The 72089-nt window shown below is 43.4% G+C and overlaps 4 protein-coding genes across 4 annotated transcripts in view; all 4 read left to right on the top strand.

Annotated features, from left to right (window-relative positions):
• Positions 1-24809: 24809 nt before the first annotated feature.
• Positions 24810-26547, top strand: LOC306756771 (red-sensitive opsin; the record flags this gene model as incomplete). Its single annotated transcript, XM_079241627.1, has 6 exons — positions 24810-24912; positions 25212-25508; positions 25617-25785; positions 25865-26030; positions 26115-26354; positions 26449-26547. 6 exons carry the CDS (start codon positions 24810-24812, stop codon positions 26545-26547), a joined length of 1074 nt encoding a protein of 357 aa, XP_079097753.1.
• Positions 26548-30227: 3680 nt separating this feature from the next.
• On the top strand, positions 30228-49228 carry gnl3l (G protein nucleolar 3 like). Its single transcript, XM_079242296.1, has 15 exons — positions 30228-30298; positions 30384-30427; positions 35732-35842; positions 36286-36402; positions 36489-36572; positions 42598-42733; positions 42807-42910; positions 43060-43204; positions 43678-43765; positions 47344-47521; positions 47607-47749; positions 47831-47967; positions 48347-48513; positions 48592-48763; positions 48890-49228. Exons 1-15 carry the CDS (start codon positions 30286-30288, stop codon positions 48940-48942), a joined length of 1692 nt encoding a protein of 563 aa, XP_079098422.1. The 5' UTR covers positions 30228-30285; the 3' UTR covers positions 48943-49228.
• Positions 49229-53925: 4697 nt separating this feature from the next.
• On the top strand, positions 53926-64654 carry tfe3b (transcription factor binding to IGHM enhancer 3b). The gene is made up of 9 exons (XM_079242297.1): positions 53926-54061; positions 58878-59100; positions 59916-60140; positions 60465-60560; positions 61115-61226; positions 61318-61374; positions 61523-61598; positions 61732-61897; positions 62946-64654. Exons 2-9 carry the CDS (start codon positions 58909-58911, stop codon positions 63396-63398), a joined length of 1377 nt encoding a protein of 458 aa, XP_079098423.1. The 5' UTR covers positions 53926-54061; positions 58878-58908; the 3' UTR covers positions 63399-64654.
• A 6965-nt stretch (positions 64655-71619) lies between these two features.
• The window catches only part of cxxc1b (CXXC finger protein 1b), a 43556-nt gene continuing 43086 nt past the window's right edge, over positions 71620-72089 (top strand). The window contains exon 1 of the mRNA XM_079241604.1: positions 71620-71759. Coding sequence (XP_079097730.1) covers positions 71757-71759 — 3 coding nt within the window. The 5' untranslated portion in view covers positions 71620-71756. The remainder of the gene's footprint in view (positions 71760-72089) is intronic.

Raw genomic sequence — 72089 nt, 5'->3', positions numbered from 1 at the left:
AACAGTTGAAAACAATCCTAATCTTTCCATTCTGGCTTACTATGTGATAAGGAATGAACCAGGATTCACCTGCTTTTCTCACATCCTCCTCTGGCACCTTTGTTGCATAACCAGCTCTTTCCAGCTTTCCAATCTCTTCACAATAGGCTAATGTTCTCTGTGGGTCCCTCAGCAGGTCCCTTTCTGTGGAGTGGAGAAAAACAGCCTCTTTAGGTGCGTTGAGTTGTGGCATGGCTTTTACTCTGAGGAGGGGAGTGGCATAACGTTGTATCCCATCAACGTCTACTCTTGTTGTCTATTGCATCAAACAGCTGAATTGCTTCCTGATCTTGTCTGGAACGGGTGACATCCTTCTCATTTCTGTAAGGAAGGACATCTAACTTCTCTACATTCTGCATAAGCTCAGTTGTGGCTGAACTGATGGAGATGTGCAGGCATTGTGGTGCTGTTGGTTGCTGATTTGTGGTCTTTATGGGCCCCTGCAGAGTCCAGCCCAACCTTGTTTTCACTGCAGCTGGTCCCCCAGGAGGTCCCAAATGCACAGGTTCCACAGGAGTGATGAGGTGGGGGTAATCTGATCCAATCAACAGCAAGGGCTGCACCCTGTTAAGTGCCTAAAGAGGGAGGCCCTTTAAGTGCTTAAGCTTCTTATGTAACACTTTAACTGGACATGTGTGTTCAGCCATACCCAACTGCTCAGCAGTGAATGCCCTGTGTATCTTGAAGGACGTCTGTGGTTGATGGGCTGGAGAAATGGTAAAAGAAACAGTACTACCATGTAGAACTCTGATGTCCTGTAGTACTGTTCTGAGAACTAGATCTTCTGGCTCACCAGTGAGTCCCAGTTTCTTTGCTGCGGCAGGGAGAAGAATAGTCCTCTCAGAACCATCATCCAGGATGGCGCATGTCTCCAAGGTCTGTTGTCCATTACGTAATAGCACTTTACTCACTTTGAGCAGGACCTGGCTGCATCCAGACCTCCTGTCAAGGTATAGGACTTCGTTGGTGCTAACAAGACAGGATGTATCCTCAGCTACAGGTTTTATGTTTACATCATGCAAGGCTTCCAGATGTTTACCTTTACATTTTGGACACACAGTCTTCAAACGACACTGTGCAGCCTGGTGCGAACGACCACATCTCCAGCACCTTCTGTTATTCTTGATCCACATCTTTCTCTGTTCCCCAGTCAACATTGCAAAGTTTGAACACTGATTGAGGAAGTGCTGGTTGTTCATGCAGTACAGGCAGTAAACTGTCTTTTCTGATTTCTGAGGAGTTGCAGGAGAGTTGCTTTTTGCTGTGTTTTCAGGTTGGTCTACAGTCTGCAGAATGCTGGTACCTCTGTTGTGTTTATTATTACAATGGCACTCTACCTTGCGTCCTGTCCTCACAATACAGGCACTCATACACTTTCTCCTGAATTCTCAGCTCATAATTGAGCCAATCAGAAAGGTACAATAAGGTAGCAATGGTGATACGCATGGGGTACAAGAATCATTTTAAACTCTGCTCGCATATCCTGAGGCAGTTTAGACAGCAGCCGAGTCACATGTGACCCTTAGTGAAGCTCTGTCTGTCCACTATTACCAAGTTGGTCTAACATCCCCACTAGTGCTCTTACTCTCAGTGCAAACCGCTTGAATCCACCTGTATCACCGTATGCAATGTTCAGGGCCTCCATCAGGTCAGCAACTGCTTTAAAAAAAAACTGATGAGGCTGGCCATAGTGTTCAATAAGGCTAGCCATTGTGTCGGTGTATGGCTGCGGTGAGTTGGTGTAAGAATCAGCTATAAGCAGAGCTTCCTCATATTTAAGGTGGTCAACCAAAATTTGGTATTTGAAGCACTCTGTAGCATCATCAAGCAGCAGATTCTCCAAGGCCACCTTCAGTCGTGTAAATTCTCTTGGATCTCCCTTTGTGAAGACAGGAATAGTGGGTTTTGGACCACGGTACACATTCTCCTGCTGCTGAAGGAAAGGCTGTTTATTCAGCTGTAACTCACTCCTTGGTGGAATATAAGGTGTACTATACACTGGTGTCTGAACTTGGGACATTGGGTGATTCACCCTTGGATGAATAAATGGCTGTTCCTGATCTGTTATGCTCATATTTCCAAGGACATTAGTGAGATTTCTGACTGGCTCTGGTACTGGTGGAGGTAACTGGTGGTCCATATCATCTGCTACAGGGGGTGGTGGCAGAGGCCAGTCCTCAGTGTCATCACCTGAAGCCTGGGGGTGGTCACTATAATGCACAGGTAAGGGGGATGACAGGGTGTAAGGAGTGTCACCATATTGCTCCATGCGGTGCTGCTGGGTTGTCTCTGACATCCGGGGGCTATACACTGCTGCTTGTGAAAGCAGTGACTTTGTGACTGGAGGAGCTTGAGCATCAAGCCTCCTATGCATGTCTCTCATCTGTCCTCCATCAGCTGATGCAGGGCCTCAAGAACACCAGGTGTATTCTCTGGTGCAGTTCTATGCACACGGTGATAGGGCTCTTCTTCTAAATCCTGATGGGAGAACAGAGCTCCTGCTCCTTCAGAGGTTCTCCATCCCTCATCTAGTAGTGAATCCATGAGAGGTGTCATCCTGACAGGTCTCTCCAAATGTCTTCCTACACTGTAATCAGGCTGCAGTGGCTGGGGTGAGAAGTTTACAAGATGAGTCGAGCGAGATGATTGTTGTGCAGCAGGTAATGAAATGGCATAATCTTGCATCCAAGCTGGTGGGTGACTCTGTCGGCGGGGTCGGACATCTGCCTGGTGTTTGGTGTTATGCTGATCTGAAGACATCTATGAATTATCCCACAGTGACCACAAATATCCGCCTCGAAGGACCAAATGTTTTGTTGGCTGGTTGGGATGTTGCACTTTACTAATTTAACTGTGGCCACCAGGGGGTATCTGTCAGAATGCACAAGGATGACAAGTTCCTTCTTGGTCTGGGTTGTTCATTACTTTAAACATTGAAGTAACTGTTTGGGTTGACTTGCACATGTATGTTTGTGTTTGGTTTTTTTTTGTTTTCTGAACGCACACAAACTTGACACAGAAGAAAATTAACTCAAAAACAGGGACAGTCATTTGCTATCTTTTACTAACAGTGCTTCAACTAATGCACTCGTGAATCAGCTGCATTCTTCTGCCACGAAAGAGTGCTGATTCTGCACCCGCTTGTTAACGAGTGTCAATTAACCCGCCAATAACGGGCACTCTTTGTTACACCCAGAGTTTCTACAAGATCACCACTATTAAACATACTGTCAATCAAGTAGCACTGGTCTTGAGTCCAATATTCACCAGCCGTTACAGTATAATCTGGTCACAAAGATGGACTCAACCAGTGTTTCTGATTGGAAGGCTCAGGTGGAGAGATCTTTTGCAGTTTATGACAGAACATTAAAGGACATGTCTAACGCCTTACAGGAACTCACAAAGCAACTTGCGGACCTGAGATCAGCAGTCACTTCACTAAAGGTTCCTCAAGCCACCCCTTCTACAGTGCACGTTGTTTCTGAACCCCAGATAAGCCCACCTGAACATTATACGGGTGATCCTGCTGGTTGTAGATGTTTTTTAGTCCAGTGTGAACTGCATTTCAATCTGCGTCCTTCTTCTTTCGCCACAGAAGAGTCCAAGGTGGCTTTTGTCATCTCGCTCCTGTCTGGTTCAGCTCGACTGTGGGGCACTTCGGAGTGGTCACACCATTCCCCAGTTTGTGCTACCCTTAAGTGTTTCTCTGAGGAATTCTGTCGTACTTTTGATCCAGCCAAACCTGAACGAGAAGCTGCTATGCTTCTTGCAAGCGTCTCTCAGGGATCCAGGTCAGTAGCAGAATATACGCTATTGCTTTTCGCACACTCGCTGCTGATTGTGATCGGAATGAATCTGCCCTGCATACCGTTTACCTGAAGGGACTGTCTGAAAGGATTAAAGATGAGTTGGTTGCTCGGGATTTCCCTGCAGATTTAAATGGTTTGATCGACTTAAGCATACGGATTGACAGACGCATGATTGAACCAAGCGGCAACCTCCGGTGGTTCAAAGTGAAGCCTATGCAAAAGTGCATAAAACTGCAGTTCCTCCTTCATCCGCTAGGGGCTCCAATACAGAGCAAATCCCCTTAGACTTCCATGTTAAAAAGGCCAACTTCACGGCAGAACATGTTTACAGCCTGGTTCAAAAATCGATTTTCGGTTTATAGGTCAGGTTTACCTTCATGACAACTGTGGGGGTAGTGAATTTTTTTCTAACTCGCCGGTTTTAAAGTAATTTAATCTCGAAGTTTGACAAATTTAGGGGCGTGTCCTTTTGATTGACAGGTACAAATCTCTGGCTTCAAGTAAGAAGAACGTAGAACACGGTTTTTAGCCGGTTACCAATGTGACTTAGCTTTAGCCCGCTTACCTCTGTTAGCTGGGTAGCTCCCGTTATCTCGGGGTTAGCTCGGTTAGCATTTAGCTACAGAAAGCTCAGAGTTCGCTCGATGTCAATCATCCGCCATGACGCTCACAGCTGCCCTCTCAGCTCCACCTCTTTGCCCATATTTGTATTTTCCAGGCGAGACAATGCGCATGACGCTGCCAACATGGCAACGGTAGGAACCGCCCACCGACCTTCAATTCAGCTCTTCAGAAACCTACGGGTGACGTCACGGAGGCTAAGTTATGTGGCTACTTACTCACAGTATTCATACCCCAGCAAACTGTACAGCAGATGGCAGGTTCAAGATATTTGCGTGTTGAGGGACCTTCCCTTATTCCAGTCAACGGACTGAACACAGTAGGTTACGTTCCCTACACACAGACCAGTTGCATCACGCCATGAAGCTCCACCTTTTCCCAAATCCACTCAGGAGATCATACGCACTCCTGGCTCTCTGGGGAATAATCAAGCTGAACCGATGTTAATTGGTCATACGTGCTTGAGCCAAGAAGAACGGGATTGCAGATTTAAAAACCATCTTTGTCTGTATTGTGGTGAGGCTGGTCAGAGTTTTTTCCTGTCCAGCAAAAGAAAGGGCTCAGCAGCCAAGAGGGGAGTGCTGTTGAGCTGATCTATGTCCCACGACAACCCCCGTCCATAACCACCGTTCAGCTTCATTTGCCAAATCAGGTCTTGCCAGTTTTGGCTTTCATCGATTCTGGCTCTGACACAGAATTCATGGATGAAGAATTTGCTAGTTCTTTGAACATTCCTTTTCAACTCCTATTTTAACCTGTGCAGGTGAAGGCACTTGATGATCATGTTGTTCATTCATGCTCTGCTCTGACTAACCCTGTTCATGTTTCCATTGACAATCTTCATGAGGAAATAAAATTTCATATCATCAGATCCAAACAATTGCCTGTTTTTGGGGCTCAATGGTTAAAGAAACACAACCCCCCATATTGGTTGGTCTTCAGGGAGGATCATTGGATGCGGCAACCAATGTCTTAATACTTGTCTGCATGCTGCCTCTACTGTTTCTGGTCAGTTTGTCACTAAGGAGGAGGATTCCTTTGATCTTTCTGGTGTTCCTGATGTTTACCTTGATCTGAAAGAAGTGTTCAGTAAAGCCAAAGCTATCTTACTACCACCTCACAGACCATATGACTGTCCTATCAATCTGCTCCCTGGAACAACTCCTCAAGGACGTTTGCATTCACTATCGGCTCCAGAGCATGAAGCCATGCAGAAATACTTAGATGAAGCTCAGGCTGCAGGACTCTAGGTGCTAGATTCTTTTTTGTCTGCAAGAAGGATGGAGGTTGTATAGATTTTTGTGGTCTTAACCAAATCACTATTAAGAATCGTTACCCACTTCCACTTCCGCATTTGAACTCCAAGGGGCAACTATTTTCACCAAGCTTGATCTACGTAATGCTGATCATCTGATCTGTATCAGAGAATGGGATGAGTGGAAGACGGCATTCAACACACCTGTGGGACACTTCCAAGTTATCTGGTCATGTCATTCGGTCTTACCAACGTTCCTGCCGTTTTTTAGAACTTGATCAATGACATACTTGGGGACATGTTGAATAAATTTATTTTTGTCTACCTGGATGATATTTTGGTTTTTTCCAAGTCTGAGGCCGAACATGTAGAACACGTTTGGAAGGTACTTCAATGCTTGCTCCAGAACTTCCTTTTTGGGTCTCAGCTAATCTGCTGGTCAACTCAAAATGGATTCCTCCAAAGTGGATGTAGTCAGGAACTCGCCTGTCCCAGAGAATCGCAAAGCTCTACAACGCTTCCTTGGGTTCGCTAATTTTTAGACGTTTAATTCGGAACTACAACACTATTGCCAGTCCCTTACAATACCTCACTTCCAGTAAGGGTAAGTTCACCTGGACAACCGAAGCTGAAGTAGCTTTTTAACAACTTAAAGACAAATTCTCATCTGCTCCCATCCTTGCCCTGCCTGATCCCAACCATCAGTTTATCCTGGAGGTTGATGCCTCTGACCAGGGTGTCGGGGCTGTACTCTTTCAATGGGCCAGAGAAGATAACAAGCTTCATCCCTGTGCCTTCTTTTCTCGCCACTTTTCCCCCGCTGAACATAACTACAGCATAGGGGATAGAGAACTATTAGCTGTAAAACAGGCACTAGAAGAGTGGCGTCATTGGCTGGAGTATACTGTACAACCATTTCTAGTACTGACTGATCATAAGAACCTGGAGTATCTCAAAACCGCTAAACACCTTAATTCCAGACAGGCACGATGGGCATTTTTTGACAGTTTTAGTTTCCACCTTTCTTATATTCCTGGGTCTAAAAATCTTAAAGCAGATGCTCTATCCAGACAGTTTGAACCCCCTGACTCTGACACTCCTGATTACATTCTGCCACACTCCGTACGACTCTGTGTAACACGCATGGATATTCAGAGGTTCTGCAATCACATGCTCTAGCTCCTTCTTCCTGTCCTCCTGAGAAGCTGTATGTGCCAGACCATTTACTGTCCACTCATTAACTGGTCACCCAGGTGTTAGTCGAACTAGTTTTGTTGTTAAGGAACAATTCTGGTGGCCCACTCTGATGTTTGACATCAAGAAGTTTGTAAGTGCCTGTCCTGTGTTCTCAATCCATTCTCAATCCAATGGTCAGTCTGAGAGGATTAACCAAGAATTGGAGGTGGGTCTCCGGCTTCTCTGTTCCCGCGATCCGACGTCCTGGTCTCGGAATATAGTCTGGGTGGAGTATGCTCACAATTCCCTGCCGACCTCAGCTACTGGTCTGACCCCCTTCCACGTGGTTTATGGTTATCAACCTCCATTTTTTGGTGCCCCAATAGGGGATACGTCTGTTGATCCCAAAGCGTTTATGCAGCTCATGGGTTTCACAGTCAACTGCCACCACCACAAAGGATATTTCCTTCTTCATATGCAATACAACCTTCAACCTTAAGTCATCCACCTTCATCCAATATGGTACCATGGGTTTCAAGCATGCAACCTAATGCATGTCCTCTAAGTTATGTGGCTACTTACTCACAGTATTCATACCCCAGCAAACTGTACAGCAGATGGCAGATTCAAGATATTTGCGTGTTGAGGGACCTTCCCTTATTCCAGTCATGATGACCCTTATGAATTTGTTTTATTGAAGATGGCCCTTTCAAATCTTCTGCCAGCAGAAGAGTGAAATGTATAAATATAATATTCTGTTGGATCATTTACGTCTTCCCTCTGCACGACACATTGCGCTATTCTAAGTTCATAATACACAACCTTTTACTACAGCTTTAGCCACTTTTGAAAGACAGTTTGGTCAACCACATCAGTTAACTCTAAAAGAGATACAAACTATCCTAAATCACCCCAAAGTTGTCGGTGGAAATGCTGAAGGTTTTCAGAACTTTGCTTTGAGAGTGAGATTAGTTTGTATGTTGCAGTCTCTTGGACCAGGAGAGGGTGCCACAGAGTTGACTTGTGCTTCACATGTTCATTGATGGTTAAGTAAACTTCCTACAGAGTTAGTCTTGAACTTTGTCAGATATGTCTATTCAGCCACTTCTGCTGTTCGCTATAATTTAATTTATTTTGGTGCGTGACTTGAAGGAGAAGCAGAATGTAAAGCTGTTGTAGCACAAACAAGCAATCTACAGGCTAGTACTGCAGTGCAGAGAAAAGAATTTGGTCAAAGATTCAAGCAGCCATCTGCAACCATTCTCCATGGATCTGATGAAAAGGTTTCAGTATGACATCCCATTCCTGGTAAGGAATCACAACTGCAAGTAAGGTTTCCATGTGCATACTGTCAAGCTACAACACATTATTTGACAAACTGAGAAAGCTTGAAATGTTTAAGCATAGATAATGTGACAAAATGCTTAAAGGAGCAAAACAGATGTTGTAAATGCAGTAGAACCCACAAAGCTGTAGTGTACCTTGAAAAAGCCTCGTCTTAAATATAATGGTCAACATCTGGGAATACTGCATGATGTAAACAGAACAGGAGCATCTAGACCAGGGGTCAGCAACCCAAAATGTTGAAAGAGCCATATTGGACCAAAAAAATAAAAAACAAATATGTCTGGAGCTGCAAAAAATGAAAAGCCTAATATAAGCCTTATCATGAAGGCAACACATGCTTTATGTATCTATATTAGTCATTTTGATTGTCGGCTAATATAGCTAAGTTGGCTACAAATACATAATGAGCCTTAATAATAAAATGTTTATTTTTCCTGCAGCGCATCCTGTAGAGAATGACGCACCACGTGACTACTCTGTTGTACGATGCCGCCTCATGTTTAACTTCATTACTATATTCATGGATTATGTTTTGTTACTTTGATGAAATTAAAGAAATGCAATAAAGAAATACGATTTTTGATGTCATTTTTATTTTGATGATTTGAAAACAACAACAGAATGGAATGTGCATAACGCGCCCCTTATCTGGGCAACAAACAGAGTGCAATAAAACGCTGCCTGCATTTATAAAAAATAAACCAATAAATCAAATGAATACAGTTTGATTTCTGTCAAGCAAGTCAGTGCAAGGGTAAAACGCAGCAGCATCCTCTTCTCTTTAGACACGCAACCAACGCAGCTATCCTCTGACCTGAGCACCATTACCAAGTGTCATTCCAGATATATACTGACAAAAATCAGAAATCATTTTATAAAAACATCCACTTTGTTACTCAGTCTGTGTCTATGAAGGATGATGTTCTTACCCGTTTAATGTGACTTCTGTTGTCGGACATCACTGGTCAGCTTCTCAACATGTAAGATGTAACTTGTGATGAATTAATGTCCTTGATTTGCTGATCGGTGATGTTGCCACCATTTTAATGGTCCTTTCCTTCACTGCCTTAGCGGAGAAGGGCATGTCTTTGATTTTCTGTATGATCTCAGTTTTGTTTTTGAAGTTAGCAAATACGTGTCCTGATATGCTGATGACTGACTCCTTCATGTAGTCACCATCTGTGAACGGTTTTCTACGCTTTATCATCTCCCGGGTTGCAACTAAACTTGCAGCAGTAGTGGAGTTTGGAGATGCAATCCACTTCTTAAATCTATCTTTTCGCTCCTCTAATTTCTCAAGAAGTGATGCAAATGCACTTTTTCCTCTCACTCCCAACTGGCAAATGTAGCATGCTTTCCCTGGAAATGTCTTTCCACATGACTCTTTTTGTTATTTGACAACTTCTCGCTACAGAGCAAACATTCAGGCAATCCTTCCGCATTGGCAATGAATACAAATCATTCGGTCCAAGAAATGTTGAATCCTCGTTATTTTATAAAAGAGAAAAACGTTTTTTTCTCTTTTTCCCTTTGGGATCCATGTCCCATCACACAGCCGCCGGTTTTGTTTACAACGCCACCTGCCTGGCATCCCACCCCGCTGATAGATAGGCTACGAGTGTCGCAGGCTATGACGCAAATCTTCCTTGACAGAAATGTTGAAATCCATCCATCCATTTTCTAAACCGCTTAATCCAATTCAGGGTCGCGGGGAAGCTGGAGCCTATCCCAGCTGGCTTTGGGCGACAGGCAGGGTACACCCTGGACAGCTCGCCAGTCCATCGCAGGGCAGAAATGTTGAAATTTAATATTTATTCTACACATTTTTACAGCATTGGAAAACCTTAAGAATGTTTGTGTCACGTTTGTCCTCCTACAGAACTATATCAAAACAAAAATATATCCTTCACCCATCTATTTCCATTTTTTTAAAAAACATTTTTCAAAAAGCTCCAGGGAGCCACTAGGGCGACGCTAAAGAGCTGCATGCGGCTCCAGAGCCGTGGGTTGCTGACCCCTGTACTAGACCATTTAAGGTGGAGGTTGACGCAAGTTGACTGAGCTGATCATCCCATATGGTATTTTTCCCGTAAGTTTGCCCGACACCTCCACCATTGAAAAGGAGGCTCTGGCTCTGCTCTTGGCACTGCAGCACTATGATGTGTATTTTGGATCTAGCCCTGCACCTGTTGTTGTGTTTACGGATCATACCCCCTTGTATTCCTAGCTCAAATGTACAACCATAATCAACGGCTTATGCACTGGGATTTGATTGTACAGGAGTACAATATTGACATTAAACACAAAAGGGGTGCAGCCAACTTCTTTGCTGATGCCTTGGCAGGCTGTAGATGATGTACTGTGAGTACTTATGTCTGTTTAACTGTGGTTTGCGCTGTCATAAACATTTTACTTTATGTCTTAAAGGAGGGAGGTGTTACGGCCCCAGGCCTCTGCTCTCCACTTTTGTTATTTAAAGAATCCAGGACAGACTCCACCAGACTTCTACAAACTGTGCCATCACTCACCTGTGATTGGTCCAATCGACTGGCCAGCTGGAGCTTCACTACTTACACAAGCTCCTAAGAACATTCAGAGCAGCTGTGGTGATGTAAACCAGGTTGCCCTTCAGGATTCTTATGACTGGTTAGAGTCTTGTTGCAGCCTTAATTAGTCCTTGTGTTTGGCCTTTGTTGTTGTTTTTTTTCTTATTGTAAGGTTTTGTGGTGTGAACCACCTGGGGTTGGTCTTGTTATTGTGTTGGGTGACCAATAAATCTTTTTTTTTATATACCAATTTCTTTTATGTCTTTAATGTTGCTGACCCTTTTGTCATAGCAGAGTTGAGGTTTAACAGTGTGTCTGTAGCTGTGAGGGTGTGCATTCAGTAAGTGAGTCTGAATTTTCTCCCAGTTCATATCCAGTCTCTGCCAGTGTAGATTGAAAAGGTGCTGCCTCAGAAGAGCTGAGTCAAGAAGATCCCCAGTCTTGAGATTAGAGGGCGGGACTGAGTGTCAGACAGCTTAAGATTCCAGGAGACTTGATAACTCGCCTGCAAGGCCAGTCAAGGGAACCAGATTCAGATAGCAGTTTTCTTATGGGTCAGACTGAGCTTCATTTGACTCAGTGTTAAGTCCTTAGTGGTCTCTAATTGGACTCCAACTGGGGGTCAGTTTCCATCAACTGAGCTGCAGCTTCTCCATGTTTTCCATTCTGTGGATGAGTTCTAAAACCGCAACCAGCCTGCCAGTTTGGGCAAAACTGGCATCCAGTTTACGGTTCAGCTCAATCAATGCTTGCATCAGAGTGCTAATTGTGCAGCATAGTCCATCACAGTTCTTCCAAAATTTGCGACACACTAGGAAACCGCACACACCAAACTGCAGAAACCCAGCTATCATGAATCCAATTAATAAGATATCTTCCACATCCTCCACAGGAAGAAGCAATAGACACATGACCTAGACACATGATGAAATTATCACATATCCAGCGGCATGTGTCCCGCCAGGATATGTGGGCTCCCCTTAGCCTGTTCACTGGGTTGAAAAGATTTTATCAATTGCATTGAGAATCCAGCTGACCAGATCCATGGTGTTAAATTTGAAAGGAAATGGAGAAAGAGACTCAGATAGATGAGTATGAAAGGGAGGGAAATTAAAAGCTTCTGCCTTCTTTGAGAGCAAGAAGAGAAAGACAATTCTCAGCATTTCCACTGCCCCCTGCATTTGGGTCCACATTTCTACAAACCATGACACACATCCCACTGCCATGTGAGGCCTTGGCCACACCTAGTCAGGTTTTTGTAAAACCAAATATCTTCTCCCGTCCGACCAGTAAAATAAAATTAGTTGACACAACCTTGTTTTTTCAAAAACAAATCCATCCACACATATCCGCATAACCACGTTAACACATTTATAGGCATATCAAACTTTTAGCCAGCAGTAGTGCCACTAATCCTATCCAATCAGAATAACCTTCCATCTCACAACGTCACTTCCACAAAACAGGAAACATGCCTCCAATGTGATCTGGTTAGGGGGTGGGAAATAACTGTCCTTAATGTCGTCCTTTGCCTTTGGTAGTTTATGTGGAGCAGAATCTGGGCTTATAAAACCAAACAAACAGAAGTGCCTGGACAACAGATAATGCCATCACAGTTTCGAGGACATCCATGCTGTTGTAAATGTAAAAGATTTAATGCGTTCAGTAAGCAGTGTGCCTACAGTTTTATTTTGAAAAGGCCAGACTGGAAGTCTGCACTGTGTTGTATTGAACCAAAGAGTTACAGATCCCGTACAAGATAAGTCCTCTGAGGTCATTCCAATTCTTCATAGGATGAGTCTCCAGAGAAGTGTTGAGGCTTGCAGGTGAGCTCCAAAAGCCGTCTTTTCATTCTTTGTCTAATCTTATTATACTGTACTGATTATAATATGATTATGCATAAAATCCATAAAGCTCCACCTTCATAGTGAAAACATTTCCCAAAGGGGAGGGATGCCGGAATACACATTAATCCACTAAAACTTCCCCTTCTGGGAGAATACATTTCCAGAATAAGAGGGGTACTGTTATTTATTTTAATAGGATTATACACAGAAACACTAGACCCCACCTCAAGGAAGTGTACATTTCCCAGAGGATGGGGGAAAGTTAGACAAGGAGAACTCAGTTTTAACCAGGTAAGAAGCATTTGGACCGAGTGGTACAGACTTGCACAGAAACGTGTTCCGGAGAAAAAATAAGGAATCTTCCACAAGAATTACAGCATACAGAAAGTCTTTGTAAATCTTTGTTTTCTTCAAGCCAAAGCTGAGAAGCCAGAAGAGAAGAACCTGCCAGGTGTCTGACATTATGAAACACATAGAGTCCTTGAGAATAATGAAGCTTATTGTTTCCAGACTGGGAGGTTGGCGGGAAAGTCTCTGTTATGGTTTTAAACATTAAAAACATCACGTGGATAAATTATTCATCAATGGACAGTTGTACCGTGACCCAAACATCACTCTGTGGCTCTACTGACTTGTTGGTATGTTCCTTAATAATCTTAAATCTTAAATAAGTTATGCCATATTTGTAATACTGTGGTTTCAAAATAATTATCAGTATTTTCTCCACCCGTCTCTGCTACACCGTTCTCGTCACGGATGTTTCTTTTACATTATTTTCTTCCTTTGGCACGGTCACTTTTTTCTCTTTTCACTTTTCTTTGTTTGAACCCTTTCACTTTTATCAGTAATGTCACCTACTTCTATATTGATATGTTTTATGGCGCACGCACAAGATTAAACATCGGACACAACGTTATGCATGATTCACACATACACTCAGTTCAGTATGAGGAAAGCACACATAGAGACACTTAACGCGCAGATCCAGGTACCGCACACAGCTGACAGGCGCACAAGCAGCGGGTTACACACAGACACACTCTGTAGTAATATGCACACAACCTCCATCTCTGCTGGTTTATGGATACACTGAGGTTTGTAATATGCAGATAGTCTTCGTTTTTGTTGGTTTATGGATACACTGAGGTTTGTCTCTTGGAATGTGCGTGGAGATGGTACAAGAGAAAAGAGGTTAAAAATTCTTAATCGGATGCGTGAAATGAAGGCAGACATCGTTCTCCTGCAGGAGACTCATTTATCTAATTCAACAATAAATCTTTCAACGGACCAGTTTCCACATGTTTACTCAGCTTGCTATAATTCCAGACAAAGAGGAGTAGCCACTCTTATTAATAAAAGGTTAAAATTTGACATTGATCAAACAATCACAGATCCAGAAGGCAGATTTTTAATAGTTACATTATCTATTCAAAATGTTAAGTTAACTATTGCAAATGTTTATGGCCCAAATGTTGATGACTTCTCCTTTTTTCACTCCCTCTTTACTTCGCTCTATGATCACTTAGATAACACAATCATTGTAGCAGGGGACTTAAATGTTATTCTAGACAAATAAAGTTCATCAGGAAAGTATCGAGGTTGGAAATCAGCTGAAACGGTTAAACAGTACATGAAGGATTTTGGTCTTTGCGATGCATGGCGTTCTCATCACCCAACACTGAGAGAATACACTTTCTTCTCTTCAGTTCACCATACCTATTCTAGACTAGACTACTTCCTAATCAGCAGTTCACTCATGAGTGACATATCAGAGATAAAGATCCATCCCATAATCATCAGTGATCATGCACCTGTATCATTAACCCTTAGAAGTAAAAACTGTAAGCCAGCCACTAGAAACTGGAGATTTAATACATCATTACTTACAGATTCTGAGTTTATCAGTTACTTTAAAAGAGAATGGTCCTCATATCTAGAAAACAATAACAGACCAGAAACTTCAGCGTGTGTTCTGTGGGAAGCAGGAAAAGCAGTAATGAGAGGGAAAATAATATCCTTCTCTTCCCATAAGAAAAAGAAGGAAACTTTGAGAACATCAGAATTAGAACTCAGAATTAAATCACTAGAGGAAGCTTACCATGTCTCCCCAGAAGAACACACACTGAATGATATTAGAAAAGCCAAATTAGAACTTAATGAAATAATAGATAAAAGAACACAATTCATGGTGCAAAGACTTCGATTGGACAATTTTGAACATGGTAACAAATCTGGAAAGTTCCTGGCTAACCAACTAAAGGCAAATAAGGAGAAAACAACAATTTCCTCTATAAAAGATTCAGAAGGAAATATCAGCCATGATCCTGACATGATGAACAATACTTTCAAAGAATTTTACAAAGCATTATATTCATCACAAATAAATCCAACAGAATATTAACCAATTTCTTAGCAGCATCAATCTTCCTAAAATAAATCAGGAAAATAAAATGGCTCTAGATTCACCTATTTCAGTTCATGAGCTCCATGAAGCTCTCCACCGTATGCCAAATAATAAAGCACCAGGTCCAGATGGTTATCCAGCTGAATTCTACAAAGAATTCTGGACAACACTGGCTCCAACCTTTTACTGCATGGTATTAGAAATAAAGGAAAAGCAAAAAATACCCTCCAATATGAACTTGGCGAATATTTCAGTCCTATTAAAACCAGGAAAGGACCCTACACTCCCATCCAGTTATCGTCCAATTTCATTAATAAACGTAGATCTCAAAATAATCAGCAAAGCTCTAACCAGAAGGATAGAAAAAATAACCCCTTCCATTATTCACGCTGATCAAACAGGCTTTATAAAAGGTAGACATTCCTACACTAACATGCGCAGATTAATTAACATAATAGATTATTCAACTCTACACAATCTGAGGTCCACAGTTATTTCTTTAGATGCAGAAAAAGCATTTGACCGTGTAAACTGGAAACTTTTATTTGCAACTTGAAAAGAATTTGGGTTTGGGTCATCATTTATTGACTGGATAAAAATATTATACAACAACCCAAATGCATGTGTGAAGACTAATGATCAAACTTCTCCAAACTTCTGCTTCCAGAGAGGCACCAGACAGGGCTGCCCACTTTCTCCATCACTCTTTGCCATTTTTATCGAACCCCTGGCAGCTGCCATAAGACAAAACCCAGAAATCAAAGGAATTCAAGCTAAAAAATATTGAACATAAAATTAGTCTTTACGCAGATGACGTTTTACTTTTCCTTCACAACTCACAAACAACACTTTCTCAAACAATCACACTAATTAATAAATTCTCTTCAATATCAGACTATTCTATTAACTGGTTAAAGACTACAGCAATGCCCATTAACTGTGACTTTAAAAACATATCTAACACCACTATACAGTCAGGAAATATTAGTTATTTAGGTATAATAATCTCTCCCAGACTAACCGAATTAATAAAGTTAAATCATGATCAGCTAATAAAAACAGTGGAGGATGATCTCTCAAGGTGGAACCGCTTGCCCATATCACTTATGGGGAGGGTTTCCACTGTTAAAATGATGGTTTTACCAAAAGTTAATTAGCTTTTCTCAATGGTTCCCATCAGACCATCCTCCACTTGGTTTAAATCACTAGACTCCCACATATCCAGATTTCTCTGGAAAAACAAGCCATTAGTCTAAAAACTTTACAACAGACCAAAGACAGAGGTGGGTTGGACCTGCCAAATTTTAATCAATATTTCTTATGTAACAGGCTGCAATGCATCTCCAAGTGGCTTAATCCAAGTTCTTTGGATGAGCTATGGCTGGATGTTGAGCAAGCATTGTGTGAAGACTTAGTCATCTCTGATTTACCATTCATCAGCTCAACTGTCAAGTCATATAAGTGTTTTAAAAGCATTAACATCAGCTCCAGTTTAACGGCTTGGTGGGAATTCCTGAAAGTAACCAAGTCTGCACTTATTCCATGTAAGCTCACACCCATCTGGAACAATCCTGACTTCCTGCAAAACAGAAAGATGATAAACTTCCCTCGGTGGAAGAATAAAGGAGTAAAGCAGTTAGAACATATAATAGAAAATGGAAACTTTCTGCCATTTGATGCAATTTCTTCACGGTATGAATTCAGCAGCACCAAATTCTTAGAATACCACCAACTTAAATCTATTATAAGTAAGAAATACACCACTGATCAACTAAACTTACAGTTACCTATAAGGGTTGCAGAATTCTTAAATCTTAAGGCCCCGAAGCTACTATCCAAAATATCCAGATTACTATTGAAGCTAGAAGATTCCATCTCTCTCCCAACTTCTAAATGGGAAGCAGACTTATCCAGTAACTTCAATCAAAATGAATGGTCACAAATCTGCTCAAACACATTCAGAATGACTAAGAATTCAAACATGCAATTAATACAATTCAAAATTCTACACAGAACTCATTATACGGGACACAGGATGTTCAAGATGGGTCTGTTACACTCACATATCTGTTCACACTGTACTGACAACATGATTGACAGCTACTACCATGCCTTATGGTCTTGTCCACCTGTCCAGAGATTCTGGCTCCAGGTATGTAAAGATCTGTCAGACTGGTTTAAATGTAATATCCCTGCAAACCCCAAACTGGGCCTCTTGAGTCACTTAGGTGAAAATAACAGGGTTTAATTTAGCAAAAGCAATCCTCAGCAGCCTGTGCATCGCAAAGAAAACTATCCTTGTGAACTGGAAAAGCAAACAGAATCTGTGTATCCAGCAGTTTAGAAATCTGTTATTAGATTACATCAGCATGGAAATGATGTCTGCCTCCTCAAAGGATCAGTCAGCTGGATTTCACTCTCTCTGGTCTCCTGTGATCAGCTCCATCACTTAGTGTAGGGGGGGGGTGTGACCTCATCCTGCTCGGGGCTGGGGAGTGGCTGGGTGGCTCAGGTGGCTGTGGGTCTGGGGTGGACCCCTGGACGGGGATCTTGGCTGCTTCATTACTGGGGGGGCTAGGTTTCCAGACCTGGCGGGAGGCCTTGGGTTGATCAATGGTTGGAGTTGCCTTTTGGCGGTGGGGCGAGGTCGCTGGCGGGGGCTGGATCGGCGGGTATTGGCTCCATGACGGGTGGCCGTGCCGCTGTGGGGGGGCGGGGTGCGGGTCCTGGGCTCCGGTGCCCGGGGCTGTCCCCTGCTTCTCGGGGATGGGGGGTCGGCCCTGCCGTGGGGGGGTTGGGCTGACCTGGACCTGCCGCTGCAGTGGGGGCGGGTCCATGCCCTGGTGCCCGGCAGAGGGACCCGGGCCCAAGATAGTTGAGGATGGGGGGGTGCCTGTGTATATATGGGGTGTGTATGGAGGAGTGTAGTGGTACATGAATGTATGGGGGGTAGGGGTGCGTGTATGTGGGAGTGTGTTGGGGCATGTATGTGTGGGGGTGTAGGGGTGGGGGTTTAGGGGAGTGTGATAGTACATGATTGTGTGGGGTGTGGGGGGGTACGTATGAGGGAGTGTGGTGGTGTATATGTGGGGTGTGTATAGAGGATTGTAGTGGTACATGAAGGTATAGGGGGTGAGGGGTGTGTGTATGTGGGAGTGTGTTGAGGCATGTATGTGTGGGGGTGTATGTATGAGGGAGTGTGGTGGTGTATATGTGGGGTGTGTATGGAGGAGTGTAGTGGTACATGAATGTATGGGGGGTAGGGGTGCGTGTATGTGGGAGTGTGTTGAGGCATGTATGTGTGGGGGTGTATGTATGAGGGAGTGTGGTGGTGTATATGTGGGGTGTGTATGGAGGAGTGTAGTGGTACATGAATGTATGGGGGGTAGGGGTGCGTGTATGTGGGAGTGTGTTGAGGCATGTATGTGTGGGGGTGTATGTATGTGGGAGTGTGTTGAGGCATGTATGTGTGGGGGTGTACGTATGAGGGAGTGCGGTGGTGTATATGCGGGGTGTGTATAGAGGATTGTAGCGGTACATGAAGGTATAGGGGGTGAGGGGTGTGTGTATGCGGGAGTGTGTGAGGGGTGTTGGGGTGGAGGTTTAGGGGACTGTGATAGTACATGAGTGTGTGGGGTGTAGGAGGTGTGTGGTGGTTTATATGTGGGGGGTTTATGGGGAGTGTAGTGGAGCATGAGTTTGTGGGGGGTAGGGTTGTGTGTAAGGGGGAGTGTGTTAGGGCATGTAGGTGTGGGGGTGGAGGTTTTGGGGAGTGTGATAGTACATGATTGTGTGGGGGGTTGGGGTGTGGATGAGGGAGTGGGTGGTGTGTGTGTGTGTGTGTGTGTGTTTGTGTGTGTGTGTGTGTGTGTGTGGGAGGGGGTAAGGGCTTGTGTGTGGATAATCTGGTGTTAAATGCATGGGAGATAGGGGTGTGTATATATAGGAGTATTGAGATGCATGTGTATGGGGGGTAGTGGTCCGTGTGTAGGGGGGAGTGGGGGGGTGCATGTGTATGTAGGTGTATAGGGGGGTGAAGGGTCATGATTAGGAAGGGGGTAGGACTTCAGTGAGAGAAGTGGGGAGTTGTGGTGGTTTGTTCTAGGGTAGGTAGAATGAGAAGGGGTGTTTTGTGGTGGGCAGGGGGGGGGGGGGGGGGGGGGGGGGGTAATTACACTTAGTCAACATAACACAAAAAACACACACTGACAACACATGGACATATTTTGGGGGGCGGGCCATGCAGTGTGCGGTGGGCGGGGCTGCTTTGGTGGTCCCGCTCCCAACATGATGTGGTTACTTCTTCCCAGTTTTAATTGCAAACAACACACACTTCACAATCATTCATAAGCTGGGAGGGAGGGGGTGACAATGGGGTCCTGCCACGCCCCTATTTCCAGGGCTGTGCCGGGGGGGTTGGGCGGGGGAGTGGTGCTGTTCAGGGGGCCTGGGTCTGGGCTGGCCTGGCAGGGGAGGGACTGCTGCTGGCCCTGGGTGGTGCTGGATCGGCTGCATGTGTGGAGTGGTGGGGGGGCGTTGACAGGGGTGGGGGGTAGTTGTGGGGCCCTGATCGGGGCCCTCCTATCCCCTGCTCCCCCGGGGGTATCTCACAGGGGACACGTTGGGAAAGAAAGGTGAGGGCGTGCATGGGCCAATGGATGAAGTGGTGACTGAATGTTAGGGTAGGGGGGGGGAGATAGGGGGAGGGGAGGTGTATGCAGATGGGTGGGGGTGTGTATGTGGGGTTATGTTGGTGGTACGGGGAAGTGATGGGGTGGGTGTACAATGAGGAGTGTGAATGTGGATAGAGGGGTGTAGGGAGGTGTGTGTGTGTGTGTGTGTGTAGAGTGGGGTGTGTGTGTATGGAAGAATGGGTGTTTATAGAGGGAGCAGGGATGTGTGTGTGAGGGGGTGTGTGAGTATAAAGAACGGGGGTAGGAGAGTGTGAGTTTGAGCGTGTGTCAGAGAATGGGTGTATAGGGTGTGTTTAAGGAGGAAGTGTGGGTGTGTGTGTGTGTGGGTGGGTGCATGTGTGTGTGTGTGTGTGTGTGTGTGTGTGTGTGTGTGTGTGTGTGTGTGTGTGTGTGTGTGCATGGTGGGGGTCTTGGTGCTCGGGGAGCGCTGCTGGTCCACTGGGGTGCGGCCTGGCTGCCGCTCGGTGGCGGTTTGGGGATCCCGGCCCTCCGTCGGTGTGGGCTGGGCCCTCTGCCTGCGGGGGTGGGGCCCAGCCCACACAGCAGCTAGTTTTCTCATTTCTGTTTGTTTCTCATTTATATTTAACTTTTTACATTCATAGTTTAGTTACTATGATCTAAAGTTGGCTTGTATGTGTATGTATATGTGTTAATACTGGCAAGTGCGTATATGTTTGTACATATGTATGTATGTGTGTGTGTGTGTGCATAGAGGTGTGTGTGTAAATGTATGTGTGTGTATATGTATATGTGTACATATGTATATATATGTGTATATATATATATTATGTGTGTATATGTATGTGTGTGCCTGTATGTGTGTATGTATACATCTGTAGGTTGTTTTCTTTCTTTTTGTTTTTGGGTTATTTTTTAGTTTGTTTTTTTTCTCTCCCTTTTCTCTCCCTTTATCTCTTTCACTTTTCTTATGAGGTGTTTTTTCTCCTTTCGCTTTCTGTCTTTCGTCTGTCCTCTCTGGTCCAGTAGTACAAACTCTACGAACAATAATACAAAATAAATATAGAAATAAAATAAAAATTCAGAAAGTCAAGGGGATCATTATATCTATAAAGCTTCCCTTGGCAGAGAAAATGTGCTCAGCAGAACATCCAGACCATCATTCTGCTGCCTAAATGCTGGACAAGACAAAAAAAAACAAAACATTAAAAACATCATAAAACACCTCAAATCTCGAGTTTGTGTCTTCATTGCAGCTCTTTATACCTCATGCAAAGAGCTGCAAGGGGGGGGGGGGGGGGGGGTATGGCTCTTTCTCCTACAGTCACAGGCAGAGGGCTGGAAGGCAAAAGGGTGGGGGAGACGGGGTTCTCTCTCACTATCTTCTGCATTACACCTTCTTCTTATATAATGCTGTTTTACAACCTACTTTATTACAAACAAGTAAAGTTTCCAAAGAGTTATAAAAGTTACTGAAGAAGTTTGAAGAGTTACTAAAGATAATCAAATTATTGCATTGCAAACATTAAAATACATTTGGTGAGTTTCTTAGTTTCAGAGTAGCTCTTCATCTTCAGGCTGAGGGTCAAAAGGTTGAAGGGGAAGCTCCTGTCACTATCTCCCCCTTGGAGATTTAACAGTTGTTAGAGAAAGTTTGATGGTGCGGACTAATAATAAAAGACGGTGGCAGTGCCAGTTCCGCAGAACTTCTTTGTGTTCTTGTTTTATATATTATAAAAGTATAGGTGCATGAACAAGACCCCTGGTTACATAAACAAAGGTTGTACATGTGATGTCATGGCATTTTCTGTCACGGACGGTCAGGTTTAAAAACCTAAAACCCCGATTATATGTGTCCACATGCAGATGTGTAAATGGAGTATTCACACACCTTCCGTTGGTCGGAGGTTTTTAAAACCATCCTATGTATGCACAAGTCTGCGTTTTGGTGTGGATAAAAGGCCAAATCGGAGAAAAATATCTTCATTTTGTGAGATTCCTGCTCCTGCTATCACCTGCTGTCACTCTCTACAGCCACAAAATCCTAAACATCTTGGATGTGTTTAAATGTGGAAGGACTAACTCTGCAATCCAGGAACATTATGCCAGTACTGATGATCTCAGTAACACTGTCTGTAAAGTTCCTCTGGTGTTTGAAAGCTGTGTGGTGGCATTCCTCCATTGTACAGCTGGTGGGGCATTTTTCTTGGTTTTGGCACAGTTGGTGTCTCCAAGTTCAGATCATTTGCTGCTACCATTGTATTTTCATAAAATTATGTTTCAAATGTGTCTAAGTGGGAGAAAAACTTTCAAATTAAAAAGGGGATTAAACATCACCTTTATTGTTTAAACTTAAGTCTGCCATACAATTTAAAATTCTGCATAGAAGTCATTATACAGGACACAGGATGTTCAGGATGGGTCTGTCACAACCAAACATCTGTCCACACTGCACTGGCAACACGACTGAAAGCTACTACCATGCTTTGTGGTCTTGCCCACCTGTCCAGGAATTCTGGTTTCAGGTATGTAAAGATCTGTCAAATTGCTTCAAATGTAACATCCCTACAAACCCCAAACTGGGCCTACTGGGTCACTTGGGTGAAACTAACATAGAATTTAATTCTGCAAACTTAATCCTCACCAGTTTATGTATCGCAAAGAAAACTATCCTTCTAAACTGGAAAAGCAAACAAAGTCTGTGTATCCAGCAGTTCAGAAATCTCTTATTAGATCACATCAGTATGGAGATGATGTCTGCCTCCTCAAGAGATCAGTCAGCTGAACTTTATTCCCTCTGGTCCCCTGTGATCAGCTCCATCACTTAGTATGGGGGGAGAATGTGACCTTATTGCGCTCGGGGTTGGTGGCCGGTTGGGGGTCTCTGGAGAGGGGCGAGGTCGCTGGCGGGTGCTGGGTTGGCGGGCTTTGACTCCGTAACGGGCGCCTGTGCCGCCGTGGGGTGGGCTGGGCGGGGTCCCCTCTGGGGTCGAGGAGGGCTCTCTGGTTAGAGTCGCCGAAGGCTCTGGTTACGGGGATGGCTGCCCCTGGCTTGTCCTGGTCCTTGGGGGGCCCTGGGAGTGGGGGGCATGCCTAGTGCTGCTGGCGGCTCACTTTCCTCCAGACTTAAATCCCTCGACCCCTCTTCCTCCCTGCCCCCCATCACACACAGGCAGGGTATTGGGAGGTGTGCACGTGGCGCTGGGTGGTGAGGAAGGCCATCAAGGTCTTCGCAGGTGTAAACGACTCCTCCACCTCCTCGGGGTGTAAACGACTCCTCCACCTCCTCGGGGTGTAAACGACTCCTCCACCTCCTCGGGGTGTAAACGACTCCTCCACCTCCTCGGGGTGTAAACGACTCCTCCACCTCCTCGGGGTGTAAACGACTCCTCCACCTCCTCGGGGTGTAAACGACTCCTCCACCTCCTCGGGGTGTAAACGACTCCTCCACCTCCTCGGGGTGTAAACGACTCCTCCACCTCCTCGGGGTGTAAACGACTCCTCCACCTCCTCGGGGTGTAAACGACTCCTCCACCTCCTCATGTATGTTTTGTTCCTACAGAGAAAAAGCGGACAGAAAAGACTTCCTCTGCTTTTGCACACGGACACACACAAGTACGCACGTTGTCACAGATGTTTTCACACGGACCCCCTGAAGCCGTTTTACATCCCACACACAGAAGCTGCACATCGCCGTGACGGGAATTTTATTGGCTTTACGGCAGTGGGGTCAGAACTGGCATCAGAGCTGGTGGACCAGGTCTGGAAGCGGAAACGTATGTGATGGTCAGACCACCTAGATTGACACTCAGTGGCTATTATTGGCTAAGGAAGGGCCATGGATCAATCCAGTTGGTCAAAAATGGTGTCAAACCAAAGGAGGAGAGCCAACAGGTGTGTCATTTGCAGTTTCATTGAAATAGGAAACGTGTAAGATATTGTACGAGCGTGATATAAAAAAAGAATACTTAAAATGGCCCTTGGGCAGGTCTCTTCCGGTTAAGGGGTTAAAGGTCATCTTTTCAGCCCATAACTATGAACATGTTTGTTTCTGGCAAAGAATCTTAAAACTTGTACAAACTTCTACCTTCATACCCAGTAGCATTATTCATCCTCATGTTATGTTATGCTTACTTAAGGGTTTGTGCAATTTTATTATTGATTTGATTTGACATAGCTCATCTGTATGGACCTGAAACAGAAGCATTCACAGCTTTACTTCCCACAGTTTCCTCAAGTGGTTTTACCACTGAGACATTCAGCAAGCTTTTGAATCCGGATGTAGCCTCCTCCCCTAAGGCCCTGCCAAAAGGATTATGACGCAAGTTGCATGACCATAGGTGGGTTAAAAAAAAAAGAAAAAAATCCTGTTCTGTGCTGAATCTTCTTTCCGGATGGATTAACATGTGCCTTAATGGCCTCACATGTCAACAAGTGTAATTGCCTCTATAACTGTGTAGCAAATCTCACCTTGTCCTCTAAATCTGCATTAAGACCTCTCTGTCCTCTCTTGCTTACTTTTCACCCTACATTTATCTTGTGGGTCAATACCACAGCATCATGGACTTTTTTCATTGTACAGTGTTTTATTCAGCTTACAGTATTGATGTAAAAATGTAACAGATGTGCATACCTACATGTATAAGGGCTTTGTTTGACTCTAAAATTTATCACGTTAGAAACATTTGCTTTGAGGCTGAAACAAGTTTTTATAGAGCTGTGCAGTGTTCCATCATGATCTCATTTATTAAGATATTTAATTTATAAAATAGGCAGCAATGGCTCCAAAATCCAGACTCAATGTTTCAATTCTTGTATTAGAGAGCTAATCCTCATATTAACTAACCTTAACCCTAACCCTGAAATCCAATCAGTGTCTTAACCTCATTAGCTGATAGTTGTAATCACAAGTCAAAATAAGTTATTTTGCTTTGCCTTTGAATTTCACTGCCAAGTAGCACACCATGACTGTAATATGATTGCAAACTAATCCAATCAGACGTCAGAAAAGCAAAGGTATAAAAGCTAAAGTCAGATGTGAGACATCAGACATCCTTGGAGGTTCCAGGTTTCAAGAAAGCCCAACAGTTAAGGACCTCCATCTGGGACCAGAATGGCAGAGGAATGGGGAAAGCAATCGTTTGCTGCCAGGCGGCACAATGAAGACACAACAAGGGGTGCTGCCTTCATGTACACAAACAGCAACCATACCAAAGGTACAGATTTATCATTTAGTCTTTGGAATGACTTAATGGAAAGTTTTCATGTGAGGGGCTGCAACAAGAAATTATAGCCACAGGGGAAATATTTAACTTCAGTAGAAAGTTTTCTTTGCATTTTCTAGTTTGGAACTTGATTCTGACTAAATTCTACAACCTGCATAGCAAAGCAAAAGAAAAACATAAGCGCTACAAACTAGACCTTTGTCAGAGGGAAAAAGCAGAAGTGGGAAATGACTGGACTGCATCAGATTTGGAATTGTGAGGTGAAAACATCTTTTTTTCTTCTTCTCCAGATCCCTTTGAGGGACCCAACTACCACATTGCTCCACGATGGGTTTACAATGTCTCAACACTGTGGATGTGTTTCGTGGTGGTTGCATCAGTCTTCACAAACGGTCTGGTTTTGGTGGCCACAGCAAAGTTCAAGAAGCTGCGTCACCCTCTGAACTGGATTCTGGTCAATCTTGCCATTGCTGATCTCGGAGAGACTGTTTTTGCCAGTACCATTAGTGTCTGCAACCAGTTTTTTGGATATTTCATCCTGGGACACCCAATGTGTGTCTTTGAGGGCTACACTGTCTCGACGTGTGGTGAGTGGTCCTGGTCTTTATGTGTAAACAGGTTCTCCTAAGAGGAATCTGCTCGTATGTTAAGATGTGACGTGAGGAATTTAGTGAGCGTCCTTCTTCCTTTGATAGGTATTGCTGCTCTTTGGTCCCTGACTATCATCTCTTGGGAGAGATGGATAGTTGTGTGCAAACCTTTTGGAAATGTCAAGTTTGATGCTAAATGGGCTACGTCTGGAATCGTCTTCTCCTGGGTCTGGGCTGCAGCGTGGTGTGCTCCCCCCATCTTTGGATGGAGCAGGTAAACTCGTCCTTCTTTGATTATTCAGCAGAATTACAGAGTAATTTAACATAAACTATAAACATTTTACTTGTACCAGGTATTGGCCCCATGGTCTGAAAACCTCCTGCGGACCTGATGTGTTCAGTGGAAGCGATGACCCTGGAGTTCTGTCCTACATGATTGTTCTTATGATTACGTGCTGTATTCTTCCCCTTGCTATCATCATCTTATGCTACCTTGCTGTGTGGATGGCCATCCGAGCGGTGAGTTTTCTCTGTCTTATTGAACTTCAAGTTGTTCTGATCAAAGCCTGGTAAACCCTGACCTTCTTCATATGTACACTACAGGTTGCAATGCAGCAGAAGGAATCTGAGTCCACCCAGAAAGCTGAAAGAGAAGTGTCCAGGATGGTGGTTGTCATGATCTTGGCTTATTGCGTGTGCTGGGGACCTTACACCTTCTTTGCCTGCTTTGCTGCTGCCAACCCTGGATATGCCTTCCATCCTCTGGCTGCTGCCATGCCTGCATACTTTGCTAAGAGCGCTACCATCTACAACCCAATCATCTATGTCTTCATGAACCGACAGGTTAGCACAGTATCATGGACGCATTTATCAACTTACTATGTCAAACGGGTTGTTTTTCATCTCTTCAAATACATTTTTATTCTTTCCCTTTTAGTTCCGCACATGCATCATGCAGCTCTTTGGCAAACAGGTGGACGATGGCTCTGAAGTATCCACATCAAAGACAGAGGTCTCCTCTGTGGCTCCTGCATAAACCTCCTGGTTCTCTGTTTTGGAGAAAAGAAGAGAACTTGATTTGTACAGATAATGTTTATGGTTTTATTTTATCTTTGTAAAAATAGCTCTCTGGCAAATTGAAAAAAAAAACAAAAAAAAAACATACGTGTGCATGTAAAGTGATCGCATCATAATGTCTTCATGCATTGTTGGTCTTTTTCAAATGAATATTAAATGTAAAGCATTCTGACTTCTGGTTTTTGAGTTTTCCTTTTATTAATCATGTCTTATATTGCATTTGGCATTTCTCAGTCATGAATGAATGGAAAGTATTATTCACACATTATATATATGCTCAATTTCAGTGGATCTAATGTGACTAATAAGTGTATCTCCAAAACAATCATCATAATTTTCATTATTTTTTTGACAATATCAACTGCCTTTTGTGACAGGGTTCCTTGATGTAACTCAGACTCAGTCGCGGCTCAGTTCCAATAAAAAAAAGAAAAACAATTAAAGTTTTTTTAAAACTACAAAAAGGAAATGTATAATTCATTTGAATCTTTAAGAGATGTGTTTACAAATTCCTTACATCCTTATTGTATTTACTATTCTATTCTATTCTATTTTAGTAATTTAGCCGACGCTTTTATCCAAAGCAACATACATCTGAGAGTGAGAACAACACAAGCACAAAATCAAACAGTAGAGGACATCATCGGAAGGTGCTGGTGGACTGCTTGGGTCCAGTTGGATGCAGGTGTTGACATGTAGAGCTACAAGCTTTTTTTTCCCCCCACATCCCACAATTATCCCTGTCAAAATTCAAAGAGTAAATACCATAATATTTGCTGCAAATAACCGGACTAAGTTCTCCAGCTCCTCTGACAAATAAAGTTAAACTAAGAGCAGAACTGAACAGCTGAGTCTGCAGCTTAAAGCAAATCAGGACTCTGCAGAGAAGACAGAGTTTGGCAGATCGTTCCACCATCGAGGAACAAAAGAGGAACAGAGTCTGGTGGTGCTTCAGTCCCACGTAGTCATGGTAACGCTAGGCGTCTTCCACTGGTGGAGCGTAACTGGAGAGGGAGGGTAGCTCTGGATGAAGGAGTGAAGGTAGACGGGAGAAGTTTGACTCATTGTTTTGTAAACCAGAAGCAGAGCTTTGAAAACACAAGGTCACCACTTCATAGCAAACTTTGTCAGAAATTTGTCAAATTGTTTAAATAGAACATTTATCGGGGCCAAATTCCAATAATGATTGGCATTAGAGTGGGTTTTTTCAAGCTATGATCTGATTAAAGCAGACACACCCAATTAAACCATTACACAGGCTTTGCTTAATCTCTGCTTTTTCAAGTAAACTGTCCATTTTAAGAGCTTACGGATTACAAGGCACAAATGGGTTTATTAATTTCATGGAATAACCTGGGATGTTCCTTTAATCAGGTTTGGTGATCATGGATGTGCGAAAATGCTACGTGCATTACTAAAGGCACTCGCAGCTCAAAACTTCAAGTATCATGCAATGTGTTGGACAATTTTATTCATATTTGATTATGATGCATTAAGCTGAAATAATTGTATCATCTGAAACAATATTTACTCTTGTAGTTATGGAATGTAGTATCAAGTTTGGCTTTATGCAACCCTTACATAATTTAATTTAACAATGCAAATGTGTGTTTAACCCAGAAAATGTTCAGTGAGAAGCAACCTAAACTTCTCAGATGTGACTTTTATTGAACATAATTACTCAGGTAATCAATGAAGCACAGCTGCACTTTATATTGTGTTTTAATTTGCTATTAGATAGAGTTTATCACATCAACTGTAGTATATTTTAACACAATGAAAGCTTTATACGGCCCTGCGATGGACCGGCGAGCTGTCCAGGGTGTACCCTGCCTTTCACCAAAAGACTGCTGGGATAGGCTCCAGCTTCCCCGCAACCCTTCATTTGATGAAGCGGTTAGGATGATGAATCAATGCTTTGAACATTTATCAAGTTTGTTTAACAGCATATTACTTTGAATGAAAACATTGTGGGATTTTTCTAAATTAAAGATAAACATGACCTCAACTATATGTATACAATTATTTATCTATAAATACACACGTCATAAGATCATGTGGGAGTTTGTGAATTGTTATCCATTAAAACAATTTAATTCTATGAATTTTTTAAAAATATAAACTAATATTGAGCATCAACCATATAGTGAATTTGTGGACAATATGACTGTGGTGGGTTGTAACTCTGTAAATGATGTGACCAATCAAAGGAAGGAAGAAAGTCACCTGTCCAGGTGTTGGAGCAATAACAACCTCCTTTTACAGGTGGACATGAAGGAGATGGTTTTGGACTTCAGAAGAGTCGGTCCTGACCAAACAGTTTCCGTCCCCACAGACCATAAAAGGTGCTTCTGTGAATGGAGCGCCGCGTTCCTGGAGGTGCACATTAGTGCGGACCTGCCCCAGACACCCAACCATATATTACTATTACAATCCCAGCAGCGCCTGTAGGTTCTTCACAGGCTGACACTTGACCCCCACCTCACCTCCTTATTTATGTAAGTAGTACACGTTTTCTCTTGATAACAGTGTCATTGTGAATGTGGCGTGATGAAAGCGTAAAGTGCAGAAATATGTTGCTGACAGCGCCACCCAGGGAGATTCTTCCCCTGGGAAACCGCTAACCAGGAACACGCTGGTTAGGCACACAAACTCGTTTCACCACTCAGCAGAGACTGTTCGGGTTACAAAACAAATTTTATTTGAACAATTAACAAAATGCTAAATAAATCTAAATCTTATTTAAAAATCACTAAGCTGCCAGCTCAAATGCAGGAGGTGAAAATGGGCCATAGCAGCTTTTAAAGAAAAAGTACAAAACTTGCAAACCAAACCACCTGTGCATGGCACCCCAAGTGAAGAAAAAACCACCACCAGGGAAAGGAATGCTGCCTCCGGCCCACAACACCTGCACACAGAATAAAAAAATACAGCACTAATTAAAACAAAACAAACCATTAACCCAAATACAGCAAACAGAACAATACACAAAGGAAATCTAATTAGTTAAAAAAAGACCAATTATAAGGTGGGCCCAGAAAGTAGGGCCAAGCCATCAGAACCAGAACCCGGCAGTCAGCCAAACCAGCACGTTTAGAGCCAAAACAGCAGGGCTCCAGGAGGGTTTGTATTTATCCAGCCCGGCTTGAGATTAAGCATTATTTGAATTTAAAATGATGCAGATTTATGGCGACAATTAGACAATTATACCCATACTGCTGCCACAGCATCAGCGCGGAGCGGAGAGACCGTCACAGATCTGCGCCAGCCTCAGCCCACAGGAGCGACCCGCTCAGCTTTTAGATGGAAACAGATCACACTGCTGTCACACCACGACATAAAGCCAGAAAGCCAGAGGAGAAGCCGACATGCGCTGTACTGACTCTGGCAGCACAGCGCACATTAAGTTTTTATTCTCTTGCGTAACATTTGTAAATTTCTTTGCTTTGGCTGCTGTTTTTTATTTATTTTGTTTTGTTTTATATTCAAGTAAAATTTTCTTGATATTCAGGGTGAATGGATTTTTTTGCAGAGTGAAACTTGCTTTAAATATTACTCATTACACAGCTTTGAACAGCAGTGGCTGTCAGAAAGTGCTTTATAAATAAAGTTGGCTTGGCTTTTGTTTTGATATTCAAGCGGATGTTGATAGTGACGTCAACACGCTTCCTACGCACGGAGAGGAGCACGTGTCGTCATGTCTAAAGCTAGTAGGTAGAAAAAGCATCAGCTAAACTTGGCATGTCGCTGTCAGAGAGTTTTAACCGCTTTCTTTTCTTCTCTTTTTAATTACAGAGCAAAAACGCGCCAAAAAGCTCGGCTTCTTCGGGAGACTGAAGGTAAGCTAAGCTAGCTAGCTAAGCTAAGCTAGCTAAAGCTATATTAACACTGCGGATCTATGACAACATGTAAGCCACGCAGTGAGCTGACAATACTTCCAAATGTCATTTATCAATAAAATACGTAACTCCAAAGTCATGGCGATGAAGCAGAATTTCTGGTTTTTAGTTGCTTTTGAAAACTTTCCTGAGTCTAAACCTGAAACTGAAGACAGGAAGGTTCAGACTGACTGTAGAGCCCAGATTTCAACCCCTGTAGCGCCACAGCCTAGTCATGTTAGGGACGTGGAGACATGGAGACAGACGTGGAGACATGGAGACAGACGTGGGGACGTGGAGACAGACAGACGTGGGGACATGGAGACAGACGTGGGGACGTGGAGACATGGAGACAGACGTGGGGACGTGGAGACATGGAGACAGACGTGGGGACATGGAGACAGACGTGGGGACATGGAGACAGACGTGGGGACGTGGAGACATGGAGACAGACGTGGGGACGTGGAGACATGGAGACAGACGTGGAGACAGACAGACGTGGGGACATGGAGACAGACGTGGAGACATGGAGACAGACGTGGGGACATGGAGACAGACGTGGGGACATGGAGACAGACGTGGAGACAGACAGACGTGGGGACATGGAGACAGACGTGGGGACGTGGAGACAGACGTGGGGACATGGAGACGTGGAGACAGACAGACGTGGAGACATGGAGACAGACGTGGGGACGTGGAGACATGGAGACAGACGTGGAGACATGGAGACAGACAGACGTGGGGACGTGGAGACAGACGTGGAGACAGACAGACGTGGAGACAGTTGTGGAGATATGGGGACAGACATGCAGACAGACAGACGTGGGGACGTGGAGACAGACAGACGTGGGGACATGGAGACAGACGTGGAGACAGTTGTGGAGATATGGGGACAGACATGCAGACAGACAGACGTGGGGACGTGGAGACAGACAGACGTGGGGACGTGGAGACAGACAGACGTGGGGACATAGAGACAGACAGACGTGGGGACATGGAGACAGACGTGGAGACAGTTGTGGAGATATGGGGACAGACATGCAGACAGACAGACGTGGGGACGTGGAGACAGACAGACGTGGGGACATAGAGACAGACAGACGTGGGGACGTGGAGACAGTTGTGGAGATATGGGGACAGACATGCAGACAGACAGACGTGGGGACGTGGAGACAGACAGACGTGGGGACATAGAGACAGACGTGAAGACAGACAGACGTGGGGACATAGAGACAGACGTGAAGACAGACAGACGTGGAGATGTGGACACAGACAGACGTGGAGACAGACAGACGTGGGGATGTGGAGACAGGCAGACGTGGAGACAGACAGACGTGGGGATGTGGAGACAGACAGACGTGGGGACGTGGAGACAGACGAGGGGACAGACAGACATGGGGATGTGGAGACAGACGTGGGGACATGGAGACAGATGTGGAGACATGGAGACAGATGTGGAGACGTGGGGACAGATGTGGGGACATGGAGACAGACGTGGAGACATGGAGACAGACGTGGGAACCTGGAGACAGACGTAGAGACAGACAGACGTGGGGACCTGTAGACAGACAGACGTGGGGACATGGAGACAGACGTAGAGACAGACAGACGTGGGGATGTGGAGACAGACAGACGTGGGGACCTGGAGACAGACAGACGTGGGGACCTGGAGACAGACGTGGAGACAGACGTAGAGACAGACAGACGTGGGGATGTGGAGACAGACAGACGTGGGGACGTGGAGACAGAAGTGGAGACAGACAGACGTGGGGACGTGGAGACAGACAGACGTGGAGACAGACAAACGTGGAGACAGACAGACGTGGGGACGTGGAGACAGACAGACGTGGGGACGTGGAGACAGAAGTGGAGACAGACAAACGTGGGGACGTGGAGACAGACAGACGTGGGGACGTGGAGACAGACGTGGAGACAGACAGACGTGGGGACGTGGAGACAGACAGACGTGGGGACGTGGAGACAGACAGACGTGGAGACAGACAGACGTGGGGACGTGGAGACAGACAGACGTGGGGACGTGGAGACAGACAGACGTGGAGACAGACAGACGTGGGGACGTGGAGACAGACAGACGTGGGGACGTGGAGACAGACAGACGTGGGGACGTGGAGACAGACAGACGTGGAGACAGACGTGGGGACGTGGAGACAGACAGACGTGGGGACGTGGAGACAGACGTGGGGACGTGGAGACAGACGTGGGGACGTGGAGACAGACGTGGGGACGTGGAGACAGACAGACGTGGGGACGTGGAGACAGACGTGGAGACAGACAGACGTGGGGACGTGGAGACAGACAGACGTGGGGACGTGGAGACAGACGTGGAGACAGACAGACGTGGAGACAGACAGACGTGGGGACGTGGAGACAGACGTGGAGACAGACAGACGTGGGGACGTGGAGACAGACGTGGGGACGTGGAGACAGACGTGGGGACGTGGAGACAGACGTGGAGACAGACAGACGTGGGGACGTGGAGACAGACAGACGTGGGGACGTGGAGACAGACGTGGAGACAGACAGACGTGGGGACGTGGAGACAGACAGACGTGGGGACGTGGAGACAGACGTGGAGACAGACAGACGTGGGGACGTGGAGACAGACAGACGTGGAGACAGACGTGGGGACGTGGAGACAGACAGACGTGGAGACAGACAGACGTGGGGACGTGGAGACAGACGTGGAGACAGACAGACGTGGGGACGTGGAGACAGACAGACGTGGGGACGTGGAGACAGACAGACGTGGAGACAGACAGACGTGGGGACGTGGAGACAGACAGACGTGGAGACAGACAGACGTGGGGACGTGGAGACAGACAGACGTGGAGACAGACAGACGTGGGGACGTGGAGACAGACAGACGTGGAGACAGACAGACGTGGGGACGTGGAGACAGACAGACGTGGAGACAGACAGACGTGGGGACGTGGAGACAGACAGACGTGGGGACGTGGAGACAGACAGACGTGGAGACAGACAGACGTGGGGACGTGGAGACAGACGTGGAGACAGACAGACGTGGGGACGTGGAGACAGACAGACGTGGAGACAGACAGACGTGGGGACGTGGAGACAGACAGACGTGGAGACAGACAGACGTGGAGACAGACAGACGTGGGGACGTGGAGACAGACAGACGTGGAGACAGACAGACGTGGGGACGTGGAGACAGACGTGGGGACGTGGAGACAGACGTGGAGACAGACAGACGTGGGGACGTGGAGACAGACAGACGTGGGGACGTGGAGACAGACGTGGAGACAGACAGACGTGGGGACGTGGAGACAGACAGACGTGGGGACGTGGAGACAGACGTGGAGACAGACAGACGTGGGGACGTGGAGACAGACGTGGAGACAGACAGACGTGGGGACGTGGAGACAGACAGACGTGGGGACGTGGAGACAGACGTGGAGAGTATTTACATGACGGGAATCCTGAAGGAAATGCGGTTGGAAACCACTGTGATAATTTACGCCAGTTACCGAGAAACAAAGGTATGAAAAGTCACTTCTTGTTGTGTTGCAGAGATTATGCTAATTATCTCAGCAATATTTAAATGATAAAAAGATGAGCGAACTACATTCTGAACAAAAGCATCTAAAGCAGTGGTGTTCAGCTCCGCTTCTCAAGGGCCACAATCCTGCCAAGTTTCAGACCTAAGCCCTGAATGATCACACATTGTGCAAAACCTCATAGGCTGTTGGATCCATTTATTGTAAGTCAGGTAGGTTGGAAGAGGGACACATGGAAAACATGGGCAAAAGTAAAACCAGTCAAAATTGAAAGATTCCTGATGGAAGACTTTGTCAGATTCACAAACAAAATTTATTCATTCCTTTTCTGAAACCATTTGATTAAAGGTCGCGGGGGAGCTGGAGCCAATCCCAGCAGCCCTCAGGCGAGAGGCGGAGTACAGAAACTCAGGCTGGCCGATTAATCGATCTAATTGATTAATTCACATTTGCTTTTTAATGAAGATTTTTTTATGACAATCAAGATTTTTTTTTTTTTGCCCTGCCAGCACCTTTTGGGCTTCCGTACCTCATAGTGACGTCACTCCCACTGGTTTTCCACAGAACCGCATAAACACACCATGGCAGCTAGCAACGCACAAGTTCCCTCTCTGTGTTTCCATCACGTTCCGTTAAATCTCCTTTTTCGTGAGATTTTACAAAAATTGCGGTTAATGCAAAGTGGGCACGTAGCGTTATGTTAGTTTTCTACTTGCTGTGGACAATTTGCTTCGGAATTTTGAAGCTTTTCTCCCTCATTTTCTTTTCTAAAACTCTGAAATTCGCTGTTGTTTATTCCACACTGCGCCATCTTTACCGGGAATTAACTGGTCACGTCCCCCACGTCACGTCCCCGGACACGTAAACGTAAAAAAGTGTTTCCATTACACTTTTGATTTATATTTCTATATCGAAATATCTGAAAAACCACCTCGAGATCATAAAAACTTTTATAGCAGCGGGTTTTATGGTGATATTTAGCTTTGCGCAGTTCTAGGTGTGATGGAAACGCAGGGTCTTCAGTGTGGGAGTGGGCGCATGCCACAGGGGGTCTGTGCAGCTGACAGGCTCGTCTTTTTGCCAAAAATGTGTAAATTAAAGAAAAAACAACAAGAATGTAATAATACATGTATGTTAGAAATATAGCTTTAACATCCAGGGATGTTTTTTTAAAAATAGTATTTTGTATCAAAGAGGTCAATTTTCTCGAAAATGATAAGTGGAAAGAAACATTCATTTTTGTTACTTCATTACCAATGTGGGAAAATGTTTTGGTTATTTAATGTCAAAATACTCTGAAAGGAATCACTATTTTTCTTCAAAGAGGAGGCGCTTTATTGATTAGTTTTTTTATTTTGAAATAAAGTTACACAAGTGAGGCCTATTCTTAAATGTATAATTAAAAGTTAAAAACTATCTCACAGTGGAAACGCACTAAGTGCAAACATGTTGTTTGTTATAATGTTTACAGCGGCAGCGCCTGCATCTCTTTTTACAATCTTGTTTAATAGCTTGTTTAGTTGGACTTTAAATTCAGGTAAACTCCTAGGCTGATCGCAATAAAAGCATTTTTGAAAAAGAATCATTTTTTACTTTTTCTTTACAGTAAGGAGAAAAAAAAATTAAAATAGGAAATCGGATTTGGTTTAAAAATGAATTTTATCTGCCATATCGCCCAGGCCTAACACAAACACAAAATTAATCTACTAAAATTCACTTTGTGCAGAATGAAGCTGGACGAAAGAGTGACGCCTCAGGGCTGCCAAGGACTACAGATCATTCAGCTGTCCAGCATATCAAGAACCCTCGGAAACCAGAGGATATCAGGAGGCAAAGGGTAAATCATAACCAGTCTTCTCTCTCCTATAGTTAAAGGTGGAGTATGTAAGATTTTCAATATTTTCAAAATAAATTAACTAATAAAATAACTACAATCATAATTAGATATTTTTTAAACATGTAGGTTCCAGTCTGTCTATATTTGATCTTATTAAATTACAAGTTTAATTAATGATAAAGACCCTTCTTAAATGTTTGCCTACCAGTAAAAAAAAAGTGCTTTTTGTCATTTGTCAGTAATTAAACTTGTAATTTAATAATGCATTAAATATGGACAGACTGGAACCTACATGTTCAAAAAAACTAATTATGATTGTAGTTATTTTATTAGTTAATTTTGAAAATATTGAAAATCTTATGAACTCCACCTTTAAAGCAACAGTGGTGATAAAATGTTTAGGACAACTGGGTCTCGAATTCATTTAGTTCTTTTCTGATCAGGTTCAAGAACTCGAGGAGAAGCAGAAACAGTCCAGGGAACGTGAGATGATGAAAAGAAGAAACTTGTACAGCTTTCAAAATGACATCTTACAGCGTCAACGAGAGTTTGAGCAGAGGGTAAATATGAGCTGCTTTGGACTGTAGTTCATACATTTTATTCCGTCTGTTGCAGTAACTTTTATTTCCTTTGATTGTGGTTACAGGAGACAGAGTTGCAGAATTTGGAGAAACATGTGAACTTTGAAAATGAGAATTCAAGAAAAGCATATTACCGGGAATTTAAAAAGGTATTCAATTCAATTAAATTCAGTGTTACGAGAAGCTTCTAAGGTTCTAGAAAACTGTTTTAAATGTGAGCAGAAGGACAAATCCTGATCCAGAATAACTCCAAGGTTCCTCACTGTGGTACTGGAAGCCAGATCAATGCATCCAGATTAATTACACAGCTGGACAATGTTGTCCTGAGTTTTTCAGGTCCAAAGACAGAAACCTCAGTCTGTCTGAGTTTAACAGGAGAAAATTCAGAGTCATCCAGGTCTTGATGTCTGTAAGACATCTTTGTAATCTAAGAAACTGATTGGTTTCATCTGGCTTCATGGAGAGGTAGATCTGAGTGTCATCCGCATAGCAATGAAAATTTATACCATGCTGCCTGATGATATTTCATAAGGGAAGCATGTATAATGTGAAAAGTACTGGTCCAAGTACAGAACCCTGAGGAACTCCATGACTTACCCTGGTGTGTGAGGAAGACTCATCATTTACATTTACAAACTGAAATCTATCAGATAAATATGACTGGAACCAGTCTAATGCGGTCCCTTTAATCCCAATAACATGTTCCAGCCTCTGTAGCAGAATATTGTGATCAATAGTGTCGAATGCAGCACTGAGATCTAAAAGAATGAGTCCAGACAGAAGTCCTTTATCTGAGGCCATGAGAAGATCATTAGACTTTCACCAGTGCTGTCTCTGTGCTATGATTAGCTCTAAATCCTGACTGGAACTCTTCAGATTGTTTCTTCTCAGATAGGAACATAGTTGGGTTGAAACCGTTTTCTCCAGAATTTTAGACCAGAATGGGAGATTAGATATTGGTCTATAATTAGCTAAAACTCCTGGATCCAGAGTTGTTTTTTAAGCCACGGTTTAATTACAGCTGTCTTAAAATATTGAGGTACATATCCTATTAATAGAGATGAATTGATCAGGTCCAGTACAGGGTTAGGGTTAGGGTCCAGGTGGACGGTAGACTACTACTAGGAGAAGTGGCTTCTCTGATTTCCATCTTGGGTGGGATAGACTAAGAGTCATGTGTTCAAAGCTATGGTAACTATTTTTATGTCTAAGACTGACCTGGTCTTCTTACACTGGGAAGCACATTCACCCCAACATCTGTCAGTGTCTCATTTCAACGTCTGGACGCGCTGACGTTGCGGTAACGTATTGTGTCATTTCCTGTTTCCCTAGCGTGTGTCACTGCGGATTGCTATGAGCCGTTGGCTCCTTTAACTTCTTTCTAACTTCTATCTATTGTTAACCAACCACTCACTTTAGCGCACAATATCTTCCCAAACCACTGTTCTATATATTGCATTTATTTTTGGGATCTTAGGCTTTCTGTTTACTGACTTAAACAGCTCAAGCACTCGGTTTTAGCATGGCTGCTAGCTCTCTTCCCACACCCCGGTCCCCTGCCTTTTCTTGCTCGGTGTGTCTGATGTTTAGCTACTCCTCCGCCTCCTTTAGTGATAACGGTAGGTGTATTAAGTGTAGCAGCTTGGCAGCTTTGGAGGCGAGGCTCTGTGAGTTAGAAGCCCAGCTCCGCACTCAGTTAGGGAAGCAGTTAGTTAGCAAGCCCCCATTAGCCAGTGCGGAGCTACCAGCCAGGGCAGCTAGCCCACCTAGCGGTCCCTCAGCAGTTCCCGCGCAGCCGGGAGCCGAGGCGGGCTGGACGACGGTCAGGCGGAAGCGTAGCCCCAAACCAAAACCCACTGGCCACCACCGACCTGTTCACGTTTCTAACAGATTTTCCCCGCTCGGCGACACACCCGCTGAGGCAGAAACCCTGATTATAGGTAGTTCCATAGTCAGAAACGTGGCTCTAGAGACACCGGGGACCATAGTCAAATGCATTCCTGGGGCCAGAGCGGGCGACGTCGAATCGTATTTGAAACTGCTGGCTAAGGCTAAACGTAAATACCGTAAGATTGTAATTCACGTCGGCGGTAACGACACCCGGTTACGCCAATCGGAGGTCTGGTCCCTTGCCAAATTTAATCAGCGATGACATGTTTAGCCGCATGTCATCCTTCAACCGCTGGTTGTCTAGGTGGTGTCCCGATAACAACGTGGGTTTTATAGATAATTGGAGCGCTTTTTGGGGAAAGCCTGGTCTTATTAGGAGAGATGGCATCCATCCCACGTTGGATGGAGCCGCTCTCTTATCTAGCAATATGGACTCTTTTATTAGTCAGCTAAATTGACAACTCAGGGTTGGGACCAGGAGGCAGAATTGTAGTCCTACACACTTTTCTGCAGCTTCCCACCTGCCGCCGCCCACCCAAAACCCCATTCCGACCTTATACAACTCCCCAGCAGTAAGAATTAAACAACACAAAAACACTTCTGGGGTTAATCGTGAAAACCTCATAAAAATAAAAACAATGGATCTAATAAAATCTGAAAATAAGACAATAAAGTGTGGCCTACTGAATATTAGATCCCTCCCAAATAAGTCTTTATTAGTCAATGACTTGATAGGTGATCACCACATTGATTTATTCTGTCTTACGGAAACCTGGTTACAGCAAGAGGATTATGTTAGTATTAATGAAGCTACGCCAGCTAACTATTTAAACTTTCACATTCCTAGAACTACAGGCAGAGGAGGAGGTGTTGCAGCTATTTTTCAGTCAGAATTATTAATTAGTCCTAAGCACAAAACTAACTATATATCCTTTGAATTCCTGACATTAAATTTATCTCATCCAAAATGGAATTGAGAGAAACCGCTCCTTTTAGCATTAGTGTATCGCCCACCTGGACCTTACTCCGAGTTTCTGACCGAATTCTCTGATCTCTTGTCTGAGTTAGTGCTGACTACTGATAAGGTCATTGTACTAGGTGATTTTAATATTCATGTTGACCATGAAAATGATAGTTTAAACATTTCCTTTAGCTCTATTCTAAACTCAATTGGGTTTTCACAAAATGTCCATGGAGCCACTCACTCTCATGGTCACACTCTTGATCTGGTTCTAACATCTGGTATTGAGACTGATAAGCTCAAAGTATTTCCTCAAAACCCTGTCTTGTCCGATCACTTCTTATTAACCTTTGAATTCACTTTATTTGATTACTCACTGACCAAAGATAAATTCTACTATAGTAGATGTTTATCAGACAATAATATTACAAAATTTAAACAATCAATTGAATCAATTTTTTCACATCTACCATGTGTTAGCATGACTGAGAGTCCCCCTTTAAGCCTTACTCCTGCTCAGATTGATCAACATGCTGATACTATAACAGCTTCAATGCGTACAACCTTGGGATAATGTTGCTCCCCTAAAGAAGAAGAAATTAGGTAAGATTATGAAGGCTCCCTGGTTTAATTCCCAGCTTCGAGCTCTAAAACAGGCGTCAAGGCGTTTGGAAAACAGATGGCGTTCATCAGGACTAGAGGAGTCTCACTTAACCTGGAAAGAAAGTTTAATTGTATACAAAAAAGCCTTACATACGGCAAGAACAGCTTATTATTCATCATTGATAGAGGAAAACAAAAACAACCCTCGGTTTCTTTTCAGCACTGTAGCCAGGCTTACTAGGAGCCGGAGCGCTGTGGAGCCATGTATTCCTTTCTCACTTAGCTGTGATGATTTCATGTATTTTTTCAGGAATAAAATTGATACTATTAGAGATCAAATTCACAATATTCTTCCTTCTACCTATAATGTTGAGCCTGTTGTGGTCTCCGAAGCATCCTTAGAACCAGGATCTGACTTGTGTCTAAATAGTTTCTGTCCTGTCCAACCCTCTGAATTAACTAAAATAATAGCTTCATCTAAACCATCCACCTGTATCTTAGACCCTCTCCCAACGAGCCTCTTTAAGAATATTTTCCCTTTAATTAATACATCACTACTAAATCTTATCAATATGTCTTTAGTGACAGGATATGTACCACAATCATTTAAAACTGCTGTAATCAAGCCTTTACTTAAAAAACAATCTCTGGATCCAGAGGTGATAGCAAATTATAGACCTATATCTAATCTCCCGTTTATGTCCAAAATTCTGGAGAAAATAGTTTCAGCTCAGCTACATGCCCACCTGAGCAGAAATAATTTATGCGAGGAGTTTCAGTCAGGATTTAGAGCTCATCATAGCACTGAGACAGCATTGGTGAAAGTTACTAATGACCTTCTTATGGCCTCAGACAAAGGACTTGTGTCCGTACTTATCTTGCTTGATCTTAGTGCTGCATTTGATACAGTCGATCATAACATTCTGTTACAGAGACTAGAACAGGTGATTGGAATTACAGGTACAGCGTTAAGCTGGTTTAAATCATACTTATCTGATAGACTTCAGTTCGTTCATGTAAATGACAAGTCCTCCTCACAAACTACAGTAAGTCATGGAGTTCCTCAAGGTTCTGTACTTGGACCAATACTCTTCACGCTATATATGCTCCCTTTAGGCAAAATTATTAGACAGCATGGAATAAACTTTCATTGTTATGCAGATGATACTCAACTATACTTATCCTTTAAACCAGATGAAACAAATCAGCCCAATAGGCTACAAAATTGTCTCATAGACATAAAGACTTGGATGTCTAGAAATTTTCTCCTCTTAAACTCAGATAAGACTGAAGTAATTCTCGTTGGATCTGAAAAACTCAGAGCTAAATTTTCCAGTTTTGTAATGAACCTGGATGGCATTACTTTAGCTTCCAGTGCTACAGTGAGAAACCTTGGAGTAATATTTGACCCTGACCTGTCCTTTGGCCCACATATTAAGCAGGTTACTAAAACAGCCTTCTTTCATTTACGTAATATAGCCAAAATTAGGGACATTCTGTCTCAGAGTGATGCAGAAAAACTGGTTCACGCTTTTGTTACTTCGAGACTAGATTACTGTAACTCTCTATAACTGGGCTGTCCTAAATATGCCCTGAAAAGCCTTCAGCTGATCCAGAATTCTGCAGCCAGAGTCCTGACCAGAACCAGCAGGAGAGATCATATTTCTCCAGTTTTAGCCTCTCTTCATTGGCTGCCTGTTGAATCTAGAATAGAATTTAAAATCCTTCTCCTTACATATAAAGCCCTCCACAACCAGGCACCACTATATATCAAAGACCTCATTGTTCCTTATATACCAAGCAGAGTACTTCGTTCGCAGACTGCAGGCTTACTTGTGGTTCCTAGAGTCTCAAAGAGCCGAGCAGGAGGCAGAGCCTTTGGTTATCAGGCCCCTCTCTTATGGAATAAGCTCCCAGTTAGTGTTAGGGAAGCAGACACCCTCCCCACCTTTAAGACTAGGCTGAAGACTTATCTTTTTGATAAGTCCTATAGCTAGGGATGGTTAGCATCCCTTAGTTATGCTGCTATAGGTTTAGACTGCTGAGGGACATTTCCTGATACACTGAGCTTCTTTCTTTTTCTCTTTATCTCTCTCTTTTATCCCCCCCCCCCCCCCCCCAATAACAGTGTTGCATCATTAACATGTATGTCTCCTGTCTCAGCAGGTCTCCCTGGCCGGGAGTAGCAGTTCCTGTTGTCTGTTGTCTTTCTGTCCTCTTCCCCCCACACAGCAGAGGCAGATGGCTGCCTGTCCTGAGCCGGGTTCTGCCGGAGGTTTCCTTCCTGTTAAAAGGGAGTTTTTTCCTTCCCACTGTCGCCAGTGTGCTTGCTCAGGATGGGAGATTGAGTTGGACTCAACTCAATCTGTTGGTTTCCTTATATAGGCTGTTATGAATTGGCCTTCATTATGTTTTCCCCTCTGTCTGTAAAGCGTCTTGAGATGGCATTGCCGTGATTTGACGCTATATAAATAAAGTTGAATTGAATTGAATTGAATCAATAGCTCTGATTTAAAAAATAGCTGCCACACCTCCTCCTCCTTGAAACATGAACATTTTAACAATCTGGTGGAGTCGATTGATTAATACTAACATGATCCTCCTGCTGCAACCAGGTTTCCGTAAGACAAAATAGATCAATATAAGATAAAGGTAGGATGTTATCTGATCATTTCCTCACATTTGTTGAGTAAAACTTGTATTCAATTGTCATCTTTGAGGTGGTGGAGGCTTCAGATGTGATTCTGGAGGTGTTGGATGCTCGCGACCCTTTGGGGTGCAGATGTCCCCAGGTGGAGCAGGCAGTCATCCAAAGTGGCACCAACAAAAAGATGGTTTTAGTGCTCAACAAGATCGGTAAGAAAGAGCGCAGCCCTGTAGAAAGATTTGTGACTTAGAAAACTATTAATAATTATGGTTTTGCTTATAGACTTGGTGTCAAAGGAAATTGTGGAGAAGTGGATTAAGTATCTTCGTAATGAGTTTCCTACTGTAGCTTTCAAAGCGTCGACTCAGCAACAGACAAAAAACTTGGCAAGTAGTGAAGCAATGTTTTTATACTACACGTCAGAAGTTTGGACTCACGTTGCCTGAATTGATGGGAATTTCTTAAAAGCTCTGTTACAAAAACTCTAGTTCAAAATCACTGCATAAGATCATTTATTGTCTATTTTGATGGATAGAAACGCAGTAACGTTCCAGTGACACAAGCCACGTCTGAGCTCCTGAGCAGTAGCGCATGCATTGGAGCAGATTGCCTGATGAAGTTACTTGGTAACTACTGCCGCAACCAGGATATAAAGACGGCCATCACTGTTGGGGTTGTAGGTAAGCAACAGCATCCAGTTACGCTTAAATGCAACCAGAAGAAGAGCTGCAACACTCCTCTGAGTTTGTGTCTACACACAGTTTATGTAGAGTAGTCCTGCAGATCTACTTTCCTGCATCTCTTCTCCAACTCGCCTGAATGAAATGACTGAATTCCCCCTGCAGTGGCTTCGTAACGAGTCATCCAGGGAGCCAGGTGTGTCAGAGAAGGAAGGCATATTGCAGGGTAGTAGATTGTACAACTCTGTGCTCTAAACCAGGGATGTCAAACTTTTGTCCTGTTGATTTTACTGTCATTCCCAACAGCGCTGTTGTTTCCCTGCTCCAATACACCTGATTCAAATCAAATGTATCCAACAGCTTGCCAAGGTGCATTGGAGTGGGAAAACAACAAAAACCTGTAGGATAGAGTAATATCTGTGCTCAAAACTAAAATTTAATGAGGTCAATTGATTTTTTTTTTATGTTTGCAGGTTTTCCAAATGTGGGAAAGAGTAGTTTGATCAACAGCCTGAAGCGAGCACGAGCATGTAGTGTTGGAGCCACTCCTGGTGTTACAAAGTAAGTTTAGTGTGTGTACTTGTATTTGAAATAAGCTCTTTCCCCACCGTTGACAAGATATTCCAGCAATCCGTGTTTACATGCTTAAAATATGGGCGGGGCTGATGTTGATTTAGAAAACAAATACAAACTAGAAAGGCCCTCCCTCCTACGTTGCAACCTCCTCCCATACTTCTCTCACCCTTAACAGCCAAACTCCATGTCAGGTCATTTAGGCTTTAGAACAAAGACTTCCTGTCGCCAGTGGGCGGGGCTATGTTAGTGATGTCATGCCGTGTTTGTGGTCAGCATTGTACCCGATCGATCCAGTGTCAGTTTGGTGCAGATCTGGTGATATATCAGAGATAAATAGCGACCTCGCTTTGAAAAACAGACACTTCCTTTTTCAGGGGGCGGAGCTTATTTGAAATCCAATTATTGATATGCGCTTGTGTTCAGGATGGGACTGGCATCATATGTATCAATTTAGGTGCAGATATATTTTTTTTATGCAGGAGTTATATGAATTTGTTGTTGATGACGAGACATCAAACTTGTGGCCCCGCCCCTTAAACGACCAGCACAACTTTTAATCACACATGCCTCTTGAGTGTCCTCACAAATTTTGGTGTCAGTTGGATAAAGGCCCCAGAACATGTTCAATCAAATACAAGGTGGGTAACGTTGACTTCTAATGTGTGTTGTACTATCGCGAGAACTTTTCTAGTTTCATAACGAGCAACTTCGTCCACGGCTGGGCGGGTCGCGCACGCGGCGGGGCGGGGCGGGTCGCGCACGCGGCGGGGCGGGTCGCGCACGCGGCGGGGCGGGTCGCGCACGCGGCAGGGTCCAAGTGTTTTAATGCTACATGTAAAAATGTTGGTACTTTCTCACCACCTCGATCAGCTGTTTTATCAAAACAATCCGTTTTACCTGCAACAGTAAAAATGCGGAAGCAGCAACTCTGCTTCCTGTTTCTCCGTGTTAACCACGCCCAGCCTAAAATGTCCAACCAATCACACGATACTTCTCGCAGCCCCACAAGAAAAAGTTCTGCTGGCCCGATGTGTCGAGAACTGTCTTCAAACACGTCCGCGAGAACAAAATGATGTCATTTTCTTCTCGGAGCCTCGAGAACAAGAAAAAAGTTCTGGGTTCTCATGGAGGTCGGAACAAGCTTAAGCTGTCACTGCACAGAACTGACTTTTACATCCATGAAGTCTGCACTGAAGTGGATCGTCGGGGGGAAAACTACCGGCAGTGAGACTCAAGATGAAGCCTTCTACACAGAAAACAGACTACTAAGCAAGTTCAAACAGAGCCAGGGCTCGCTACAAAGAAGACGCCGGCAGCCACAGCAAGGTACAAATCCACTCGACAAATATGGTAAACGGACAAAATGTGCTGTCTGCCAGAGGACTTACCATTGGGCTAAAGACTGACCTCATCAGAAGAATGAAGTAAAGTAAAGCTATGATGGACTGAGATTTTTCTTACTGAATCGCTGGGATCAGCTATCATTGACGCTGCATGTACACGTACTGTTTGTGGTGAGAAGTGGCTGGAGAGCTGCACAAAAGATCTGAGTCAAAGCCAAGTCCACAAACTGCTACAAACAGGATCTTCAAGCTGCAGGTCGTTCAGATTTGGAGACGGTCAAGTGGTGTGTTCCAACAGAAAAGTAAAACTTCCTGACAAAATAGGGCAGACAAGGTGCCATATTGAAACTGAAGTTGTACCTGCTGATATTCCTTTGCTATTAAGCAAGAAATCCCTGAAAAGAGCAGGAACAGTTTTAGACATGGAGAATGACAGAGTCATTATGTTTAAAGAACAAGTGCCTCTTGAGCTTACCAGTTCGGGTCACTATTATGTAGACATTAGAGATGAGAATGAAGAAGTAAACTACAATGAAAGTGAAGTCCTTGTTGTCACAGCAGAGATGTCAACAAAAGAACAGCATAAAGTCCTCCTGAAGCTTCACAAACAGTTTGGCCATGCTTCCGCAGGCCGGCTACAGAGACTTATCCAAAGCTCTGGAAATATTGATAAAGACTGCCCAGTCATTCTGCAGGAGATTGTGCATGACTGTGAGATATGTCAAAAATACAGCAGGACCAAGCCTAAACCTGCTGTTGGTTTGCCGTTAGCATCAGAGTACGAGATGGTGGCTCTGGATCTACACGAGCTGGAGCCTGGTGTATGATATCTTCACATCATTGATCACTTCATGCGCTTCAGTGCTGGAAATATTCAGGACTAAGAAACCCTCAGAGATGGTTAACTCATTCATTCACTCCTGGATCAGTGTCCATGGTGCCTCCAAGTGCATCTACACAGACAACAGCGGAGAGTTCAACAATGAGGAAGTCGAAGACATTGCAGAAAAGTTCAACATAGAGACAAAGACTACAGCAGGATACAGTCCGTGGAGCAACGGACTACTGGAGAGACGCAACATGGACTGAGATTCTCCTGGAGGTGAAAAATGAACATATGTGCTTTAGACTGGGCTCTTGTGGCTAAAAACAGTATGATCAGCAGACATGGCTATAGCCCACACCAGCTTGTGTTTAGACAGAATCCTAATCTTCTTTCTATTCTAGTTGACAAACTAGCAGCTCCAGAAGGAAACTCTGTGAGTACTTGAGTAGGACGGCACTTGGCGACGTTGCATGCTTCCAGGAGAGCCTTCACAGAGGTGGAATGCTCAGAAAGAGTAAGAAGGGTATTACGTAAGCAACTCAGACCAACAGATGAAAAGGATGAGGATAAATCTGGATTGCCTAATGTTCTTACATGCGGTAAAGAAGATGAAAACATGGTTCACCCTGATGTGTCAGACAACACAGAGGATGAGCCAAATGTATATGAAGATGACCAAGTCACTGAGAACAAAGAAACGGATGAGGGAGAAAGCACAAGAGATATTAAAAACCATACAGGACCACTGTGTCTCAGACTTTTGTAAAACCGAGAACATGTCAGATGATCACATTTACAAACAGAGATGATGGTGTTCAGCGCACAGCCAGAGTTTTAAGCAGAGCAGGTAAAGCCAAGGGGCAATACAAAAACTGGGACAATGTGCAATATTTTAACCCTGATGGTAGTGAATGTCAAAAACAAGCTGTAGACATGTCTCGAGTTGACGACCTCCACACTGAATGTGAAAACACAGATGCTGACATTCTGTTGATGCTGTGAAACAACAAGAGTTGGAAACTGGCGAGATAATGAGGTTTATGAAGAAGTCACAGACAAGGGACAGAGATGTATTTCTACTAGATGGGTCTGTACACTGAAAGAAGCTGCTAATGGAACAGTTCCCATCATCCTGCTGCTTCAATGCTGGATAGGAAAAATAAAGTATAAAATAATATTAACTCATAGACTGCCAGCCATTGTTATAGTTCATGTGTTTCTCCGTTAGACTGGTGCGTCTGGGTTTTCTGGGGCACTTGAGCACCGCTATGAATCGATGGTGATGGGTCTGTTGTGGTTTGGAGTCGATGAGCAGGGTCTTGGTTTTACTGCCTTTTAGCTCCAGGAAGTCAGGCGTACTCTAAGTCTTGCTCATGAGGTTTTTTGGATTTCAGGTGTCTTCAAGAAGTCCATTTGGACAAACACGTAAAACTCCTAGATTGTCCTGGCATCGTCATGGCAACATCAACAACTGACGCTGCAATGATTCTGCGTAACTGCGTGAAAATCGAACAGCTTGTGGATCCTCTTCCACCTGTTGAAGCCATCCTCCGGCGCTGCAACAAGGCACAAGTAAGACAAGCCGCCTTTGCAGTCCGCTGGATATTGATAATGTATCTCAAACTACAGCTTGACATCAGCTGTGATGCGTGTGCAGATTATGGACCATTATGGAGTTCCAGACTTTCAGACAGCTCTGGAGTTCTTGGCATTGCTTGCTCGTCGGCAGGGCAGACTGAGGAAAGGAGGCCTTCCCGACACCGATAAAGCAGCTAAGGGCGTGCTGATGGACTGGACTGGGTTGGTTTGAGAATAAACTGTTTTAAAAGTTTCAGATGTTTTAGTGCTGTATATAGCTGTTGTTCTTGTTTGTTTTTGTAGCGGAAGGATCACCTACTTCACGCACCCTCCAGAGACTCACACCCTCCCGACACACATCAGCGCTGAGATTGTCACGGAGATGGGAAAAGCCTTCGACTGGGAAGAGCTAGAAAAAGGAAATCAGGAAGTTCTTGCAGGTATCTTAAACGTTTAAACAAAGCAGTACAGCTTATTGTGTACTATTGTACATTAAGTCAAATAGTTTTGGGTTTTTTTGTTGGCATTTTTATTTATTTAAAAAAATGAGATGCTTTATGCATTACTAATTCACTTCCGATTGTTTATTATATAACATGTTGAAATGTGAATTACTGAAAGTTTAAGCTTTGCAAAGCGGTCCACTGGAGCTTTCCTAACACTTTGTAGCTCCTGTAAGAGCACAATATATTTCTGGTTTTTATGTGCTTCTTATTTCATCTCCTACGTAATTGTAAAATCCATCAGGCTACTTTCTGGTTATAATATCTGCCATGTATAAAAGCAAAACATTATAAAATGATTTTTGCTTTATTTCAGAGTCGTTTTGTGGCAACATCCAAATGGGACTATGCATGGAAACGACTGGAATGACACAAGGCGATCCGGATGTGATAGATTTCAACATAAAAACCGAGGGAGACACAGTGGATGAGAAATCATTCAAAGATGAAGCTGAATCTATGGATGATGATCAGGACACAGAGGTGAGAAACGTATAAACCACAACTTTACATGAGATGATTGAGATCACCTGTTACCTCTGATACTCTCTTCTTCAATAGTTTGGACCAATGACAGTGGAAATAAAAGTGCAGAAGAAGACTGACATACCTGCAAAGAAAGTTGCTCCCAAAGCTCCAGATTTGAAGGATATTTTCAATGTAGATCCTTTACAGCAGGGCCAGGCACTCATGGCTGCCAGTAAGAAGAGGAAGAAACAACTTAAAAGAGCTGGTTCGTGTAACTCTTGGTCTCACTTTGACACAATGAATCATTTTGGGGTTGTCTACTTAGCTAAGGATTTGCTTGTTTAACTGTATCACAAACAAAAGGGTCTTTTTTCTTTGTTTGTTTTTTCAGACAAAATTGCAACCAAACTCTCAGACACGCTCACATCTGCTATGGACTTCTAATATTCGGATTGGTGGATACAAAATAAGATCAAGAAAAATAAAGTGAGAAATTGAAAAACTCTTTCATTTGTCTTTAAACTACTATTCTGATTGACACAAACTGTTAAAGTTGAACACGTTTAGCATGAAAGCAGGATTAGTTTCACAAGGTGAGCGTTCAATGCATAAACCTTACGCAAAGAGGAATAACTGAAGATCAACAATGTAGCTAACATGTCAGCTGTACATTACTAGCCTTTGCTAAGTGTTTCAGTCTGTGTGACCAATAAAATGTCCGACATAAAAAGCAGACTGACCGTTCATCAACGTTCTTCTGAAGTTTTACTACTGGCCCTTTTCCAGCAGCAGCTTCTGCTGCTAGCTAGGTCGTACTCCTGTTGTTGCTCAGATGTAATGAAGGAAGGGAGAGGCGGCGTGTGGGTGGGTGTATGCTCTCTGCTTTGCCTGCCTGGGGGGGTGCCTGCCTGGGGGGGCGCCTGCCTGGGGGGGCGCCTGCCTGGGGGGGCGCCTGCCTGGGGCGGGCGCCTGCCTGGGGGGGCGCCTGTCTGGGGCGGGCGCCTGTCTGGGGGGGCGCCTGTCTGGGGGGGGCGCCTGCCTGGGGGGGTGCCTGCCTGGGGGGGCGCCTGTCTGGGGGGGTGCCTGCCTGGGGGGGTGCCTGCCTGGGGGGGCGCCTGCCTGGGGCGGGCGCCTGCCTGGGGCGGCGCCTGTCTGGGGGGGGCGCCTGTCTGGGGGGGCGTCTGCCTGGGGGGGCGCCTGCCTGGGGCGGGCGCCTGCCTGGGGCGGGCGCCTGCCTGGGGCGGCGCCTGTCTGGGGGGGCGCCTGTCTGGGGGGGGGCGTCTGCCTGGGGGGGGCGCCTGCCTGGGGCGGCGCCTGTCTGGGGCGGGCGCCTGTCTGGGGCGGGCGCCTGTCTGGGGCGGGCGCCTGTCTGGGGCGGGCGCCTGTCTGGGGCGGGCGCCTGTCTGGGGCGGGCGCCTGTCTGGGGCGGGCGCCTGTCTGGGGGGGCGCCTGCCTGGGGCGGCGCCTGCCTGGGGGGCGCCTGTCTGGGTTGCGCCTGCCTGGGGTGGCGGCTGCCGTGATCCAATTCAGGGTCACGGGGAAGCTGGAGCCTATTCCAGCTGGCTTTGGGCGACAGGCAGGGTACACCCTGGACAGCTCGCCAGTCCATCGCAGACAGGACAGGTTAAAAAAAAATAAATAAAAATTTTTTACTACATGTTAACATGTTAAAAGTATGTGGTGTTTTTATTTTCTGAAATTTTGTCATCTCATTTAAATAATTTTATTATAATTTTATTGCTTTCTACAATGTCTTTATTGATATGGTTTATGTTTTTATTCTCTTAATTTTATTTTACTTAGTCTTCGTATCTTTTTTATTTTTCCAGTGGTTTAGTTTCCTAACACCAATAACACGGTTGGGACAGCTCCTATATGTTGTATATATGTTGGTTTCACGGACTCTTAATTCCGGTGTTTCTGACAAGTAATTTAGTTTTTTTGTCCTTTTTTGCTTTTAATGTAAAGCACTTTGTGCCAGATTTTCATGACATAAAAAGTGCTTTATGAAGATTGATGGATGATAGATTTATGGTGGTTTTCCCAGATTATATCATAGTTTCCTTAAGCCATTATTACATGGCACCATCACAATGTTTAGTCTTTGTTTAAATCAGATTAAATAAAACGGAATTAAGATGAAATCAGAAGAATTAAGACAAAATCAGATTAAATAAGATTAAATCACATGAAATCATTCATTCTAGATTGCGCCGTCTGTTTGCAGCTAACTGTAGTAGCTCTGACTTGCTATCTTGATTTTTTTTAAAAGTACAAACTCTTCTCACATAGATATTACCTCAAATTAGGTATTTTTTTTCCTGAGGATTTCATGCCGGTTCGGAGGGTGTGCTGCAAGGAAGATTTTTTTGCTTCTTTTGGCTCTTTCAAGACTTATGATGAGTCTCCATGGCAACAAAAGACTTGTTTACAATCGGGATCAACTGATTAACCTCTCCCAAATCAGGATTATCAGCGAAAAAACACATCAAATCCCGATGGAGTTGAAAAGAAAGAGAAGAGGATGCAGAGCGGGAGTCAGAGAGTCAACAACGTCTCCCTCTCTGCAACTCTACCAACATTCCAGCAGTTTGTCAGCTGCTCCACCAGAGAAAATAAGATGTTGGACTTATTTTATGCAAATATGAATAATGGATCCAGTTGTTCTGCCCCGCCTCCTTTAGGAAGATCTGACCATAATGTGGTTCTTCTCATCTCCACCTACAATCCCATCGTTCAGCAGCAACCAGTCATCACAAAAACTATCAAAATCTGGTCTGCTGAAGCTGAAGATGCTCTTAGAGGAGGCTTTGAGGCTACAGACTGGAACGTCCTCTGTGAACCTCATGGAGACGACATCAACGCCATGACTGAGTGTGTGACAGATTACATAAACTTCTGTGTGGACAGCATCGTCCCAACAAGAACAGTGAGGTGCTTCCCCAATAACAAACCCTGGATCACCAGTGACCTGAAAAAGCTGCTGAACATCAAAAAGAAAGCCTTCAGGGATGGAGACAGGGAGTTATTGAGGGCAACACAAAAACAACTTAAAACACAAACTAAGAAGTGCAAGGAGGACTACAGGAAGAAGTTAGAAAGTCAGCTCCAGCAGAATAACCTGAGGGATGTGTGGTCTGGAATGAAGAAGATCACCGGCTTCAAGTTAAAGGGGGACCAGCCTGATGGAGGTCTGGACAGAGCTAATGAGCTGAACATATTCTTCAACAGGTTCAGTTCACCCCCTACCTCCAGCCCAACAGACCACACACCCTCCATAAGCCCACTGCTTTCCTGTCACGCCTCCAATCTGTCACCCTGCAGCTCAGTCATGGACCAGAACACAGCTTCATCTCCCTCCACATCAGGACATCCTGAGACCTCCACCTTGTTGGTCTCCTGCAATCAGGTTAAGAAGCAACTTGAGAAACTGAACCAGAACAAGGCTGCAGGTCCAGATGGTGTCAGTCCCAGAGTTCTCAAGACCTGCTCAAAACAACTATGTCCGATTCTCCAGCACCTTTTCAACACCAGTCTGAGACTAAATAGAGTCCCAGTGCTGTGGAAAACCTCCTGCCTTGTTCCAGTGCCTAAAAAACACACAACCAGCTGAACCAAGTGACTACAGACCAGTTGCCCTGACATCTCACATCATGAAAGTCCTGGAGAGACTCTTACTGGCTCACCTCAACAAGCAAGTAAACACCTTTCAGGACCCATTCCAGTTTGCATATCGTAATGGACTTGGGGTTGAAGATGCCATCATATACCTGCTCCAGAGAGCACACTCTCATCTGGACCATTCAGGCAGCACTCTGAGGGTCATGTTCTTTCATTTCTCAGTGCTTTTAATACCATTCAGCCTGCTTTGTTATGTGAGAAGCTCCATAAATTCCAGGTGGATACCTCCACAACCACCTGGATCTATGACTACCTCACAAACAGACCCAGTTTGTGAGACTGAAAGGTTGTGTGTCTGAGATGGAGGTCAGCAGCACTGGTGCACCACAAGGAACTGTACTCTGGCCATTCCTCTTCACTCTGTACACCTCAGACTTCCAGTACAACTCTGAGTCCTGTCATCTGCAGAAATACTCTGATGACTCTGCAGTTGTGGGGTGTATCAGGGATGGACAAGAAGCAGAGTACAGAGAACTGGTCAGTCAGTTTGTTAAATGGTGCGGTGACAATCATCTCATATTAAATAGCAGCAAAACAAAAGAGATGATTGTTGACTTCAGGAGGAAGAAGAATAAACAAAGCACTGTTTCCATCCTGGGAGAGGAGGTGGAGGTGGTGGAGGAATACAAGTATCTTGGAGTTCAGCTGGACAACAAACTGGACTGGAAATGCAACACTGACTACATCTACAAGAAAGGTCAGAGCAGACTGTACTTCTTAAGGAAGCTGAGATGGTTTAACGTCTGCACCAAGATGTTGCATATCTTCTATAAGTCTGTTGTGGAGAGTGCAGTCAGCTTTGCAGCATCTGCTGGGGTAGTAGCATCAGAACCAGAGACTTGAAGAGAATCAACAAACTGATCCAGAAAGCTGCTTCTGTGCTTGGAGTAACTCTGGAGCCGCTGGAGCTGATTGTCCAAAGAAGAATGCTGCACAAGCTGATGAAGATGATGGAGGATTCTTCACACCCTCTCCACAACACAGTGATGAAACAACAAAGTGTGTTCAGTGAGAGGCTTCTTCAGGTCCGATGTAAGACTGAAAGATACAGAAGATCATTCCTGCCAGCAGCCATCAGCCTCCAGAACAAGACCTCCTCTAGTTGTTATTATTATATACTACAATATTTAATTTCCCTTTGGGGATTAATAAAGTATTTTTCATTTCATGTAATTTCATCAGATTGAATTAAGATGAAATCAGTTTAATTAAGATGGGATAAGATTAAATGAAATGGAATCAGATGAATTAAGATTAAATCAAATGGAATAAGATTAAATCAGATGAATTAAGATTAAATTAGATAAAATAAGATTAATTAACATGCAATAAGATTGAATCAGATGAATTAAGATAGATTGATATGAAATCAGAATAATTAAAATGGAATAAGATTAATTCAGATTAATTAAGATGAAATAAGATTAATTAAAATGGAATAAAATGAAATCAGTTGATTTAAGATGGAATAAGATGAAATCAGATGAATTAAGATGGTATAAGATGAATTAAGACTGAATAATATTAAATCAGATTAATGAACGTGGAATAAGATGAATTAAGATTAAATCACATGAAATAAGATTAAATCAGAATTAACATGGAATAAGATTAAATCAGATTAATTAAGATGAAATCAGATGACATTTGCAGAGCTACTCGTGCTTTTTATTGAAAAACTAAACTATTGACAGCTGCTTGACAACTTCCGGGATAACTCTGCGTGCGTGATGACGTCAGCCCGTCGCCCAAGCGTAAACAAGCGTCATGTAATGGCTAGCGACTGTTAAGTTTGTAATCGCCTACATAAAGAAATGGCAAATAGAAAGAAGAACTCGTGGAATTTGTGGCTTTGATAACTTTAAAAGAATTATTTTTCATGGTATGTATGTTTGTTTCATATAAATTCTATTTGAAGCTGAACAGCAGTAGCTATTGTGCAATAGAGTGGCGCTAGCTAGCTTTCAAGCTAAGCTGCAACTTCCTGTTTTTACTTTGACCCGTTTGTTTTTCTGCTCCAATCTCTGACCTGTACTTAAGTAACTGTCCCTTCTAGTTGGCTTCCAGGACAATCTGTTAAGAGTTTGTAATGTAAATACCGGCGTCTACCAGTGTGTGTTATTGGCTCTTTGCAGCGGGCCTGTTAGCAGCAGCTGCTAACTGCTAACTCATGACGCCAGACCAGAAATAGAGATTATACCTAAATAAACCTAACTAGATAACCCTAACCCAGAGCCAGAAATAGAGATTATAACTAAATAATACTAACTAGATAACCATAACTAAACAGACCTAACTAGGTAACCCTAACCCAGAGTCAGAAATAGAGATTATAACTAGATAACCCTAACTTTAACTAGATAACCCTAACCCAGAGTCAGAAATAGAGATTATAACTAGATAACCCTAACCCGGAGTCAGAAATAGATTATAACTAGATAACCCTAACTTTAACTAGATAACCCTAACCCAGAGTCAGAAATAGAGATTATAACTACATAACCCTAACTTTAACTAGATAACCCTAACCCAGAGTCAGAAATAGAGATTATAACTAGATAACCCTAACTTTAACTAGATAACCCTAACCCAGAGCCAGAAATAGAGATTATAACTAAATAATACTAACTAGATAACCATAACTAAACAGACCTAACTAGGTAACCCTAACCCAGAGTCAGAAATAGAGATTATAACTAGATAACCCTAACCCAGAGTCAGAAATAGATTATAACTACATAACCCTAACTTTAACTAGATAACCCTAACCCAGAGTCAGAAATAGATTATAACTAGATAACCCTAACTAGATAACCCTAACCCAGAGCCAGAAATAGAGATTATAACTAAATAATACTAACTAGATAACCATAACTAAACAGACCTAACTAGGTAACCCTAACCCAGAGTCAGAAATAGAGATTATAACTAGATAACCCTAACTTTAACTAGATAACCCTAACCCAGAGTCAGAAATAGAGATTATAACTAGATAACCCTAACTTTAACTAGATAACCCTAACCCAGAGTCAGAAATAGAGATTATAACTAGATAACCCTAACTTTAACTAGATAACCCTAACCCAGAGTCAGAAATAGAGATTATAACTAGATAACCCTAACCCGGAGTCAGAAATAGATTATAACTAGATAACCCTAACTTTAACTAGATAACCCTAACCCAGAGTCAGAAATAGAGATTATAACTACATAACCCTAACTTTAACTAGATAACCCTAACCCAGAGTCAGAAATAGAGATTATAACTAGATAACCCTAACTTTAACTAGATAACCCTAACCCAGAGCCAGAAATAGAGATTATAACTAAATAATACTAACTAGATAACCATAACTAAACAGACCTAACTAGGTAACCCTAACCCAGAGTCAGAAATAGAGATTATAACTAGATAACCCTAACCCAGAGTCAGAAATAGATTATAACTACATAACCCTAACTTTAACTAGATAACCCTAACCCAGAGTCAGAAATAGAGATTATAACTAGATAACCCTAACTTTAACTAGATAACCCTAACCCAGAGTCAGAAATAGAGATTATAACTAGATAACCCTAACCCAGAGTCAGAAATAGAGATTATAACTAGATAACCCTAACTTTAACTAGATAACCCTAACCCAGAGTCAGAAATAGAGATTATAACTACATAACCCTAACTTTAACTAGATAACCCTAACCCAGAGTCAGAAATAGAGATTATAACTAGATAACCCTAACTTTAACTAGATAACCCTAACCCAGAGTCAGAAATAGAGATTATAACTAGATAACCCTAACTTTAACTAGATAACCCTAACCCAGAGTCAGAAATAGAGATTATAACTACATAACCCTAACTTTAACTAGATAACCCTAACCCAGTCAGAAATAGAGATTATAACTACATAACCCTAACTTTAACTAGATAACCCTAACCCAGAGTCAGAAATAGAGATTATAACTAGATAACCCTAACTTTAACTAGATAACCCTAACCCAGAGTCAGAAATAGAGATTATAACTAGATAACCCTAACTTTAACTAGATAACCCTAACCCAGAGTCAGAAATAGAGATTATAACTAGATAACCCTAACTTTAACTAGATAACCCTAACCCAGAGTCAGAAATAGAGATTATAACTAGATAACCCTAACTTTAACTAGATAACCCTAACCCAGAGCCAGAAATAGAGATTATAACTAAATAATACTAACTAGATAACCATAACTAAACAGACCTAACTAGGTAACCCTAACCCAGAGTCAGAAATAGAGATTATAACTAGATAACCCTAACCCAGAGTCAGAAATAGAGATTATAACTAGATAACCCTAACTTTAACTAGATAACCCTAACCCAGAGTCAGAAATAGAGATTATTACTAGATAACCCTAACTTTAACTAGATAACCCTAACCCAGAGTCAGAAATAGAGATTATAACTACATAACCCTAACTTTAACTAGATAACCCTAACCCAGAGTCAGAAATAGAGATTATAACTAGATAACCCTAACTTTAACTAGATAACCCTAACCCAGAGCCAGAAATAGAGATTATAACTAAATAATACTAACTAGATAACCATAACTAAACAGACCTAACTAGGTAACCCTAACCCAGAGTCAGAAATAGAGATTATAACTAGATAACCCTAACCCAGAGTCAGAAATAGAGATTATAACTAGATAACCCTAACTTTAACTAGATAACCCTAACCCAGAGTCAGAAATAGAGATTATTACTAGATAACCCTAACTTTAACTAGATAACCCTAACCCAGAGTCAGAAATAGAGATTATAACTAGATAACCCTAACTTTAACTAGATAACCCTAACCCAGAGTCAGAAATAGAGATTATAACTAGATAACCCTAACCCAGAGTCAGAAATAGATTATAACTACATAACCCTAACTTTAACTAGATAACCCTAACCCAGAGTCAGAAATAGAGATTATAACTAGATAACCCTAACTTTAACTAGATAACCCTAACCCAGAGTCAGAAATAGAGATTATAACTAGATAACCCTAACTTTAACTAGATAACCCTAACCCAGTCAGAAATAGAGATTATAACTACATAACCCTAACTTTAACTAGATAACCCTAACCCAGAGTCAGAAATAGAGATTATAACTAGATAACCCTAACTTTAACTAGATAACCCTAACCCAGAGTCAGAAATAGAGATTATAACTAGATAACCCTAACTTTAACTAGATAACCCTAACCCAGAGTCAGAAATAGAGATTATAACTAGATAACCCTAACTTTAACTAGATAACCCTAACCCAGAGTCAGAAATAGAGATTATAACTAGATAACCCTAACCCAGAGTCAGAAATAGAGATTATAACTAGATAACCCTAACTTTAACTAGATAACCCTAACCTGCTCAGCAGCAGTTCCAACCATCTCTAAACCAGGCGGATGTAATCAGTTCTGCCGCAGGTAGACCAGTCTGTCGGTGAAAAAGCCTGTTCTAAATGCATCGATAGATCCAAACAGATGACTTCTACTTCACCTCTACTCTACTTCTATTTTACTTCTACTTTACTTCTCTACTTCTACTTTACTTCTCTACTTCTACTTTACTTCTATTTTACTTCTACTTTACTTCACTACTTCTACTTTACTTCTCTACTTCTACTTTACTTCCCTACTTCTACTTCTCTACTTCTACTTTACTTCTATTTTACTTCTACTTTACTTCACTACTTCTATTTTACTTCTACTTTACTTCACTACTTCTACTTTACTTCACTACTTCTACTTTACTTCTATTTTACTTCACTACTTCTGCTTTACTTCTCTACTTCTATTTTACTTCTACTTTACTTCACTACTTCTACTTTACTTCTCTACTTCTACTTTACTTCACTACTTCTACTTTACTTCACTACTTCTACTTTACTTCTCTACTTCTACTTCACTACTTCTACTTTACTTCACTACTTCTACTTTACTTCTCTACTTCTACTTTACTTCACTACTTCTACTTTACTTCTATTTTACTTCTACTTTACTTCACTACTTCTACTTTACTTCACTACTTCTACTTCACTACTTCTACTTTACTTCACTACTTCTACTTTACTTCTCTGCTTCTACTTTCTACATCTCTGCACACGTCCATGGTTCATACAATAGCATCAAAACGTGTTCTACTCGCCGCCTTCCAGCGAGGTATCAGTCGTATCACATTGATCACATTTAATTGATTACAGAGAGCAAAGTCAAAGAAGTAATGGTCGTGTCGATCAGAAAATAATTATATCAAAGCTTTAAGAGGAAAAACGTTATCCTGGTTTGCTGGCAGTCCACTTGGAGTGCATCAATACAACAAATTAAAGAGAATATTAAAATAATTTCATAAGGTGAACAGGTTTTCAGAGGCATGTCAGGGTCTTGTCTGTCGCTGAAAGAACTCCTCGTCGCTCTTCCAGCCCTGTCGTCGTAACGCCTGCATGCTTCCTGAAGAAGAGCAAAGGGTTTGATCCATTATCATGCATTCCAAAGGAATAAAATCTTCGGTGTAAATTATCAGTCTGATCATAACACACTGGTAATTTCACGTCTTTAACAGGATTCCCAACTTTCACCCGAAGGTTTCAGATCAGCTGCTTTACATTTCAGTCTGAGGCATTTAAAAATCCCAACACTGAGGGGAAACTCTGCTCTGTTTTCCAGGTGCGTCTCTAAATCCTGACTTTTCGCCACCATGTCATCACGTGTGTTGCTACGGCAACAGCTGATGCGCGAGCAAGCCCAGGAGCAGGAGCGGCGCGAGGCGCAGCTGCAGGCCTCTGCGTCACAGCTCCGAGCCGCCGAGTCCACTCCAGCCATTTCCGTCACCCTGCTCCCAAACGCAGCGCGGCCGCCGCCGGCCCAGGTGCCGGTGGAGGTGCTGAAAGTAAGAATTTGTGCAAACCGAGTCTAAAGGAGTTGGGAAGCTTTGCCAAGTGGAACTTTAAACGAAGTGAAAATATTGCAGATATTTGTAATGAATTTCTACACTGGAGTAAACTGATAACAGGGTTACAATCTGACAGGGTTTTTTTTACTTCTGACTTTAGAAAAATCATGTTAATTTTAAATTAGATGAAAATAAAACTCCCAGTAAATTATGTTCAAGGCCTTTTGTATTCTCACCTGTTATTCTGGCAGCTCGTCGCCTGCAGGAGGATTTCTGCAGCGCGGAAAGTCCGTTTTTATTACGCTTGATGTCGGACTTCAGGGTGGGTTTTACTACCTGTGTTGTGTAAAGTGTGTGTGTGTGTGTGTGTGTGTAAAGTGTGTGTGTGTGTAAAGTGTGTGTGCAGGTGGGCGTGTTTAGCTGGAGAAGGTTTCATCAGGAAGTCCGAACACTTCCACATGCCGTTAAAGATGCGGTCTGAGCAGATGTTGCAGACAAACTGGGAAACGATGATGGTGCAGCGCGTTCCACTGCAGAATCAGCTGTTTTTACTGCAGCTCCTCTGGATGTTTTTAAATCTGCTGTCATGTCTGCCTCGTTTCCAGTTGACCTAATTAATCACTGAATGTGTCTCTTCCTAATTTAACCAAACTTTCCCAGCTGGTTGAAGGTGTTGCTGGAATCATAGCTGAAAAGTTAAAGAACATAGAAATACATTTTGCACAGCTTCCCAACTTCTTCACTGCTGCATGCTTTTTGTCTGATACAGTTGGTTTGTGTCAGAATCTGAACTTAACCCTTTACATGTTCAGGTGCAGACCCACCTGGAGAACCCCACCAAGTACCACATCCAGCAGGCGCAGAGGCAACAAGTCAAGCAGTACCTGTCCACCACTTTGGGGAACAAGGCAGTTAGTCAAACCCTCGGTGCATCCCCCGTCCCACAGTCCAGTTCTGCTCCTGAAGTTGCACCAGCTGCCAGCAGCGCCCCCAACAGTCCCATGGCCCTACTTAACATTGGCTCCAACAAGGAGGAAGTATGGGAAATCCTGATGCTACTCTGTGTGGCTTTTACTGTGCTTGTTACACAACCCTGTAACCTTTCAGGACGATTTGAGGAAGTTAAATGTTGAGTTCTTTGCTTTGTTGGAGCTGACGCTCATACCGTAAAGATGCAGGCCTTTTGACACCACGCGTGTTGGTCTGCTGTCACAGTAAGGCCATAAATACCACACATGCAGGTCTTCACTTGGTTCGCATGTTGAAATGAAGCCACTTCGTACCGCTGCACGACACAATATGTATGATTATATTTTAATGTAACGGGGGGGTGGGGGGTTTCACTCTTCTGATTTATCCAGATTGACGATGTGATTGACGACATCATCAGTCTTGAATCCAGTTTTAATGACGACATCATTACATTGATCGACTCAGGTCTTCAGCTGCCTAACACGGTATGAAAACTCTTTATTTCTCAGAATAAGTCCTTCGTTTTAAACATTTCCTCCACTGTTTCCACCTTCCAGTCCTAGTGCTTTTCCTATCAATGTGTGGTGTCTTCCTGAAGTTGTGGAAATAATTCCACATTTCTGGTACTTAGTCACTGTTTGTCATACAAGTGTCTCTGGGTAAAACTATCAGGGGATGCAAGACAAGGTGCATTATGCTGAAATAACTGGTAGGAAAGACAGCTTGTCTACGTTTTTCTGCCTAAAAACAAAAAGAAAATGATGATTCTGGTGATGTTTTGGAGGAGAAGAAAGAGACAAACAGTGAGGTAATCACAGGTTTAACCCATCTACAGCATATTTAATTTACTGTTACTGAAAAGATTTTGTTCTGTCTTAAATGACATGGATGGGAAGCTTGTTGTCGTGCCTGATGTCTTTTATTTGTTTGTGTGCTGTTGTTAATCTCATGGCAAAGGTTTTGCTCACATGTAGAGCAGGAAAAGTTGATTGAAGGTTTTTCTACAGTTTCTGACTATTTGCTGATGTTGTCGTTGTAGCTCCCGGGGAATTTGTTGGACGTCTACCACAGCCCTGGAATGGCAGCTCCCACGCTTACCGTCAGCAACTCCTGCCCTGCTGATCTTCCAAAAATTAAAAGGGAAATTACCGGTGAAGAGCTTGATGGCATAAACTTTTACTTGAATCAGATTAAAAACTTTTTTTGTTCAATGAGGGTATTAAACTGTGAATAATCTCTCAGATGCAGATGCCAAAGCACTGTTGAAAGAAAGACAGAAGAAAGACAACCATAACCTCAGTAAGGCTGCGTACATACCTGGAACATCCGAACTGTGCTCAGTCTCTTCCACCCTGTTAGAGAAACAAACCATTTGGTCTTTTTGTGTGATGGTGGTCTAACCTTCCTCTCACTTGTCTCTCTGACCAACGATTTTACCTGCATGCAGTTGAGAGGAGGCGAAGATTCAACATCAACGACCGCATAAAGGAGCTGGGAACTCTGATACCAAAGTCCAATGACCCGTAAGTTTCCAAGTTAACTCGTTTCTTCTGCCCAGTCCCTTCTTTTCTAAACAGAAGTCTTACATGGATTTAGTTTCAGTATTTGTTCCCTGCAGTTGCTGTAAAAATGTCCCTTTGTCTCCTCTCCATACAGATACCACAATAATGACAGAGAAATGCGCTGGAATAAAGGCACCATTCTGAAGGCCTCGGTGGACTACATCAGGAAGCTGCAAAAGGAGCAGCAGAGATCCAAGGACATCGAGATGCGACAGAGAAAGCTGGAGCAAGCCAATCACATTCTGATGTTACGCGTCCAGGTTAGTTGGGCCTTTGAGGAGAAACCATGTGCATGAACCAATCAGCAAACTCTGGCGGTTAAAAATTAAGCCTGTGTGGAAGTGCATAAAACTGCAGTTCCCCCTTCATCCACTAGGGACTGCGAAACAGAGCAAATCCCCATTGACTCCCATGTTAAAAAGACCAACTTCACAGCAGGAATAAACAATTTTACAGCAGGAATAAACACGTTTACAGCAGGAATAAACACGTTTACAGCAGAAATAAACAAGTTTACAGCAGGAATAAACATGTTTACAGCAGGAATAAACATGTTTACAGCAGGAATAAACATGTTTACAGCAGGAATAAACATGTTTACATCAGGAATAAACATGTTCACAGCAGGAATAAACACGTTTACAGCAGGAATAAACACGTTTACAGCAGGAATAAACACGTTTACAGCAGGAATAAACACGTTTACAGCAGGAATAAACACGTTTATAGCAGGAATAAACACGTTTACAGCAGATACAAAAACATTTTAGGTTTAATAGGTCAGGTTTACCTTCATGACAACTCTGGAGCGAGTGATTTTAGTTTTTTTTCTAACTCGCCCATTTTAAAGTCATTTAATCTCGAAGTTCGGCATATTTAGGGGTGTGTCCTTTTGATTGACAGGTACCCGATCTCCCGTCTCCAGTCTTTCTGATTTGAATCCCAGTGTGTTTGCTCAAAAAATCCCTTTTAGTCATCAAAGAAGCAAGCTGGTTCGTCTAAAGATGACGGTCTCGGTCCGTTTCAAGCGGACCAACTACAGTAAGCGGACTACAAACCAAGTCCCTTCCTGCATGTGGCGTAGCATTGCATTGTGGGTAAATCCATAGCGGTGGCGTTAAGGGTTCTTTGTTTTCATTCTGATAGTAAAACTGAGTTTTATCCTGGTGGGATTCAGCCTTGAGCCGCGACGCCACCACGCCGGCTTTCCATGGATCTGCTGGTTTCGTCGCAGCTTGATGCATTAGAAGCATTCTGTCGCATGTTATTGTCAGTATTTTTACAGATACTTGCTGTTCTTCTTTTCAGGAGCTGGAAATGCAAGCTCGGCTCCACGGCCTCTCGACCTCCAGCAGCATTTCTTCTGGTCTAAGTGCCGACCCCCCCCTGCTGCAGGGGGCTCTACAGGGCGGCCAGTCGTTGCCTCCAAACACAGGAGGAGCCTCCACCCAGACTCTCCTCGGCCTCGGAGCCGGCGGACAGCCTTTGCCGGCCTCCTTCCTGTCGCCACCCTCCTCAGACTCCCCGGCGGGCGCGACCATCAGCAGCCCGCTGGACCTCGGCGGTCTGAGCTTCGCTGAGCTGGACGACGCCTCGGCATCAGCGCTCTACCCCGACGTGGGACTGGGAGACATTCTCATGGAGGACGGGTGCGCCCTGTCTCCGGAGAGGGTGGCGGAGCCGCTGTTCTCTCCTCTGTCACCAGGTGCCTCTAAAAGCAGCAGCCGCAGGAGCAGCCTTGAAATGGACGAGGACTTGTGATGAGCGGTCCGAGACCAGGATGTCAGGAAGTGCTGTCTGTCCGAACACAAGCCTATTTATAGGACTATACATGTCCACTTTAAGAGTAAGAAGAACTATAAAAAACTAAGTTAAACATTAGGTCAGGAGTAAATTCTTGAAGCTTTTTTATTGCTATTGTTCCTGTTTGGAACAGCTCAAATGATTCAGTCTTGGTTTGTAGATGAAATCTTATTAAAATGGAATATTGTATAATAGAGGCATGGGCCTAGCATTAAGAAATGATACCTTCTTAAACAGATTTTAAAGTTTATTCAGAGATATATGAGGGATTTTTAGTTTGAATTTATTAAATGCTTATTATATGTGGAGCCGAAAGCTGCGAGGTTCCTTTTGAGATCTCCTGAGATGCCAACATGTCTGTTTTATTATTTCTCCAACTGACTGGAATCAGGGTTTGTTTGTTGTCTCACCAGCAGCTACAGAAGGAATCTTTGTAAAGGGAATTGGCACATTGTGAAATACTTCCTGTACATAAGAGTATTTTATTTTGAGGGTTTTGTTGCACCTTACTTTGTGGCAGTTTCCTGAAAACTTTTGGTGTTTTTATCACCGCTGATGCAAATATTAGTCAGAAGGTAGAAAATCACTCGCTGTTGCAGCTTGTGAGCCAAAGCAGGCTTTCTTCCAGCTCCAGGTTTACAAATCAGCATTTTATTTTTATCATTTTTAAATATATTTACTCAATAGATAGAAATGCAGTTGTTCTTCTTTTACCACAGTACTGTAGTTTGTTACATCTGTTTTGATACCTGATAGGTGATCAGTGGTTTTTCATGACTAAAACCTGTTGTCCGTATCTCCTTTAGGCTCACTGAAGGACTTTTTATCTGTTGGCATGTTCTAAGGTTTTGGATGATCAAATGTCTAATAATGCAGTCCTGCTCGTTGTGGAGGGCTTTCACTCGCTGTAAAAACCACTAGTCTGGCCTTTTAATGATAATAATGGAGGACTGTTGGGTGAAACTTTCAGTGCAAATGTAGAATTTAATTTGTGTTTTTAACACGGACGTAGCGGTGTTCTCCACCATGAACCTCGATGGCAGTTTGCACACTGACTGGTTGTACTGGTTTGTCCTCGGCAACCCAGCCGCTGCTCTCCGCTACATTAACCCCGTCTTGTCCAGATGTATATTTGAGTGCTGACATCGTTCACGTTCAGCGTCTTCTCACAAGTTTGCTTTCAGAGGATTTTAACAATAAACTGTCTGTTCATGTGTGGATGTGGATCTTTCTTCTTCGGTGGGAAAGCGTGTGAGAGGTTTCCATGGTGAGGTCCAGGCACCTGATGCCACAGAGGGGGCAGCCGCAACAGGAAGAGCTCAGGGACCCGACACATACGTTACAAAGGGCGTGATCTCCCAGTGGAGACATCGCAAAGAAGGGTTGCCCCAGAGCTTTGAAAAACAACCTCCTCCAACCGCAAACTGGAGTCAGCTGTTCAAAATGCCTGAACCTCTTAGTCAACCCGCTGGTCGGCAGTCATCTCTGCATAGTCAACACCCAAATGAACAGCAGTGACGGGAGCACGCAACAGGCAGTCAGCTACCAAGTTATCCACGTGGCGAATGTCAGTAGTAAACTCAGAAATCGACAAAAGGTGTCGTTGTTGTCGTGCCGACCACGGCTCAGAGGTTTTAGCCATGGCGAAGGTAAGCGGTTTGTGGTCCACAAAAGCGGTGAAATCACGGCCCTCCAACAGAAACCGGAAATGATGTGTCACAAGGAAAAGGGCCAACAGCTCTCTGTCAAAGGCACTGTACCTCCTCTCTGAGTCCCGCAGCTTTTTACTAAAAAAGGCCAGTTGCTGCCAGGACCCATCCACCCACTGCTCACAAACCACACCAACTGCATTGTCCGATGCATCTGTGGTGAGAGCTACAGGTGCAGCGGGATCAGGATGCGCCAACATAGCTGCGCTGGCAAGCACCTTCTTGGCATCGTCAAAGGCGCGTAACCTCTCTGGGGTCCACTCGATGGTCTGGTCACCCTTCTTGCCGCGCAATGCCTCATATAAAGGGTGCATAATGTGGGATGAAGCAGTTGTAAAAATTCACCATGCCCAAAAATTCCTGCAAGGGTTTCACAGCAGAAAGGCGTGGAAAAGCAGAAACTGTTTTGACCTTTGCGGGAAGTGGCACAGCCCCCAGTCGTGACACACGATGTCCCAAGAAATCAATCTCTGACAGTCCAAACTGGCACTTTGCAGGGTTGACAATTAGGCCATGTTCACTGAGGCATCTGAAAAGTTGAAGGTGTGACAAGTGATCCTCTTCAGAAGCACTTGCCACCAGGATGTCGTCCAAATACACAAACAAGAAGGGCATGTCCCGCAGCACAGAATCCATCAGGCGTTGGAACGTCTGTGCTGCTCCCTTCAAGCCAAACGGCATCCTCAAAAACTCAAAGAGCCCAAAAGGAGTTATCACTGCCGTCTTGGGGATGTCATTAGGATGGACCGGGACCTGGTGATAACCACGCACCAAATCCACTTTGGAGAAAATGCAAGCCCCTGCAAGGTGTGCAGAAAAATCCTGAATGTGTGGGACAGGGTATCTGTCATTGGTCGTAGCGTTGTTCAAGCGCCGAAAATCCCCACATGGGTGCCAACCCCCGTCAGCTTTGGGGGCCATATGCAGGGGTGAAGCCCACGGACTGTCAGAGCAGCGCACAATACCCAGCCATTCCACGTTGGCAAACTCCTTAGCGATGGCCAACTTGGCAGCATCCAAACGGCGCGCAGTGTGCAAACTGGAGGCCCGACCGTGGTGATGTAATGCTCAACCCCATGCGTAGTCACCGCAGCTGAGAACGCAGGAACTGTAAGCGAGGGGAGCTCGGCGAGGACATAAAAAATCTGCACCCAGAATAGGAATTGACACAGCAGCCACAACAAAGTCCCAGGTAAACACACGACCACAAAAACGTACAGTCATGGACCTGACACCGTAAGTGCGGATCGGAGTACCATTAGCAGCGTCCAACGGCGGTTCATGTCCATCTCCTGATGAGTCCGCTGAAGAAGGAGGCATGATGGTCCGCTGCGCTCCTGAGTCCACAAGGAAACGACGTCCCAAGGCACTGTCCTCAATGAAAAGCAGCTTATCGTTTCCACCGGTGCACGATGCTTCTAGCGAGCACCGGCCGGTCCGTTTCCCTGGAAGGTGCACAACGGTGAGCCTTCAGTCCAATTGGTGATGGTCAAATCACAGGTTGCCCTCCTTCTTCCGACAATCCGTGACTGCAGCCACACCCGCGACGTCCTCCTCCAGCGTTCCTAGCAACAGTGCGTAAACAGACAGATGGCGGGACGCCAGTAAAAGCCTGTCTGCCTCTTCAGCCAAACTCCAGTAGTCCTTCGTGCGGATCAGGGGCGAGCTGGCCAGCGCGGTACGCACCGGGGCGGAAGCTGATACAGAAACAGGTGGGTGAAAAGAAACGAATTGTCCCCAGATCCGAGGGGTGCCAACATGTTCTCCATCAATTCAGAAGGCCTGCTGTCCCCCAGGCCTGTAAGGGACAGAAGGCGGTCGGCCCGCTCGATGTCCGAGAGCTGGTACAGCTGCAGCAAAGCTCTCTTCAGAGCGGTGTACTTGTCCGATTGTCATTATTTATTTGTATGCCTTGTATTTTTGAATTTTGTCAAACCCACTGCGCCTTCAATAAACAAACTGAAGAGAAGTGGGGAGAGACCACAACCCTGCCTACAACCCTGTTTTATCTGTACTGGTTCCGATAAACCTCCATTTATTTTGATTTTCCCTGTGTTATTGTTGTAAATCAATTGTATAACCTTTCTAAATGTATCTGAGAAATTGAAGTGTGACAGTACTTTGTATAACAAGGCCCAATCTACTGTGTCAAAAGCCTTTTGGGCCCCTAGACCTAGTGTGACTGCCTGTTCTTTATTTTTATGTATTCGATTGATCACGTGTCGTGTCCGCCTAATGTTGTCTCGAGTTTTTCCTTCCTTGATGAAACCAGTCTGGTCTAAGTTTATTATATTTGGAAGGATGTGTTCCAATCTTTTGGCTAGTATGGAGGTAAAAATTTTGTAATCCTGGTTGAGGAGACTGATTGGTAGTTGGAGCAATCCATCGTGTCCTTTCCTTCTTTTGGAATTACCGTAATTATTGTCTCCCTCCAAGATGGTGGGTTCTGCCCCCGTCTAAAACCCAATGAAAGTTTTTAAAAGAAGAGGAGAAAGCTCTTCCAAGTATATTTTTTACCATTCAGCATTCAGCATCCGATCCTGGCAATTTGTTTAGTTTAAATCTGTTTACTGCTTTTGCCACTTCCTGGGCTGATATTTCTTTTGTTAAAGTTTTGTTTTGAACGCTTGATACGGTAGATAGCGCCAATTTATTTAGAAATATCTCGGTGTGACCTTCCTCTTTCTGTTCTTTTAAAGCATATAACTTTTGATAGAATTTTGCAAAAGATTCCCGTATTTCTATATCTTTGTAGGTGATGTTATTAGTGCCTGGCTCTTTAATTTTGTATATGGTTCTTTCAGCCTGTTGTTTTCGCAGTTTATAAGATAAAAGTTTTGTTGATTTACTTCCCGCTTCATAATAACTTTGTTTTAAAAATATACGTTTTTTCTGAGTCTGGTTTTGTAATTCTTGGTTTATTTCATCGTTGATTTTTTAAATCTTCTCTAAAGTCTCTTCATTTACATTATTTTATGTCTTTTTTCCAAGTCAATCAATTTATGCTCTCGGTTCCTGATTTTTTCTTGATGACTTTTTTTTAAAGAAGGGTTGTCTTTGCAATTAATTCACCTCTTATAACGGCTTTACAGGCGTCCCAGACTATGTTAGTAACTGCTGAATTATCATTTTCCTCTCTGTATGTTTTAATGTCTTGTCTTATTTCTTCTTTAATTTCCCCTTTGAGGATACTGGAGTTAAATCTCCAAGTGGAGGGTGTTCTGGTTTTATCAACATCAACTTTCATATAGATTGGACTGTGATCTGATAGATCCATTGTTCCAAACTGGCATCCTTTTACACGTCCAATGTCTTTTTGTACATGAAGAAATAATCGATTCTCAAGTAGGAATGGTGAGTTGCTGCATAAATGGTATAGTCTCTTTTGTGGGAGGTTTAGTTCTCTCCACACATCTCCTATTTCAATTTCTTTCATGAGTTTTTTTTTTATCTTCTTTTCCATATTGTTATGTTGTAATTGTTTAATGAATCTTCTAATGGGTTCAGTCTCACATTAAGATCTCCTCCACATATCACTATGCCTTGTGCTTTAGTTATCATCATATCAAATATATGTTTATAAAACGACCACTGTGAACCTGGGGGAGCATACACATTAATAAGGGTCACATCGAGCCCCTCCAAACTTCCGATTACCATATTATATCTACCTTCTTTATCTATACACTCAGACATTTTCTCAAAGACAACTTTGTCAGATATTAGTGTTGCCATGCCTCTTTTATGACCAGATTTCTGTACAGCAGAAAACACCTGATTATAGCCTTGTTTTCTCAGTCTGTTATGATCCTTTTCAGGTGAGTTTCCTGAAGAAAAACAATATGTATCTTTTCTTTTTTCATTTTGCTCAATATTTTAGACCTTTTTATTGGGTTCAGTACCCCTTTAACATTGTACGTGCCAAAACGTAGTAGTGCCGGATTGGTAGTCATTATTGGAACTTGGATGTATACAGTCCCATATTAGCAAGTGGTACCCTTCTGCTGCTCGAACAAAATAGAACAATAAACATTAACAAAACCTTGTGAATCACATTAACAAATGTCTGTATTTTTACTTCCTTTTCTGTGGTCCTTTTAACGACCTGGCAGATGTTACTACAGTCAGTGGGAAGTTTTGAGGGAGAACCAGCACAACCTGACGGTCGTGGTGGGCCCTCTAGTGCCAGTACCTGTAGGATGTTCAGAGTTTCGTCTCTTGGTCCCTGACATCACCTGAAAACTGTAAAAAGTCCCCTCCATTTCTTTGTTGAAACATTTATTGATCCTCCTGGCACATAATTCTCCATATCATTCCCCACGAAAAGCCTCCAGCTTCTTCTTGTATCCGGCGCTGTTTCCGTCGTCTGCTGGTCCTCTCTTGTCCGTCTGCCCCGCTCGGTGCCACATAGCGCTCCGGATCTTGTCCGCCCAGGATGTCGGGGCCGAAATAACGTTGACCACGAAACCTCGTTTCGCCATTTCTTTCGTCGCTTCGGCTGCGAGGCATGTTTCACCTTCATCGAAGACTCTCATCCTCACCGGATTAGGCGTTTGAAATTGAATCTTCTTTTCTCTCAGGATTTTCTTTGCTTCAGCGTATTCGCGGCGTTGTTTCAAAACATCTGGGGCGTAGTCGTAGTCCACTGTCACTCTATTTCCATTTAGGGTAAATCCTTTCATTTGCCATGCCAGTTTCAGAACTTCTTCTTTGGTTTTGAATGAGGAGAACTTGACCACTAACGACCGTGGCCGTGCATTGGGTGGCGGCTTGGGACCCAGCGAGCGGTGCGCTCTTTCAATGTTCAGGTCTAAAGATAGTGGCGTGTTGAGTTTAACTTTGATTCAACTTTCTATAAATGCTGAGACTGAAGAAGAGCTATCTTCTGAATCTTCAACAATAACGTGAAAGCGGAGGTTTTCTCGTCTGGATCTCCCCTCCAGCTCTATTATTTTTGCTTCAAGTTTCTTTTGCACTTTAATCAGCTCAATTGTTGCCTCCTCTACTCGCTGGGTTCTGTCATCCACCTCCATAATACGACTTTCGGCATCAGTCAGTCGTCCTGTTATGGTCTTCATTTCCCCTTAAGTTCTTGAAAATTATTTTCCTTGTCATGACAAGAGGCTCGTAGCTGTTGGAGGATAGTTTGTAAGCTAGTGGTAGCCACCTCGTTAGCCATGTCCGCTGCTTCCAGGCATGGGTTAAGGTTAGGGGGTTAGGCATGTCTCTGACTTGGAGTGGCTACTAGCCGAGCATTCATTATTCATGTCTTCTTGATGTGGATCTTGTTCTTGAGCTTTCCTGGATCCTTTTATTTCAGATTTAGTCATGTTTATCGCTCTCCTTTACTTCAGATGTCAATTAATCTTGTTTTCCAACAGAGAAATTATCAGTTTGAAACATTATCGGGGAGCCGCGAAGTTAAGCTGTCGCCATTTTGGATTCTCACGGGGAAGTCGTCATGAAAATAATACTTAAGGTTCCCAGAGGACCAGTCAGATGTTTTTCACAGCAGGAATGAGCTCACAATGTTACGTTGACGTTTGTGCAATTTCTGGATGAATCCACAAATCCTCTCTCAAATCCTGAAATGTCTGTACGTAATTAGATTTTTTCCTGATATATATAGCTGCATAAAAAACCCTCTTCCCTCACTTCCAATCTTCTCTGGTTAGGGCGGATGGCTATTAATCTCCAGATTGGAGATGGGTGAATGATGGATCCTCTATCAGAGTCCTGGGAGGCTCCTCTTCAGTGTTTTAGTTGTTCCTAGGACTGTGCTTTTCTGGACGGAGATGTGTGATGTTTGCCAGGTATCTGTTGGAGCCACTTCTCCAGTGTGGGGACACGGCCCCCAGTGCTCCCATCACTATGGGTACTACTGCTTTCACCCTCCAGGCCTTCTCCAGGTCTTCCTTGAGGCCTTGGTACTTCTCCAGTTTCTCATGCTATTTTCTCCTGATAACACACATACACACACACACACACACATATATATAATATATATATATATATATATATATATATATATATTTCTGGATAAAAATAAATAAATATATATATATATATATATATATATATATATATATATATATATATATATATATATATATATATATATATATATATATATATATGTGTGTGTGTGTGTGTGTGTGTTGATGGATCTGAGTCTGTTTAATAAAACTAATGAAAAACTAATGAAATACCAGCGTCATGATACACGTGTCTCAGTTATGTGTAAGTGCAGTTACGGTCTCAGTTAAATTATTATTAATATTTGTCTTAATAGGAAACTTGAAATATTTTGCTGCAGTTTGCTGAACGTTGTCAGCTTTTTGAGAAAACCACGAGGTGGCAGTGCTAACGTAGATACTTATTAAAACCACCACCAGAGAAGAAGAATGTTGACCAATCACGATGAGCGGTGACGAGAATTACCGAATGTTTGCGAAGTTATTTCCGTTTAAGTGTTAGCTTAGCATAAACCCATGAACCTTAATATGAACCCATAAACCTCTAACATAAACCCTAACCCTAACATAAACCGTCTCGCGTTAACTGTTTACTTTGTTACCGTCTTGTTGGAGCAGCAAAAGAACCTGCGATGGTCAGTATTGATCAGCTGAATTGCTGTGAAGTTTGCTAAGATAGCTGCAGTATGTTGTGTCGGCGCGGAGTTTATCGACATAAAACTGGGTTTTATATCAGATCTGTAAGTTTAAAACTGAGAAATATATAAAATGTTTTAGAACAAAACCAGACTATTGCTCTGGAGCTGAAAAACTGACTTTTTTTTCCTGAGGAATTAAGTAATTTTGTCCATAAACTCTCATTGTTTACGTCAACTAAGCTAATGCTAACTAGCGAGGTAGCTAACGGTGGCACGAAGTGTCTGTGTGTGTGTGTGTGTGTGTGTGTGTGTGTGTGTGTTACGGTG

Source organism: Telmatherina bonti (assembly GCF_933228915.1).
Source record: "Telmatherina bonti genome assembly, chromosome: 6".
In the NCBI taxonomy this organism is placed as follows: domain Eukaryota; kingdom Metazoa; phylum Chordata; class Actinopteri; order Atheriniformes; family Telmatherinidae; genus Telmatherina; species Telmatherina bonti.
The sequence above is the reverse complement of the archived record's forward strand: the minus strand, read 5'-3'. Positions and strand labels throughout refer to the sequence as shown.

What these genes read in the sequence shown, in the direction of transcription:
- tfe3b (XM_079242297.1), top strand. Translation starts at nt 58,909, where the DNA reads ATGTCATCACGTGTGTTGCTACGGCAACAGCTGATGCGCGAGCAAGCC. An exon ending in TGCCGGTGGAGGTGCTGAAA is followed by an intron (nt 59,101 to 59,915) that starts GTAAGAATTTGT and finishes TTACATGTTCAG; the next exon opens with GTGCAGACCCACCTGGAGAA. An exon ending in AATTAAAAGGGAAATTACCG is followed by an intron (nt 61,227 to 61,317) that starts GTGAAGAGCTTG and finishes ATAATCTCTCAG; the next exon opens with ATGCAGATGCCAAAGCACTG.
- gnl3l (XM_079242296.1), top strand. An exon ending in AACGAGAGTTTGAGCAGAGG is followed by an intron (nt 36,403 to 36,488) that starts GTAAATATGAGC and finishes TTGTGGTTACAG; the next exon opens with GAGACAGAGTTGCAGAATTT. An exon ending in AAATCAGGAAGTTCTTGCAG is followed by an intron (nt 47,968 to 48,346) that starts GTATCTTAAACG and finishes GCTTTATTTCAG; the next exon opens with AGTCGTTTTGTGGCAACATC.